A 70,476-nucleotide genomic window follows, 5' to 3' on the forward strand; every position below is an offset into this window, starting at 1 on the left:
TCTGCTTTATGTCTATGGATTTGCGTATAAGGGAAGCGCAAACCAAAACCACAATGGGATACGGCTTCATACCCCCTAGGGTGGCTAGAATTGAAAATTCGAGTAATCACAAGTACCGGTGAGGATGGGGGGGAGCCAGCCCCTCCCACATCGCTGGTGGGAACGTCAAATGGTAAAGACAGTTTGGAAAGCAGCTTGGCCGTTCCTCGGTGAGTTACACACCGAGTCATCATATGATGCAGCATTTCACTCCCAGGTGTATACACAGGAGAAATGGAAGCTGATGTCCAGACAGAAACTTGCACGTGAATGTTCACGGCAGCATTGTTCGAAATGGCTAAAAAAAAGTGGGCATGACCCAAATATCCATCAGCCAATGAAGAGATGAATGAAATGTACATCCACAGTCCAGTGTCGCTCCACCAGGAAAAGGAATGAATTACTTCTCCCTTCTGCTCAGTGAAATAGGGCAGACACAGAAGGTGACGTCACTGCATGATTCCATGAATAGGAATAAGACGTCAGCAGGTGAAAGGGCGCCTGGGGGGCTCAGCTGGTTGAGCATCCGACTTCGGCTCAGGTCACGATCTCGCAGTTCGTGGGCTCGAGCCCCATGTCCGGCTCTGTGCTGACAGTCTGGAGCGTCCTTCGGATTCTGTGTCTCCCTCTCTCTCTCTGCCCCTCTCCCGCTCATAGTCCGTCTCTCTCTCTCTCTCTCTCTCTCTCTCTCTCTCTCAAAAATAAACATTAAAAAAAATAATTAAAAAAAAAAAGACATCAGCAGGAGAAGAGTGAGGGGACCCAGTGGGTAAGTAGGAACAGCAGAAAGAGCCACAGTGAACACTTACTCTGCACAGGAATTGCCTCCCATCCTCACCACAACCCACAAGGCAGATATTATTTTATCTCCATTTTACAGACGAGAAAGGTCCCAGGCTGAGACCTCACCTAGGAGACACGGTGGACCCCCAGCGGGCTGGCGGGCTCCAGAACTCAAGCCCTTCCCAAGCAGGAGCCCGAGTGAGGGCTCCACCTGCTGCCGAGGAGATGGGAAAGGAGCCCCTTCACCCTTGCCCTCAGTGTCTGCCCTCAAACGCCAGGCCAGCCTCCAGGCTGCATCTGACATCCACTGTGAACTCCCTCTCAGAGAGTAGGAGCACCGGACCCCCGCAGGGGCAGGGGAATGGTCCCTGAGCTTGAGCCCTACCCTGAAGACGCAGGCCCATTGTCCTGCTCCCCACGAGGCCGATGACACATCACAGCCTCAGCACCACTGGCGCCCAGAGGGATGCGCTGCTGAAGACGTGACCCCCTTCCCCCTCGCTGCCCCACAGCGCCCTGTGTCTTCCCCACGGTCAGCCCTCACCGCTGTGCGGTCCCTTCTTCGCCGGCATGAGGAGGCAACGTCTACAGAAGCTGGGACCATGACCACGTCCGCCAACTTCATCTGCTTACCTCATCTGAAGGAGGGAGGGAGGGAGGGAGGGAGGGAGGGAGGGAGCATTACGGCTGTCTGTTTGTGTCCCCCAAAGCTCCTGTGTCAAAGCCCTAACCTCCAGTGGGATGGCATTAGGAGTGGGGCCTGTGGCAGGTGGTTAGGTTTGGAGGAGGGTGGAGCCCCCTCCAAAGGTCCAGCCCCCTTTGGTGGAGGGTGGAGGATTAGTGTCCTTTCTGTAGAAGAGGGAGACCGATCTCTCCCTTCGCAGGCATGCACCAAGGAAAAGCCCCATGAGGACAGTGAGAAGGCAGCCAGGCACCAGCCAGGAACCAAATCTGCTGGCACCCCGATCGTGGACCTCCAGCCTCCAGAACCGTGAGCAGTAAATGTCTGCCACGGAAGCCGCCCAGCCCGTGGCATCTGTCACAGTGGCCAAGCTGACGAGGCCTGGGGAGAGAAAGCAGTGGGTTGGGGTGTGGGGCTGAACTGTGTCCTCCAAAAATTCACATCCACCAGGAACCTCAGCGTAGCATGTTGATTGGAAATAGGGTCTTTGCGGATGTCATTGGGTAAATTAAAAGGAGGTCTTAACTGGATTGGGGGGGCCCTAACCCCAAACCGGTGTCTTGAGAAGGTGAGGGAAATGGACACAGACACGGACGCAGAGGGAAGGCGGCCATGGGGAGACGAAGGCAGTGATCGCAGCGAGGTGGCCACAAGTCAGGGCCCGCCAGGGACTGCCAGCCGCTGTGACGGGCTGGAAGAGTCCAGGCAGGGCGCTCCCCCGGAAACTTCTGAAAGACCACGGCCTCCCAGTTTGTGGCACTTTGTTAGGGTGGCCTGGGGACGCTAGGACAGCCTCTGGTGAGTTTCTATGCAGGACAGCCATGTGTGTCTGGGCTTTTCAGGCCCTGGGGCTTCAGCGCTTACGGAGCCCCGGCTGGGCCCACAGTACCCCTCCCAGCCCTGTGCACCTGCTGTGCTAAAGGGACAGAAGAGGCAAGCCAGGAGGCCTGGGGGCAGAGGCCGCTGAGCTGCAGGTGAGGGTCTCGGGGAAGGGGGGTCACGTACGTCTCCTACCTCCTCCTCCCCACCAACCTGCTGATATTACCATCGCTATGTCCTGGGGCGTGACGGGCATTTAAACACATCAGCAGGAGCCAAATGCTCAGAGCGGTGCCTGGGGCACAGTGAGCCCCGTGTGGACCTCTAGTGTGTTGTGTGCATGTATGTATGTGCTTCTGGCTGGACAGCCTCTTCTCAGGGGCCTGAGAGCCCACACACGGCCTCCTCCTTTCAGCCACCAAGGAGCTCGTCCTCCAGAGCCGGGCCTGTGTAATCGCCTTCGATCAATACCAGCCAGGGGCCTACTCTCTTCCTTCACGTCAAGAAGGGAAAGGTCAAGTCAGGATGAAAAGGTTAAGTTGGAAAGATCATCAGCGTTCCTGTCATTTTCTAGGTCAGGTGGGTTCCACTTGAAATCCTGTCAAACAGAAATTTAGCTGAAATTGTTTCAGGGAGAAAACGCGATTAGAAGAAGATAGAACCAACAGGGCCCGATCACAAGCCGCCGGGTGATTATTTGACGGGCTCTGCGTTGAGTTTGTGTGTTTTCCTGCCCCCCACACGCTCACCCGCATAGGTGTGCACACACGTGTGCGTATAAGTGTGCACACACACGCATGCACGCCCGTATAGGTGAGTGCACGCGTCCATACACGTCACTGACCATTAACACCCATTCCATCAAATTACATCATTCGAGCCTTTCCCAGATGCAGTCTCTGAAGCAGGATGTTGTCCTGGGGCGGGGAGGGTGTTGGGCTGGGAAACAAGCATGCGATTCTTTTTTTTTTTTAATTTTTAAAAAAATTTTCTAACGTTTATTTATTTTTGAGAGATACAGAGACAGAGTGCGAGCAGGGGAAGGGCAGAGAGAGAGGGAGACACAGAACGTGAAGCAGGCTCCGGGCTCCAAGCTGTCAGCACAGAGCGTGACGCGGGGCTCGAACCCACGGACCGTGAGATCATGACCTGAGCCGAAGTCGGATGCCCAACCGACGGAGCCCCCCCGGCACCCCCTGTGCAGTTCTTCTAAAGTCATCAATCTGCCTGCAAGAGTCAGGCCGGGGGCAGGTGGGCTTCATGCAGGTGACATTGGATGGGTCTTGGAGATTTAGTAGTGCTTCCAGGTGGACAAAGACAAGAGCTCCCAGCTGTTCCGGAGAGACCACGGGCCTGGGGGTGGGGTGGATGCCAGCATCTCCGCAGCCTTGCCCGGACCAGTGTAGGCACAGGCCAGTCACATCACCAGTTCTCACGGCCACAGCAAACCGCCATGCTTGGCCCTCTCAGCAAGTTGGGGCTCCCTCCCGTCACCACCCTTGGGAACACCAGGGACTGTGCCCATCCGTCCCCGGGCTGGCTGAGGAAAAGCTCTGAGAGCCCCGGCAGCTGTCCCTGGAGGCCTTAATGTCGTAGCTGCGCCAGAGGCACAGGAGCAGCCAGGGAACCAGGCACGGCTCACCTCCAACACCGCAAAGGGAGACGCCGCCCCCAGATAGCCGGGGCCCTCCCAGGACGGGGCTTGTGAACCCCCCACCACAAACCCCACCAAACCCCATGCAAACATCAAGTATCCGGGGCCCACGGCAGCGGAGCAGAACGTACCCATGAGACTGTAGGCCCCAGCGTCAGGCTGCGCACTGACCAAAGTGAGGCGGGCCAAAGTCACGTGGGGCTCAGCCTCCAGCAGCCGTCCCCGGTGCAAGCAATCCCGGACCCTGACCCTGACCCTGACCCTGCCATGCCGAGCCCCCTGCCCACGCACGTGGGCACCAACCAAGAGTAACAGAAGGAAAAGCAAGATGGCACCCCCCCACAGCGGAGTCCCGCCCTTGGAGGGGACGTGCGCCGTGGTCTGTTTCTTGGGGAGCGCGTGTTAGGAATGCTGACCAGTAGCAAGCGCCCTGTCACCACGCAAAAGCATTTCCAAGACCTCGGCTTGAACAGCTACTCTGGACACGTGGGTGATTCCCGCGTTCCCTGTCCAGGCCGCAGGGGGCAGCAGGACCGCCTCCTGAGACGGTGTGAGTGGCGGCCAGAAGCTCACTCCCCTCCGAGCCCCTCTGGTGTCTGTCCCCGTGCGCGTGCTGAGAGGGGTCGCAGATGTCACCACGTGGGACATCTGAGTGTGTGAGGACGACCCCCCCCTCCCCCCCGAGGCCTGGAAGTGAGGCAGGAGCTGGGCCGTGTCCCTTCTGTCATCTCAGAGCCGCCTGAAGCCCGGCCCTCCCAAAGGAGGACGCGTGCTGGGTTGACCTCCTTGTGACGGCAGGCCAGGCCAGTTAGGTGCTCGGAGCTGTGAGTGATTTTTGTCCCCAGGGCTCTGGCCTCACTGCCCGGCACAACACGGTGCAACGTTCACCTAATTTAAGGAAGCGCACGGCAGCACTTTCTCTCACTCCTCGGGGAGGCCCCTGCGTCTCCCTGTGAACCAAGAGCGCGAGCAAAAGGACTTAAGGGCACAAGTGCCGGGCCCAGGGCCCTTCCTCCCGCCTCGGGAAGCCCGAGGGGTGACGTGTCAGCCCGCAGCTGCCGTAAAAGATGGTCACAGACGTGGTGGCTCAAAACGACACCGATCTTCCCCCACACGGTTTTGCAGGCCGGAAGTCCAAACTCAGTTCGCAGGTTAGCGCTGAGGCAGGGCCGGCTCCTTCTGAGGGGTCGGAGGTCACACCTGCCCCTCGACCCTTCCAGCTGCCCGTGGCTGCTGTCATTCCTTGGCCTGTGGCCACGTCACTCCGATCTCCGCTTCTATCACTGCGTTGGCTTCTCTTTCTCTGTCGTCAGAGCTCCCCCTACCTCCCCCCACCCCGTAGGGTACTTGTAATTATAGTCAGGGCTCACCCACATCATCCCAGGCAGTCTCCCCATTTTAAGCTCCTTAATTGACAACATCTGCAAAATCTCCCTTGCTGCACACGGCAACGTCACAGGCTTGGGGGATGAGGACACGGGCAGCTGCTGCGGGCCTGAACCCGCCCCCCCAAATCCCCCCCAAAATCTCCCACTGAAGCTCTAACCAGTACCTTGGACCATGACCTTATTTGGAAATAGAGCTGTTGTGGATGTAACTAGCTGATAGGACGTCACCCTGGAGCAGGGGAGGCCCCTCATCTGACAGGTGTCCTTATAAAAAGGGGAAATGTGGACACAGACTCGCACACACAGGGAGAAGGCCGTGTGCAGGTGCGGGCAGACAGGGTGATGTGTCCACAAGCCAAGGGGTGCCAGAGATGGCCAGGAAACCCTCAGAGACTAGGGGAGTAGCCTGGAATGTGTTCTCCCCCGGCGCCTTAGAAGGAAATAGCCCACTGACCCCTTGACCGTGGACTTCAGGCCTCCAGAACCGTGAGACAATGAAGGTCTGTCGTCTAGGCCGCCCGGTCTGTGATATTTTGTTACATGGCCCCAGGAAACTGACCTAACATCTTGGGGGCAGGACTCAGGCCAGCAGCCGAGCGGGTGACCTATGTGGTGACTTGAGGTGGGGCCCAGGGGAAGTGGGGTCAGGTGAGGTGGGGGAAGTGAGATGGGGCCCAGGTGGGGTGGGGGGAGGTGAGACGGGGGGAGAGGTGAGGCGGGGAGAGGTGAGGCAGGGGGAGGTGAGGGGGGCACGAGGCCACCTTGCTCTCCAGTTTTTCCTCCACAAGATGAGGAGCAAGAGCCGTGCACCCCAACCTCTGAGTCCACAAACTGCACCCCACCCACCTGGTCACCTGCTGTCAGCACCGCAAATGAGAGACCCCCCCCCCCCCAGGAAGTTCCTGTGCGCGTGCCCGTCACTACAAAGGAAGCCCGTGATGGTCTTGAGGACAGTGGGACCCCGCACATCCCCTCCGTCTCCCCCCGTCCCTGGAGCCTGGCCCTGCCCCCCAGCAGCAGCGGGACCAGGAACGCGACGCAGGAACGTGTTCCGTGCTGAATCCCCTCTGTTGCCCTCATCCTCAAGCCCCGTCTGCGAATAGCAGCCCCCGGAGTATTGTTGGGGTCCTCAAATCCCCCTCGGTTTCCGTGGTTTGCTAGAAAGACTCAGAGCACTCGGAAATGATGAGATACTGGGGTTTACGACGGCGGCAGGATACGGGCCGTAACCAGCAAAGCCTCGAGGGGCGAGCCCAGGACAGACGGTGCACAAGCTTCCAAGGGCCCGTTCCGGGGAGCTGTGCGGACGGCCCTGAATTCTCACAGCAGGGACGCGTGGCCACACACGTGGAGCACTGCCAGCCGGGGAAGCTCACCCAGAGCCTTGGGTCCAGGGATTTTGTGCGTGGCCGACCTCAATTCTCGGGCTTCAGCCCCTCTGCAGGTCAAACCGAGGCAGTGGGCCCCGCGGCCCCCGTGAATCACGTTGCCAGCCTGACAGCTGTCAGGGCCCAGAGCCCCGGATAAACAGAGACGCTCTTGTCGGGCAGGACATCACAGGGGCTTAGAGGTGACCTCTGGGAACGGTTAGGGACCGCGCGTGTCTCTGCAGTGTGCAGGGTGTGAACAAGTCAGGCCTGCTGAGTTAACACGCTGCTCCAAGCCCAGTCCCTGCTGGTCACGCTGGGAGGCCCTGCCAGGCAGATTCCTTCTGGATTCCTTCTGGATTCTCTGAATCCAGCCGCCCGGACAAGACCCCATGCCTGGATCTCGCCGGATGTAACCGTCTGTGGACGTGAGTCAACGACTGCACTGCTAACCTGAGGGAATCTCACCGGATCCCTTCCTCCAGTTGGAAGAGAAGCCCTTCCCCGCCAAGGTCTCCACATCCGAGTCCACAGGCCCCATTTTTAGGGCCTTGAAGAGCAGTAGCACAAGGAGCAAAAAGGGAATTGGCTTCATAACTCTTGTGATTTCTCCAGTATTTATAACAAATCAGTTATAGATTTTTATAATAAATATAAGGGCGGCATAATGAATCTGTGACGCTGTGGCCATAAAACCCACTGCCCTCCAGCGTGGAGTTTGCCGGTTCGAGCGGTAGAGTGGATTTGGAGTCCACAGAAGATATTCCTCACTCTTAGGATTTTGCAGATCTTTTTTCTTTTTCAGTTCTGGAAAAAAAGCGGCAGCCTGATTTCCCCGTACTTGTCTTTCACCACAGCACATGGTTTCCTTTCCAATATTAACTTATTTCACAGCCCACGTGGGGGGGGGGGGGGGGGGGCACCCACCCACCCTCAGGGGACCCTCTGGCCAGGGGTGAGTGAGCCCTGTGGCCAGGGAGGGAGGGAGGGGTGTGGAGGTTTGCAGGGCTGAGGGAGCCTGCCAGTGAGGCAAGGGCGCCCTCTCTCTTCCCTGCAGCGAGACAGCAGCCAGAACTTCTGGAAGGCCGGGGCAGCGGGGAGGGGGCAGGAGGGGGGGTAGACCGCGATGCCCACCTGACACCCCCTCGCCCCCCTAGCAGGTAGCAGCGGGCAGTGGGGGACATCTGTCAGCAGACACAGCCCATCCAGGAACCCGATACAGACAAAACAAAGCGTCGGCCGTTACGTGGCTCCCTCCTGGCTTCAGCTTTCCTTCTTCCAGGGCAGACGGCGGCAGGCACACTATCGAAACTCCGAACTCCACCCTCCGGTCATAGCTAAAAGGAGGACTTGGTATTTTAAAAATCCTGGTTCAGGGGCCCCTGAGTGGCTCAGTCGGTTGGGCGTCCGACTTCGGCTCAGGTCACGATCTCAGGGTCTGTGAGTTCGAGCCCCTTGTGCTGACAGCTCAGAGCCTGGAGCCTGCTTCGGATTCTGGGTCTCCCTCTCTCTCTGCCCCTCCCCTGCTCAGGCTCTATCTGTCTTTCTCAAAAATAAACATTAAAAAAATTAGAATAAAAATTCTGGTTCATATCTGGATTCCAATTTTCCTTAAAAGAAAAAAAAAAAGCACCTTGAGTCTTAAATCTACTTGCTGCTGCTTTTGGTAACGTGAAAAAAATTTTCGCTCACTAAAGCTTTGCTGTCTATTTGTTCCAGACTTTCTTTGGTATGTAATAACGGAAGCAAGGGAAGCGTGACCACGTCCCCATAATAGTTTTCAATTAGCAACAATCGCGCCTCGGATAACCTCATTGGCTACGATACTGCCACTGCGCAAAGCTACGTCCCCATAATAAACCAGTGAGCATCTCAGGCAATTTCTGGGTGGCGCCCAGCAGGGTGCTGATCCTGGGAGCAACATGCTCACAGGTGCGTGCACAACCCCCCCCCCCCACCTCCAGAAGGCTCGTGATCTATTAGGAAGATGAAATTGAAAAGGAAATGCCACTTTCTTGCCACGATATAGCAGATGTCAAAAGGAAGAGAAGATCAACTGGCCAGTGATGATTCCAGGACTGAACACCAGAAGAGACAAAAACAATCCTTCTGGACCCCTTCAGGTGGCTCTGGGGGGAGAAGGGACCCACGCGACGTGGGCGAAGGGGCCCGTCCCAGAAAGGGTGGACAGAGATCATGGAGGACGAGGTTGCCCCCGAGGACAGCCGACGTTCGCTCGGCACTCCAAGAGACATGGGACACACAGGTGGAGACCGAGGGTGTCAGGGCCTCCCGAACTCAGGCAGGACCCCCTTCCCGGCACCAGACCTATCCCTGGGGTCTTCTGAAACTTTGCAACGAGCTGAAAATCCAGGACACGAAGAGCGAGGGAGGCCAGCCCCGAACACCCCAACTGCTTTGATCTGTACTCCAGACAGAGTTCAGCAGCATTCATTATACCTTGATCTCTGTGGACCCCGCCCATCTGAGTTTCTCGAAAAGCGGCACACAGGGTGCTTAACCTCTCTGTGCCACGGTTTGTTCCTCTGGAGGTGGGAAGGACCCCTGCGCCCTGGCGGCAGTGGTGGTGACGGCGTGCCAGGCCCCTGAAGTCATTAGCTCACGTCCACGAATGGTCCAGGCCATGCCGACCCACCAAGTGCTCACGACGTCAGCCTCCTCTCAGCGTCAGGCCCACCCGCGTGGCCTTGGCCGGAGGCCCCGGTGTCCCACACCTGCCTGTACCGGGAGAAGGGCCGAGGGAGGGGAGGAGGCGCCAGGGACAGAGGAAGACGGCAGAAGCTGCCAGAAGCCGGGCGAGTCAAGATGGAGCTACAACTACCAGCTGGGTTTGGAGCGTGCTTTTCCAGAGCCCGCCTTGGCGAGGACCCGCACGGTAAGCGTAAACGCCGACCGCGAAGGCCAAGGCGACGGCAAACCTCCACGTTTCACGAGCCAGGAGGCTTTAGCCTCACCATCGAAACACATCAAGCCGGGCGGCTCTCATCACTGGTTGCTGCGTGATGAGAATTTCCACCGTCCGGGCCAGCTGTCCACAGGGAGCCACAGATCAGGCCACAGTCTGGAAGCTCACGGGACTCAATGATGGAAGTGGAGGTTTTGCTGCCCAAACCGGGCAGCGGCTCTAAGCTCACCGGAGGACCAGAAGGGTGGCCGCGCTGCTTGTGAAGAGCCCCCCCGCCCGCCACTGTCAGGATGTGCCATCACTTCGGTCCCACCTCAGGTCTGCCTTGTGGCCCCGAGACCCCGCTCCCAGGGCCGGGGTTCAGTGTCCTCACCTAGGGCAGAGCTGCCCCGGCTGGGCTCCAGAGCCCTTCCGATTTCACAACCCTCTCGTGATTCCCCTGGAGCCGAGCACACAGCTGCCGGGTAGGCTTGGATTTGGCCACAGCCGTCCACACCTATCACCGTGGAGACACTCGGGACTTCGGGAGATTCAGGCAGGAAGAACTAAAATCTGCGAGCCACCCGCTTCTTACCAAAACTTTAAATGACCCACAAGAGAACCTTCGTGTGACGTGTAACGCTTGTCAGTGCCTCAAATGTCCGGGTTCAGAGGTCACGGACAGAGAGCGCAGCATCTGCAAGAACCCAAGTTGTGTTTATTGATCTTGCCCGCAATTCACTCCAGGGCCTCGTAAGTCATGGGCTGGCCCTTGCCGGGGGCCCACTGAAGCCGGGAGACTAAAGGTGCGTGGAACCGCCAGCTTTGTCCACGGTGCCTCGTGACAAATGACTTCTGAACTGCCCCACCCCACGGAGCTGTGGAAGCACAGCGAGGAAACCGAGTTTCAAGCCATTCTTGACAAGAATTAGCCCCAACTGTGGGGTGTTTGGGCTGTTGTGTGTTTCATCCTTTCTCGGGCAGCCTCCTCTGGTCATGTAAGTTACCCCGCCACGGGCCTGGACTCTGCCACTTAGCAAATATCGACAGCACACCCTTCTCCTCTCCCAAGTTTCAGGAAGATCATCACAGGGCGAGGGCAACAAAACCGTGCACACGTGGGCTGGTCTGTCTGCATCACGGAGGTCCCACCTCCCGCGCTGCACACGGGAACGCCAGGAACCTGGGAGAGAGACAGCGAGGACACGAGGCCCCACAGCAACTCCAAGAGGCGGTCACGGAGCAGTGGCCACAAGGGAGCTAATTTGGAGTCGTGGGATGTCCCGCGGACGGAGTCACTGTCGTGACCTGCAGGTGACCGACCTGAAGCCGAGTCACAGGACAGTGGGTGCAGGTATCCCCAACTGGGGTGGGGTGGGGGTGCTTACGTTTCAGGTAACTGCAGTCTCCCCCTCCCCCTCCCCGAGGCCCCGGGCTCACAGGCGTGACCTACCAACTGAGCGGGCTTCTCCCGGAGGCCGGGGGCTCCCGCAGATCGTGCCTTTCAGAGAACCGTGGGCAGAAACCCACAGGGGGTGTGGGGCCGCTGCCCTCCCACCCTGCCCAGTCCATCAGGTGGCCTTGCCGGTCCCATCCCACCTGCCCGTAGCTGCCCGCGGCCACCCCTGCTCACCTGGGCCACCTCGACGTCCTCCTCCTGCCCGCTCTCCGATGAGCGGCCACAGTGACTTAGAAGCCCTCCCACTTCCCGTCCGTCCCGGCTCACCTCCCTCTAGCCTCCGCTTCTGCACCTGCTCTGGGCCACCGGCCTCTTACAGCGCCACCGGCGCGCCAGCTCCTTAACCCTAACCCTAACCCAGCTCAAGCCCTCTCCTGGTCGGTCCTATTCGCAGACACACCTGTCACTCTGCCTCCAGCCACAACAGTGACATCTGGCACATCAGTTGCTTTCTGGGGCTTTATGCAGCCTTGCTGGAACTCAGGTGCACCTGCTTGGAGCACCCTCGAAATCTCTGTGGAAGGGAGGAGCGGATGAGCGAGGGTTGTACCAGGCTGTGGCTGAGGATTCTGGCACGCGCACTCCACGCAGGGGGGTGGCGGGGGGGGGGGGGGGGGGGGCTGCAGCTGACACTCGCTGCTCTGTAACAATTTTTAGATACTTCCTTGTAAGTTCTAAATGTGTCACATTTTAAGTTACATTCTGTTTGGCTGTCTCAAATGTGTTATTTTTGAGTGATATAATTTGACCTACGAGAGACGGAGACGGACGCGTTTCACTGGAAAGTCTTATTAGCACCCAGTGGTATCACACATCCCCTTGTCAGAAACGGCACGTCAATAGCGTCGTTTGAGTGGCGTTCCTGAACCCGCCGGGCTGGCGTGGAATGCGAGCGCAGACTGCCTTTCGGCCCCATTTCTTCTGCGCACAGCCTGGCACGTCAGCTGGATTCCGATTTCCTGAACCAGTGATAAAATAATTTTTCGCTGCTCTATTTAGAAACTTCAGGGATATGAACTTAGAGAAGCTCCCCCTCCTCTTGAAAGGAGAGCAAACGTTCAAACACAGACACCACCTGGTTTCCAAAGTTTATTAAAAATCAAAGAATAGAAAAACTTTACATAAAAATATGTCAATTTTAGCTTCCACATTGTTGTCCACACACAAAAAAAAATCGAAACATGATATCGTTTTGTTCAACCTGTAGCGCGTGACCACAGTGGTAGCCAGGCCAATTCATTCGGTTCACCATGACGGGGACGGGGTGTGGCGCCTGTGTCTACGAATCGAGCTTTAAAATGCACACCCCCCGGGGCCCTCGCCCCGCGGTGGCTCCTTGATGTAGGGTTACAGTCAATATTGCTAATGTGCGGAGATTAGTACAGGCCTACGTATCAGTTTTTATAAATATTTCTTTATCAATAGATTCACAATTTAAATATCTTTAAATATTTTTGATAACTTTCGATCAACAACAACTGCGGACATGTGCTACTCTGTTCTGGAACGCCGCCCCCCCCCCCCCCCACCCCGACAGCCCACAGCCCCAGCTCTCGACGGCGCTGTGAGCCAGTCCTGGGTCCGAGGCCGGCCGCAACAATGCGGAGCCGCCCTCCCTGGGGCCCCACCACCAGGCCGCACTCCAGAGCGCCCACTCGGCACATCGATCAGGTGTCATGGCAGTAAGTCTCGCGACTCGACCTTCTCCACTAGTGGACTTCAAAGACCAGCCTACCTGTAGTGTTCAGCAGGGCCGGAACCCCCATTTTAGAACTGGGGGCTCAGACGGCCTCTGAGATGCAGCCAACAACACCCAGGACAACTGTGGTGCTCCGAAAACTCAGGGTTAGGCAGGATGGACATATTCTTGTTGAGAACAAGGCCAAGGACAGTGGCCGCCGCGGCAGACTGCGCCCGCGTACTACGCCTGTAGGCTTCTCCAGTCGGGCGCCAGCCGCCCCCGGCCCCACCCCTGGGCTGTGCTGTCCTGCAATACGTTAAAAATACTCCCCACGGTGCACTGAGCAGCTGAAGGACTCCTCATAGGTTTGCTCTTAACAGAACGAAGGCATACTGCTATACAGATTCCTCAATGGAATCAACATAATTCCTTTCTCCACATTCCTAAAACTGGGTACCATTGTCCGTACTGATATTCACCAGACCCGTCCTTACAGGCCACGTTACTAAAACTGACGGAAGCATCTCAAAGTTCACATTTGTTTTTTTAGGATTTTATAATGTGACAACCCTTTCTCCCCTTAGAAAGTTCTGGCACTTTAAATGCTGGATTTGTTGTCTACTTTAAAAGAACCAAAAACCAAAACGTTAAGCTCTGTGGTCAGAGCGAGACAACAGACGGGCCGGAGGGCAGGGCCGGCGGGCAGCTGGTCAGAGGGCTTGGGGGCCGAGCCGCTTCCGAGAACCGCCGGGGCCACTCGGCTCCCCCGCCGGGCGCCGAGAGGCCTCGCCCGCGTCTGACCAAAAGGAAAACACGAAAACAAACCCCGAGCCCCTCACTCCGCGGTGTTGGTAACGGTGCTCATCAGACAACCAGCCGACACGATGAACCCAACTTAGAAAATGCGACTCGGGAAAGGACCTAAGCTTGTTTAAAAAAAACCTCCTCCCTTAAATATAACTTATGTGAAAATATGAATTAAATAAAAATATCTGAGTTATTGCACAAATCATAACTTTTCAGTATTTACATAGAAAAACAGTTCTGACACGGGACACGAAGCGTGAGGGCAGTGAGACGATGGCGGCCTCCCCGCCCCGCCCGCCGAGGAGGACACGAGACCGGGGTCGACCTCTGTCGCTCCGACAGACGCGCCCCGAAAACAGCCGCACCCGCTGCCGAGGAGCGCCGAGGCCGACGTCGCGTCCTGCAGGCCCCGTCCAGGCCCGCCTGGGCGCCGAGGGAGACGCCTGGGCAGGCGGAGGACAGCGTCCGCGCCGAGTAAGGCTTCACAGATGAGCACAGGGAGCTGTTCTTGAAGATGGACGCGACCACCACACGAGGAACATGCAGAGTGAGCGGCGGCGGGCGCCCCGAGGGGCCCGGCCCGCGTGCTGGATGCTGGTCTCAGTTCCTGGCCGGGCGCGAGGCCGCCCGGCGTGAGTCTGCGGAGAGCGGGGGCCGGGAGGCGCCGTCGGGGCCATTATCTGCTCAGACTGACAGGCAGGCTGTCCCTCGTGTGTGTGTGTTTTTTCCTCCTCCAGCCGGTGCGGTTGTACTGGTGGTGGCCCCGGTTGCCCACGGGGGGCCGCACGCCTCCGCTGCCCACGGAGCCATACGTGCCGCCCTGGCCGTGGCTGTGCGAGCCTTTCATGGACAGTTTCATGCCACTGTGCTGCTGGAGAGACAGAGGGGACAGCAGGGTCACAGGCCGCCCCGGAGCCACCGGGCGCCACGGTCTCGGGAGGCCCCCCACCCGGCTGCCACGGAGCGTCCCCGAGCCACGTCCCCCCTCCCCCCCCACACCGGAGACCCGGCCCAGCCCATGCACGGGGACGGCGCACACAGGCTGCCCACGGCAGCCACGTAGCAGTCTGGTCCCCGCTGCACACACAGTGTCCCCGTGACATTAAATGTGGAGGAGCTGAGAGAAAGTCGCCTCTCTTCCAGGTCACGTCGGTCACTGCACGTGAGGCGGGAAGTCCCACGCCCACTTGGCGACCCACCCGGGTCAAACCACACACATTCCTGCCCAAAGATGTTAGCGGCACACTTCCAACTGGTCCTATGTGTCCACAGAACTAAGGGCCCCCGGGTGTTTTTCCTCCGCTTTGGCTCTGAAATTCTGGAACACGTGCACGAGCTCCGTGCCCCCCAGCAGGCTGGGGGCTTGAGCCCCCGGGGGTGTGATGCTGGACACGCTGTGGCCGGCGCTTGGTGCTCCTACACCCGAAGCTCCACGCAAAGCAGAGCGGAGGAAACGTGCCCGCGGTCAGGAGTGTCGCAGCAAACAAGCAGCAGGGGGTGGGAAGCAAAGCCAATGTGCAGCTCACGAAGGTGCCTCCCTTCTCGAAGTCGTCCCTTCACCCTGTTTCTAGCAGGGCAGCATGATGCCCGTGGGGTGCCATGAACACCCCTCGTGACAGGACGGGTAAATCCAGGAAGGAACGTCTATTACTCGGCCCCAAACAGAAAAACCAGTCAGGACTTAATGACCTAGCTCCAAAGAGCCAGACCTTAAGCATCAAAAATTCACTGGCAAAATACGATCAGATAAGCATCAGAGGAACTGACTGGAGTAATCGAGGGGAGTGTCCCCGTATCCTCAGAGACAGGGGACATTCGCTTGGGGACACCGCACCCTAATTCCCACGGGCAGACGCCCGCTCTCGGAAACACTCCGGCGCTTTGAGAGCATACGAAGTTGATAATGACCTGTCTTCCCATCACCCGAGTTTCTCACGTGCAGCATCTGGAGAAGCCACAGGGGAACGGACAGGAGCGTCGCAGGGACCCCCGTGAAACCAGGTCAGATGCGGGCCCTCCCAGCGCACCCCGGCCCCTCTCCACCCCAGGGCGCACACACAAAGAAGGGGGGTGAGATCACACGGCGACACCTTGCGCTGGGCCACGCCAGCATTTGTTCGGGATTGTACCACTGGCTTCTTGAAATCCAAGGCATTTGGCATATAATTAACAAACGAACATGAAAACAAAATATTCCCCACTTCCAACCTTCTTTCCTTCCAACTTCAGTTTTATGCTAACAGGTTCAATCAAAGAATTATGGGAGATGCTTAAAACTATATTACACTTGAAAATATCTTAATACTTTTCTTTCATTACAAACAAAAGCAAACATGCATTTTGTTATGGATTATCAGAAAACAATTCCATCTTAAAGAACGTCTCTGTGGGGCAGTTAAACATCCAACTTGAGCGCAGGTCACGATCTGGTGGTTCACGAGTTCGAGCCCCACCGCTGGACTCTGTGCTGACAGCTCAGAGCCTGGAGCCTGCCTCGAATTCTGTCTCCCTCTCTCTCTGCCCCTCCCCCCCACTCGTTCTCCCTCTGTCTCTCAAAATAATCAAACTTAAAAGAATCATAAAAGTAAATAAATAGTAAAGAGCATCTCTGTGGAGCCCTGTCTCGGGCGGAGAGAGCATGGAGCCCCGGCCTGTCACAGACCCGCGTGGGTGGGCACCACCAGCAAGGGGGGCGGCCTACCTTGTGATACAGGTGAGGACTCGAGAGCGGGTTGGGAGATGCGGACGGAATGGCCGGGGAAGACATGTGGTGAACGGCTTTCAACGCTGGAGCTCCTTCGACGCCAACCTGTCTGCAAGCGACAGGGGCCACCCCGAGGGTCGGTGGAGGTATCGTGAACCTGGTCTAGGAACAGAAGGAGCAGAGACATCAGCGAGGCACCGAGGTCAGAGGTCACGGTCCCAGTTGTCACGCTGAGCCCGAGAAGGGAGGGCGCTACTTTGGAACAGCACTTGGCAAACAGGTTCACGAACGTTCTTTGTGTTTTCCTATAACCTGACAAGACTTTGTTTTGCCGCAAGAATACCTCACATTCTGAAACAGCATTTGCAGTATGAAGTCTGCCCGGGAAGCCAAGTCATAAAAGCTTCGCTGTTCCTGGAAGACCAAACGCCAATGTGACAAACGAGTCATCAGAGTAACAACCACCGCTCGCATCTCTGGAAAGAGCTGAAGCAGAGTCCCCGCCCCAACACAGGCCCAGAGGCCGCGCGCTGGCCCGTGGAGGGGTGCTGGGGAAGGCTGGCCCCTCCCCGTCCTCTCCGGCCCCTGGACTGCTTCTGTTTCTGCACAGGGTGCCCCTGGGAACTCTCTCGGACCGTTGAGAAAGGCACTGCCCACATCTTAGAATCCTCCGTGTGCCCCACAGACCCCTGGGGACTGACTGCAGCCCCCACCCTGAACAGCGCCTGGAACAGGTTGCCGGGACAGGTGCTGGGGTGTCCCGGATGGCACTCTGAGGCTGTGACACTCGCAGCCGCAGGGCGACAAGGGCGCCGGACACAGGCAGTGGCCCTTCCTTACGCGCTACCGAACGGAGCTCCCCACGGGGGCCTGCAGCGCACACGGGCCCTCTCTCTCGTCCGTGGGGGCTCTGCCCCGCCCAGGAGCTGGCATCGCCGGGAAGAGCCCACTGGGTCTGACAGACTCATGCCCCAGCCCCACGTGCCCATTTCGTCTCGAGCGGGGGGACACCTCCATGGAGACGGCACGCACGAGATATTGCAGACAGGAGTGGTTTACTCAGTTACTCTGCTAGAAGTAATGTCTGAAGTTCAGAAAGAAAACGAAGTGGGCCTCAAGCTGTGGCTTAAAATCTGAACGACCGCAGCTTTAGGCTCACTCACTGTCAGCACGAGTGACAGAGCAGACCACGGCACCAGCACCCGGCCTTCGACCTATCCCCCAAACATTCCTGGACTTCCTGCCAGAAGCACACGGTCGGCATTGGCTGGACCACCACGCAGCGGCCGCACTGGCCTTTGGGGGACCGGGGGCCTCGGGCAAGGTCAGACCCGATGACTGATCCAGGAAGACTGTGGCCACTACCACACCCAGAGTTCGTGGCAGAATATACTTTGTTTTTAATTTTTTTTTAAGTTTATTTACCGAGAGAGAGAGTACGAACAGGGGAGGGCCAGAGAGAGGGAGGGAGAGAGAATCCCAAGCAGGCTCCACGCGGACAGCGTGGACAGCGCGGAGGCCGGCGTGGGGCTCCAACGCACGCACCGTGAGATCGTGACCTGAGCCGAAATCAAAAGTCGGACGTTTAACCGGCTGAGCCCCCCAGGCGCCCCCAGAATCCATGTTCATAGCACAGGAAACCGCCTCAGCATGACACCCCCACGCAGTTCCCGGGAGTTGTGGCGGGGCCCTGCCGCCTGCCACCGTCGCCACCCCGTGTCACAGCACGCTGCCCTCGGCCTGCGGTCTGGGGCGCGTCCTGTGAGGACACCCTCCGGGGCCAAGCTCCAAGCAACAGAGCAATGAGCCCGTACGCTCGCGCCCACGTCCCTCTGCGCTCACCTCGTAACCCGCACTGTAGAGATGACCTTTCTTGAAAGGCAAATCCACGGTTGGGTTTCTCCACACACGTACTCAATTGTGTGCAATTGGGAAGAGCCACCAAATTTAGTGTTTTTTGAGATTACCTTTCAGACATCTAGTTTTGTCTAAATTAAAAAACAACAACAGAAAACATATTCTAACAGAAAAAGCCCTATAGATACTGCCTAATGAGTGACGCGAAAGAGTCGAAGTTTTTGGAGACTGGGAGAGGACGCCGAGACCACGGCCCCTCCCCGCCCGGGGGCAGCGCCAGACCCGCCAACGACAACAGTCGCACGCGGGGCTCAGAGGCGTCTTGGGACAGACGGTCGGCCCGCACCCCGTCAAGAGCCCTGTCAGGGTGGGAGACCAGCTGTCCCCCCAGTGCACGCCTGCCCAGAGTGGGCCTCGGGGACGCGCTCTGCCACAGGACGACCCAAGTCACACCCCGTCGATCCGCGAAAGACGAGGGGTCCTGCGAGGCCGAAACGTGCCTGCCGCAGAGCTCAGGAGTCGTTTACGCTTCAACAGCATCGGCCGGTCCCAGGGCCCGCCCCCAGGACGGGCGCCGGCCGGCCACGTACCTGAGCGTTAGTTGTCACGACCAGCGTTCTGGAGGCGGCGGGCTGGGGTTTGCCGCTCGTCATCGGCAAGGCGGTGGGCAGGCTGGCCAGCAGGGGAGTGGGCGCCTGCAGGCTGAACTGGTAGACGCTGGGCGTCGCGCAGGGCGGCGTGTCGGAATCCTGCAAGCAGGAACAACGGCGGGGAGCTGAAGACGGGCGCGCTGACGCGAAGGTCGGGAGCCCGCGTGCCCACCGGCCCCCCGCCACAGGAGCCCGAGGCTGCCCAACGCGGCCTCCAGTCGTCTCCGGACGGAACAGCATTCGAGCTGCGCAGGAGACCCCTCGCGTCAACGTTTCGTCTCCAGGCGGCCTTTAAAACACCACTCGAGGGCGTCCGCCCTAGCGACGACGTGTGGACGGCACGCCGGCTCCTGGGGCCCGCGGAGACCGGGGTCCCCGACTGGCGGCAGAGGCCCGCGGCAGGGCGGGGACCCGTCGGTGCGGTCTTGGGGTGCCCGCCACCCACACACGCACGGAGGGGAGAGGACCCCCGGGCCGCTAGACTTCAGAGGCCGGCCAGAGACGTCTCCCGGCCGGCGCACTCACAATGTCGCTTCCCGACAGGGAGGACACGGAGGAGGTGGAGGAGCCGGACGAGAGCAGCTGGGGGCTGGGCAGAGACAGGGTCAGGCGCTGGCCGTAGGCGGACTCCGGGTCCCGGCGCTGCGGCTGGTCCCCGTCACACGCGCTGATTCGCTCCTTTATCTTAATTCTGTCGTCTGCGGGGGAGACAGGCCCGAGTGACCTCCCTGAGAGGACCGGGGGGGGGGGGGCGTGGGCCCACAGGTGCCGCTGGGCCCGGACCCGGTGCGAACGAGACCGAGCAATTCAATTCCTAACTTTATTCAATTTTCTTAGCTTTTAAAGCTGTGTGTTTCAGCACTGGGACGCCTTCAAATGTGCTTAGAACAAGGTGGCTACGGGAACGGTTTCCGGCTGTAAACCTTACGAAATCTGAACACGCAGCCCGTGTCTGGGGAGCGTGCGGTGTGCACGCGGGGTCTCACGGGCCCAGCAGCACGGGAGTAAAACCTCTCAAAAATGTTTTATACACGTCGCGTGTTGAACAGAAGTTGAATACAATACGTGAAAATGAATTTCACCTGTTTCTTTTCGCATTTTGAATGCAGTTACTACAAGAGACGCTACCAGTCCACGTGTGGCACACGTCCTGTGTCCAGGGGCCTACATCTCATGGCTGCAAACTCTTACGCTACAGAAGACGAGGCACTTTCTCAGTCTGACAGTTACCACGGAGGGACCGAGAGGCACTGCCACACGAGGTGCCAAAGTGCACGAGTGACAGACGCGAGCAGGGAAGTCTCACCAGGCTCGGGCGCGGGGGGAGCCTTGCCGCCCCACTTCTCCTTGATCCACCTCCGGTAGTCGATCACCTCCTGAGTGACCTTGATGATTCTTCCCAGAGTGCTGCAGGAGGACACGGCGGGGGGTGGTCAGCGGAGGGCGGCAGCTACTATGAGCCCACAAGCCCTTGCGACCGGCTATTCTCTATTTTTAACAACGTATCCCTTTGCTAAGTGAAAGATGGTAGGAAGAAAGCTAAAATAATTTTACAAAGTACATATGAATTCTGATGCTTGAGCCCAGATGTGCTTTGAGATCATAGCATAGAAATGGTGGGCTCGCTTGTACAGATGTCCTGGGGCCTACAGCTACCTACAAAAGACAGTTTCCAGGAGGTGTCTAAGCAGGGGAGTGCCCCCCGCCCCCACCCAGCACTCACAAAGGTCTGACATGGCGTTATCCCCTGCGGAGGCAGCCAGGGCCGAGACTCCCAGCACCCAGCACCGGGCCGAAAGCCCTGCCGGAGAGCACCATGCGCGGAATGAGGCTCGAAACCCTCGACAAGCCAATCACCGGTAGTGCCGGGCTTCAAACTCCCCGTCCGGCACAGTTTCCACGAGCACTGGCCACCACCTCATTGTTCTTCCTTCCCACCGCCCCTTCACTCCATCCGCCCCCCCAGCTATGCCGCAGGCACGTCTCACAACCCGTAAGAGTCCTCTGAAATGGAGAGGCAAGAAAGAGCACGCACAGGGAGGAGGGCTGGGGCCTGTGCGCCCAGAGGCCCAGATGCACTCACTCAGAACTCAGTATGTGCATTTTGAAGACAGCCTCAAGGAAACGCATCACGTTCCCAAGTTTTAAAAAGCCAGAAATCACTTCCCCAAAATCAAACGCCCTGAAGAAACCGCCAAGTCCCCAAACAAGAAAGTTTCGGTGCCGAGCCACCCTGAACTCCCGCCCAGCCTTCCTCATCAGCATCTTCCTGGGCTACAAGGCGGGGGCACATCAAGCAATGACAGGGGCAGGCGGGGCCGGCTCCGCAGAGGCCGAGGCGTGTGGCCGCCACACCGCGGGGGCCACGAGCCCAGGACAGCGACAGGGGACTTGCGTTACCTTTCCGAGTCTCTGTTTGGATAGGACCTCGCGAGGGGCGACACGGCATGACTGAGAACAATGTAGGCATAGTCAAACACCTGCTTCACCTGCATGGCCCCATAGGAACTGCGGCCCACGTCATTTCCTGAAAGAGAGAGGCAGCTGTCAAACCCTGCCCAACATCCGGCCCTTGATCCAGATGTTTCCCGTCTTCTCCCGTGAGTCACTCTGCAGCGGGCCCTCCCCACTTCCGGACGCACCAGGAAGGCCGAGCCAGGCGCCTGCCAACACGCTGCCCGTCACTGGCGCCCATCTCCTGACGTTCGCGGGCTACGATCCGGGTCTACCTCCGTGCGATGTCATTCAGAGACAGAGTGACAGTCCGTGAAAAAGTCAGGCAGCTCCCCAGGTGGCAAAGACACCAGAGAGTCAAGGCAGCGACTGTGACCGACCACGGTGGTGCTGGCCAGGCGTGCACGAGGCGGGCGGCTGGCCCGAGACACAGCACTCCCATCAGCGCCACCAGGACCCGCGGGAGGCCGCCCTTCGGGGCGGAAGGCCGCAGGCCCAGACTCTCCCCCGGTGAGGACCGGCCGGGCGCGGGGCGCATGGAGCCAACAGGGAAGTCACCAAGTGAGCCACAGTCGAGGAACTTTTGTCACAGGACATTTTTGAATTTTAATCAGCATCCTTCACAATCCAAGTAAGCAGGACTTTTTTAGGAGACATTCTAAGTACTGGGATTTTTCCTTTTCCAGATTTGGTAATACAATCCAGTGATAACGCAGGCTTTCGTCTTTTAAGTACATTTAAGCAGATAGTGAAGACACTGGAAACACCTCCAACTTAACTGATTAGACACAGACAAACAGACGTGAAACGTGTTCCTACACTGCTGGGGAATCACGACAGAAAAAGCACGGCGTTAAGTCACGTCATTTATGAACGACAGAACAGTCAGCACGTTTCCTTTCAAGAGGCTGTTAAGAAGTAAATTTCACACTCCAGCAGCCCCGAAACAAAACAAAACAAAAAAACTGTTACACTTGAGGACATTAAAAAATATATAGTAACTGAACAAGAAATGCCAAATACAGATGTGAGAGACAAGCTGGGGAGAAATAAAGGACAGCGTGATGACAAGGAAAGCTTCCCTAACACACGCGCGGGATCTCCCAGAACCACTCAGGTGAAGGGCAGTGTACCTGGAGCTGACATCCCGCCCCCCCACCTTCTCTGTCACCTGTCCGTCACTGATTTTATCACCAACAGTAAGACCTAATAGACGCTCAATAAACATTTGTGGAATTGATAAATAAAAATTGGGTCAACTTCACTAAACCACGAAAGAAATCTAAATTCGGAGCACCTGGGTGGCTCAGTAGGGTGGGTGTCATGAGTGTCGGCTCAAGTCATGATCTCACGGTTCATGAGTCTGAGCCCCACGTCACGTTCTGTGTTGACAGCTTGGAGCCTGCTTCGGATTCTGTGTCTCCTTCTCTCTCTGCCCCTCCCCAACTTGTGCTCTATGTCTCTCAAAAAATAAATAAATGTTAAAAAAAAAAAAAAAAAAAAAAAAAAAGAAAGAAAAAGAAATCTAAACTCAATGAAAATTTATACTACGTGGTTCTGTTAGACCAGCAAAGATTAAGAAGACTGTGCCTACGCTAACGGGGACATGAGCGCCATCAAATCCGCTCGTGGGAATAAAAGTGGAGAAAGAGGAGGCCGCCTCAGGACCATCTGCGCAGCAATCCTTGGAGCAGAACACGCCTACGCACAGAGGAAAGGGGCCTGGGATGTGCTGTTAACTAGAACGACGAATTGTAAAGCTGTGTGCATTATGGGGGCCACTTAATTAGTAAGATTACAATAATAAATGTTAATATCCGTGTAGGAAAAACCTGGAGGGATAACACGCCGAAACGGAAGGGGATTGCGGCACACTTTCATTTTCTGTGTGACCTGCTTCTCAGAAGTGAATGGTCTACGACGGATATGTGGATATGTTATACTTTACTAATCAGAAAAAATACACTTTTCTTAATTTTCACTTTCTACATTTTTCTGGTTAATCAAGGAATGGAAACAAAACTCCAACGTTGTAAGAACTAGAAGCATTAAACGAAAGAGTTCCGAAGGTATCCCGCTTAACTGTCAGCACAGTAGGAACCCGCCTGGAACCCAGTGCACTGCCCTTGGCTGCAGGGACTGTAGACACGCCCCCTCCCGGCCCCGCCTGCCCCAGCCACGGCCATGGCCACGGCCACGGCGTGCACTGGAGACACCAGCTAACTCGGAGCAAGGCGCCCTTACCTGGCAGCAGAGGGTCCTCAATGCACAGCATCGATGGTCTGTACCCACTGGTCATGGCTTTCATGATCTCTTCTTTGGCGATATAGGCACCTCCTTCTTTTATTCTAATACCAGTTTTCAAGTAATTAAAATTTCTTCCGTAGAGTTCAAAAAATTCTACAAGAAGCATTCCAAGGTTTTCATCAGCTCTCCGGGCATCAATTCTTGGATGCAACTGTAAAAGCAATATATCCACAATTTGGATTCAAGTCACTTTCTGAAAAGACTGCATGAAATCAGGAGACCTACTGGTCTCTCCAAGGAAACGCCCTCCGGGGCACCTGCTCTCTCACCAGTTCTGTGAGGACGCTCCGAGCAGCAGAGGTTAGCAGGCCCTAACCGAGCCTGGAGAGCCTTCGTCAACAGAGAGAGTTCAGAAGAAATAAAACCTTCTCATCTCTGTTTTTTTATTACAGTTTAATTCTCTGAAATTCGTGACCCACAGAGCATCTTCCTACTAATGCAGACATGTGATTAACCACAGATTAGCAAATACCGATAAATACGCAGAGCGTCTTCTCCACAACGTAGAGTCCTCTGGCCGGTGAATGCAACGTTACAGACTCCATCCAACCTTAACTGCGTTATTCCAAAATACAACCCATAGAGGGCAGTGTCAGACCGGAGAGAGTCACAGCGTGACACACAACCAGAATGTGCGAAGATTAATTTTAACTGTGTACAGGTGATTAGTACTGTGTCATAACATTTACACCAAATTTACATCCCTGCTCGTCACACGGATTAGTGCCAGCCTCAGTTTGGTGCCCCATTTTCTGTAAGCGGGTGACGGACTTATTCTGAACCTAGGATGCAGCCTCTGGACACCCTCCTGCTTTAAGAGGCTCGGGAGGCAGGCCTGCGCTGCCCACAGTGACAGCCACAAGCCATGAGTGGCCATTCATAGTTAAATTAATTAAAACAGATTAATTGAAAACTCCATCGGCCTTGCTGGCCAGGCTGCGAGGGCTCAGTGGGCACGTGTGCTCATGGTGCCACTGCGGGACACGTGGGGCGTCACGCCGGCCGGGGCGGGCCTGGAGAATGACGGCCACATCCGGGTGAAAGCCACGGTTCCTGGAAACTCACACAGGTCCCTGAGGAGAGACAGCTCCTGGCACCGACAGGTGTTTCCGGGGCTCACAAGAACTGAGGGTGTGCACGTGCCTGCACGTGCCAACGGCACAAGGGCAGCATTTGTGCTCCTGACACCCCCCCCCCCCCCGCCCCACTTCTCTTCCTTCCTGATTGCCCTCCAGTCAAAATCAAGTACCTGAGCGCCACCCAGTGCAAGGTTGGGGCTCTCACCTCTGTGGGCCGCGAAATGGACTCAGACGCTGCTAGGGGCCCAGGTTCGCGGCGCGATGCACCGGGCAGCAGGGGGCACGAGGCCAGTGGCAATCCCACGCACACCGCGTGTGGCCTTCTGCGGGGTCACAGGACTGCACCCGGGACCCCGTGGGGAACGTGCCAGGAGGCACTGAGCCCAGTGCCCGGCACCATAAAAACAGGCAGTAGCCATGACGACAAGCGACTGAAAATAGTTCCAATCAGGAAAACGGGAGGGAATCAGAATAGTACGTTGTACTTAGTTCAAAATAATGGGAAGAATGGGTCCAAGGGCAGCATCACGGAGGCCAAAGTGGAGGCAAAGCGCTGGGAGCAAACTGTAAGAAACCGTAAGAAAACAGGTGTGGAATCCCAGTCTCGTTCTTCTTAACGCATCTCCGGCAGAGACGTGCCCCAGGGTCAGAGGAGTCAGACTAATGAAAGGCGGTGTGACCATGCCTTGAGCCAGCAGTATGAACAATAAGGAGAAAAAGGGGCCAAACCTTGGATGTAAAATCCCAAGCACAATCACAGGTACAAAACTTAACGGCAAACAAGGAGGAGTAGCCCGGCACATTAAAATACACACGCAAGGCTTGTGTGACGAACAGAGAACCCTTCAAGAAAACGTAAACGGGGTCATCAAGGTTTCCATTCACTTAGAAACTGTCTTACATGGTAACAAGCGTAAGCACAGTTTATCAATGTCCCAGCATTGAACACTCGGGGAGGTTTTCTACTGACAGGCTGCTCCACGGTCCTCAACAAAACAAGGGCGATATAAAATTCAAGACAAAGTATTTGTGTCTTGTCGATCTGAGAAAAAAGACTCTCTTTTCAGCAACTTTTTCAATTGTATATGGTACCCAACTTTTTTCTGCGACAAATTTTTAGTAAGCCACAGTTAGTAACCAAGAAAACCAGCTTTTTATGGTCTATCGAGGCACCAGAGCGTCCACACGTACGGAGCTCTCGAGTTCAGACTGGTGCACGCCTGACTGCTCTGACCAGACAAGCCTGCCCTCCCTGTAGCAGCTCAATCAATTAAAAAAATAACCTATAAAGGAGAAAAATGAAAGAAGCATTCATCAAAATAATTTTGTCTCGACAATCAGAGGTTCATTTCTCCTGGACGGGAACACAGGAGTAAAGGGCAGCAAGGACCGTGGGAGCATGTGGAGCAGGGGCTCTGGAACATCACGGAAGCATCTACTCCTACGAAGTCTCAGTGTCAAGGTCTCTAGAGAGAACACACACTCACCTGTAGAAAGCTAATGGCCATTAAAATTAGGCTGTATGAGCTAATTCCACCTGTAAAAACTTCATTCAGGTCCCTCTGCAGGAGGAACTGTTTCAATACTAAAATCAAGTAAGGCAGCAATGAATATTTCTGTAAATTCCAAAAAAAAAAAAAAAAAAGAAAAGAAAAAAAAGGGAGAGAGAGAGAGAGAGAGAGAGAGAGAGAGAAAATATTGGTTAGTTAATATACCTTTAAAGATTTCACATAGCCAATTTCACATAGTAGGAAAAAAGCTTAATCCTCTTGCCACTTGGAAGGCTCTGGGCCCGTCATCCTCAAATTTTAGGGGCCTGAGAATTCATTATGTGAGGGGCTTATTAAGACATGCCCCGCCCCCCACCAGGAGCCACATCCCAGGTTATGGTTCTGCAGGGATGAGGTAGGGACACTTGCATGAACAATCCCCAAAGAGGAGGTCAGGGAAGAATGAGTGTATTCCTTCAAATGATTTCCCATGGCCCGGCTTGCCCTGTGACAGGTGCAGGGTGGGGGGCGAGGAGGCGGAGAGGAGGGATGTGGCAGTGAGCCAGGAAGAACCCGGAAACAACACCCGAGGCACCCAGAGAGGACCGAGTGGGGTGTGTGTGTGTGTGTGCAGCTCGTGAGTCGGGAGGACAGGAGCAGAGGGCCACGGAGAGCAGGGTGAAGGGAACAAGGAAATGCAGAGGCTGGAGAAGCAGGGGGGTGAGGGGTGGGGGTGGTGGGGAGAGTGTGGAAGCTGCTGCTGTTTTTCACGTTCTGCTGTGGCAGAGGAAAGGGAAAAACTGAAGGACCAGGGTCCCTGGGCCTGCAGGAAGAGGCAGCGTCCAGACGGTGACACTGGGGTTGCCTCTGTGAGGGGCTTCACCTCTTTCCCTGTAACAGGAGGGAAAGACCGCCCGTCGCACTGGACCCCCACACCTGTTGGGCTCAGTGAACAAGTCGGCTACCCCGCCCTCAGGCACCGAGACAATCCAAAGTAAGCAAACTATGTCAGGACGTCTTCCACTTCCGATAAACTACCCTTGCAAATCAGGCACACTGAGCTCCAGGGATGGTCAGTTTGTAATAATGAGAAAGAACATTTTCACCAAGCTCTCTAAAATAACACTCTACTTCCTGGTCAGCGTGGAAAGTGAAAACTTACAAAAGAGCTACACAATTTCAAAGCATCTCTAGAAATAATATCGGAGATAAGTAATTCAACCGTATTGCCTTTATCATGAAGACCATCACAGAGTTTAAAGTGAGACGCTGACGTAACAAGGCCCGTTTTTACAGCGCTAACGCGGACGACAGCACCTTCATGTAATTCTTGATGAGCTCCGCTGCCCGGACCCCAGTCTCCATGTTAAAGCTGATGTCGACTTTAACTTCAGTCTCCTGGTCTGTGAGCTTTATTATCGGTACCTGCAGAGATTGGATTGTAAAAAAACAACTAGGTTCTACTGGCCAACATTCACCACAGTCTGATATCAAAATGTTTCCGAACTTGTACAGAGGGGTTTTCTTTTCTAACTCACAAAAGAGCTGAGAGATCATGAGTCCCGGGCTTTAAAGAAGAAAAGAGATTTTGCAGTGTGAACCTTGACCTCATGGGTCCCTGGAGTCCCACACCCTCCTCCAAACCCCCCGACAACAGCCGGTGCTCACCTCTGCCCGGCCCTCCTGGCCAGACTCAGCATCAGTCATGGCCACTACCTGCGGGAAGGCTTGGGCTCCACAAGGAGAAGCCGGCTAAGTTCTTGCCCCGCCCCCGGGGGCACCTGGTGATGGGGCGACACTCCAGGTCCCCAAATTATGTTTGCGAGAATTTCTGCAAACACTCAAAGGAACTCCAAAGCCAGCTTTTAAATTATGTTTCGTGCTGATATTTCTCCAAACAATCCTACTTTGGGTTTTCACTAAGACAATTTAACTAAAAAACAAAACCAAAGCAAAACAAAAAAGCAAAACAAAACACAAAAACCACTTTCCTGAAAACCCAGAGTTAAGAAGCTAGACTGGAAACATTCTCATCATAAAGACGTGCAAGGTGCTCAAAACCTGCCTCATGAGGGCTGCCCAAGCAGCCATACTGACCACAGCCCTCCCCACCCCACCCCCCACAGAAAATGAATTGTGTACTTCCAGAACAAAAGGCAGCCTGGAAGCAACGAAAAAGCACTTTCCCTCACCAAAACGACTGGTCTAATTAAAGGTCTGGAGACAGGGTGCGCACCTCTTCTGGGCCCTGAAACGCACCTGGCAGGAAACTGCCAAGGCCACACACGTGACAGGGATGGGCCAGCGGGCGGTGACCGTGACTCCTGGAGACCAGCAAGGCCAGCAAGCATGGGCGGCTACAGCGAGTGTGGTCCAAGAGGGCAGAAAAACAAAATGCTTTCCCAAAGAACTTCCCAGTGTTTCAGAAGGAGCCCACGCGTCCACAGCACAGTCAATTCCTCATGAACAATCCCTGCTCCCCATCACCGCTGGGCACGGCACCTCCTTGTCTACACTCACGGGACACTTTCCCAAAACCCCTCCCGGTGCTCGCCTGGCTTACACACACGCACCCACACACACACCCTCCTACACACGCACACACACACACACCCTCCTACACACGCACACACACACACCCTCCTACACACGCACACACACACACACCCTCCTACACACACACACACACACACACACACACACACACACACACCCTCCTACACTCATAGATTCTAGAGATTAGCGACAATACCACAATACTTATTTCTCGGTCGCTCAATACAGACAAGCTTCCTTCTTAAACACCACTCTCAGGCCGGCCTCCGGAGCCTGGGACGAGAAGCAGGTGAGGCCACCAGCAGAAAAGGCAGCCCGGCGTCAGCTCATGCTTAGAGAACCGAGCAGTGCTGGACCCGCGTGGCTCGGTTCCCCTGAAGTCTACACCGGGCCCCTGGCAGCAGAGGGAGAGGTGTGCACAGCAGCTCCTGTGACACCGACTGGACCGTCTGTCCGCCCCGTGCTCCGAGCCAAGGGCAAGCAGGGCCTTCTTCCGCTCCTCTGCACCTAACCCGGACACTGGTCAGAGACCACCGCCATCTCGTTCCCGTCAAGGACAAACGGCAGAGCCCCAGAGGGCAGGGCGGGGGGGCTCTGAGAGGCACCACGCGAGGGGCCAGTGAGAGTCGAGGGCCCGAGCAGTGTGTGCCCCGGACTTGGACTTGGGTAAACCTGGGTGAGTGCACGTCAGAGCACCTGCATCTTCCAACTTGTCCCCGAGATAAAAGGTCTCCACAGGTACGCGTCTGAACGATGAAAGGAATGGGCAGGTTCTTGCTTAACTAGAAGCCGGCAAACGGTCACTGTCTTCTGTGTAACAAACGCCGTGTTTTAATCACCGGGCTACGGGAGCGAGACTGGGCAGCACAGGAACACGTCGGTTCCTTACGCATCCGGACAGAGGTTGGCCCCGGCCCAAGCAGGCACTTCAGCGCCAAGTACCGTGTGATGCTCTCATGACGTGCCGTGAGAATCGTGCTCGGCTGGTAGTCCTAGCTACTCGAACACGGGTGCATGTACACCGGACGTAGAGAACTCTTCAGAACCCTACGCAGTGACGCCCGTAAACAGCGTGAGCTCAAGACACAGGACAGTCACCGGAGCTGGCAGGTGTGCCCAAGCGCCAACCGGGGCTGAGGGGCCCGAGCCGCCCGCACTTACCGTCGCTTTGTCAAGGACTTTGATGGAGCACGGCTCAGCCACGTTGTGCTTCCGCAGGGCCTGCTCCAACAGCTGCAGAGGAGGGCGCTCCCATTTTCCAAAGACCACTAAGTCGATGTCGCTGGACAGAAGAACACGTGACCGTGAGCCACCCGCTCACATCACTATGCAGTAACACGCGCACGTGGGGCACACACTCACAACTCCTTCGAGGGGCACACCCACCCCCACCGGGCACATCCCTCTGAGGGAGAGAGAAAACGCGGTGTGCGAGCTGCTGGTAACGTGTGGGCGGAGAGCCGAGAGGCGGGAAGAATCTCCCAGCATCCTCAGGTAAGTAAGGAGGGTGAAACGCTCCTCGGAGGTTTCCTGGCCCTCCGTCTACACTGTTGCCTACACTGCCCCACTCTGGCTGACCTGTGGCTCCTGGGTACCCGGGATCTGTTCTGTTCCCTCCGGGCCCTGCCAGGGCTATCCCCAAATCCTGGGATTACAGCCCTGTTTAGTCTCCAAATGTTAACAGTGGGTTCGGAGAAAATAAGCTGTTAACGAAACACTGCACATAAAACTGATCTGGGTATCCAGATAGTTCTTGACGAGGAAATACTGAAGCACAACTTTAGGAGGCTACCTCGTTGGCTGCTTTTCAATTAAATACAAATACAAAATACTGCTTGAATAGAATTCTGCTGGAATCTTCACTGAAACATCAGATCAGCTTTCAAAAACACACCCAAAACTTTCAGAGTTTTCTCTACCGCGTTGTCTTCCCACGGCCCTCCCGCTCATCTTCACGTTCCTAACGGCCAGCATCTCTGCGACACCCCAAATCAAGCGCAAGAGGGGAAACGCAATCAGTTATTACAACACTAGATTAAATGTTATTTCCTGCCCTGTTCCCTCTGTGCTGCCGTCTCTTCCTCTAGCTTACGTTTCTAGCCTGGGATCTGAATACGAGGAGCCTGCGTTTAGCCCTGACCGCGCACTCAGATGTCGCCCGCCCCAGATGAGTGGCCGTCCGGCCGGCCTGTGCAGGGCAGCCTGGTACTCACCTCGTGGGAAGATAGAGGCCTGTACTAAAGCTGCCGAATATCTGTACCTGAAAGAAAAGAGTGGTCGTCTTACAGCACAGGCCAGTGCGAGCAGGCAGCCCTCCACCCCCCCCCACACCCCCCCGCAGAAGAATTTTTTAAAACTCAAAATTGAGAGATGAAACAATTACTGGCCTTTCCCACAAGTGCTCAGAGCAGAGGACTTTTCAGAGCTGCTTTCAAACCCTCCAACCCCAGGGCGCAGAGGTTGAAAGACAACCGTGTGGGAGGTCATCTTCCAAGAGGAAGGGAACGGAGTGGCCGCCCGTGCCCACGGGGACCCCCCCCACCCTGCCGCGCCCTCCACCAGCCCGGCCATCAGGAGGGGGGCCAACAACAGGATGGGTGCCGTGGGCACAGGACGCTTGTGGAGTGAGGGCAAGGGGTCGGATTTCGGAGTCCGGAAGGTGCAAGGCGGGGGCCTGGGAACGTGCATTTCTAACAAACTCCTGGGTGATGCCTGCCACCCCCCAAGGGCCGCCCCTGGGGAAGCACGGCCCCGGGCAAGGAGAGCCCAGGCCCCGGCCTGACACAGAAGCACAGTGAACAGGGCACCCACATCAGCTGCTGGCCAGAGGTCCTTAACCACCGTTTCGATCCGTTTCACCACCTCCCGTCTCATGGCTGCTTCTTCAGGACAAGGGGACATGAAGTTATAAAAGTCAATTATTTCCTCATGAAGTCTGGTGGACAAAAGAGAAAACACACGCGTTATTGCTCTGAAAGTCAACCACATCCACTCTGCTGTTCGATCAACAGGACTCTGGAATAGCCGTTGGGCCCAGAGCACCCCCCCGGCTCTTCTCCCCTCAGCAGGCACAGGACGGAATGAACACGCCGCGGGCGACGGCGGCCCGGCAAGCCTGGCCACCACGGGCGGACTTGGGGAAGTCTGCCAGGACACAGAGGCTTCCTCTCGGCCCTGCAGGACCCTCCAGAACAATCCCCGCGGGGACCGCGTTCAGAAGCCGAGGGAAGCCCGTCCACAGAGCGCAGAGCGGGGCCGGCCTGGCATCCAGGCCTCCGATCCCACCACACCCTGGGGACAAGAGCCCCCTCGCCCTTGCCACCACACTTGGGGGTACGCCCCCCAAAAGGCGCCAGCCGACCAGGAGGCCCACAAGCAGACGCGGGTGCGGTGCCAGTGCGAGGCCCTCTCTCCCTAACAAAGATCTCCTTAAGTAGCGGCCGGAAAAGCCCATCCCGTGGCAGGCCCTGGCTCATGGAGCTCGGTTTCAGGGCCAAGGATCTACACGGAAGCCTCCTTCTGCAGGAGGGAGAGACGGTCATCCTCGGTCACTTTCAGGGATTAAATTATGGGGCAGGTGATCTAATCCTGGGAAGCAAAACAAATCCAATTCACCTACTTCCTCTCTAAGTCCGATCAGTGAACAAAGAAATGACAAAATAGAATCTGCTTGATAATAACATAACGTTAGTGCGACAGCTAGCAGAACAGTCCGCATGACAGAAGGCGACACTTCTCAACAGGACCTGTTAGTGTCACGTGACAAAGGCAAGGGGCATCACATCACCTCACGATTCCCATCAGCCCTCCTTGTCAAGGCGGCCCTCCACTCTCTCGCCTGGAGCTCTGCCCCGGCACCCCGAAATCCCTGTGCAGCGACCGTTCCTAACACTCAGCAGCCGGTTGACAGGCTCCTGGAGGCCGCTGAAAGCTCGCTGGGGGCTCTAGCTGGCAGTTGGCGATTGCCCACACCTCTGCCCTGGGTACATCTGCACTGGATGTAGGCCAGTTAGATTCAGGCCACCACTGGAGCTTAAAATCAGGCCTATCATGTTCAGCTTCGTAGGAAATCAAAAAACGAAAATCCCACCCAAGCACGCCGCTGCCTGAGCCAGCACAAGAGCACACGGGCTCCAGGGCCTCTCAGGACCCCTCTCATGACAGAGGTATGAAATTTGGAGGCAAAATTATAAAGACACAGATCTAGAAAAGTTAAACAGCTGACCGACCCAAGTCGCAGAAGGGGAATACCCAAGCTAGCATCTGGAATTCTATCCACATCCCACACGCCTAACCCATGAAAACATCTGGCAAACGGGGCGTGCCACTTTCCCAAAACGTCACTGCAGGCCAGCACCTGCAGGATAGAAGGCACCAGGACCGTCAACTTCCTTCTAAGCCGCATGCAACATCTCACAAGTGACAACGTGAGACTTTCAGCCCCCGACGTCCCAGGCCTCTGCCCTCATCACCCTCAAGGCTCCAGAAAAGGAAGGAGCAGGAGGGACCCCTCGCTGTCGTCTGCACAGACACCACCAGCGAGCGTCACACCGTGTCCGCTTTACCGCAGGTGCGCTGACCGGCTGGAGACAGAAGACGGGGCTGCCTGGCGTCTCCCCTCCCACCCCCGCCCACATTTCAGGAGAGACGAACGACGAGGTGGAGGCAGGCCCACGTTCACAGAGCTCGAAGTGGTTCCAGGAACAACATGAGGCCTCCCGGTCTCAGGGTCGCGTTCCGCCGAGAAGAGGAGACGCTCTGCCAACGCACCGACCTGAAATGCGGCTTACGTCGGGCCTAGCTGGTAACAGCTGTGACAGAGACCAGACAGCAAGAGGACTCCTGCTGTGCCTTCTGGGAATAAGAAGGGCACTCCCGGCGCACGCAGGGACTGGATGAGAAGCCCCCGCCGGCCCTTTCTGGAGGCGAGCAGGGTCGGCGAGCCACGGTGCGACTCCTGCGGCTGCGGGGACCACGGCGCTCTGGGCTGCGACGACACCGTGGGCCCAGACAGACAGGAAGCTGTAGCCATCACCACATGTGGGCAGACCCCGAGAGCCCCCTCGGCTGCTTGCTCTTACTCAGCAGGGTCCTTGCGGAGCCCTCCCTCAGCTGAGGAGGCGCCCGGGGCTGGGTGAAGAGGGTGGGGGAATCGAGCAGGGAGGGGACGACCGCCCAACCCCAACCCGAAAAGGACTGTGCCATCAGAGCAACTCAACAGACACCACAGGACAGGGGCGCCTGGGTGGCTCAGTCGGTTAAGCGTCAGACTTCGGCTCAGGTGGTGATCTCACGGTTTATGAGATGGAGCCCCGAGTCGGGCTCTGTGCTGACAGCTCGGAGCCCGCTCAGATCCTCTCTCCCTCATTCCCTCTGCCCCTCCCCCACTCTCTCTTTCTCAAAAATAAACATGAAAAGAAAAAAACAAAAAACACAGGACAAGGGGGGCAGCACACCTCTGCCCTCCCACCCCCCGCCTTCACTGCCCCCTCCGTCCTTCCCACGGCATGGCGAGGGCCTCCCCGCTCACTGCCTGGCCTCCAGCGCCCGAACAGTGCCGGTTCCTGGGGAGCATCTGACTGCAGTGTGGGATGAATCAAAGCAAGCTCTGACTAAATGAATGCTTCGCTTAGGACCTTGTCATTTAACATCTACATTCCCCATGAAATACACCCAAACTTAACATTCCAAACAGGGCTAAATGCAAGTTTGGATTATTTTATTCACGCCTAACATTACGCGTAGTTTTCATCACTTTAAGAAACTGCGTCTTATGTTGTCGACAATTCACTTTCACAACGAAGTGTTATCAGCCACAGGCCCAACTGCAGGCATCACACACCCCACAGGTCAACTTATCAGTCTGTCACTCCCGACCCCGAACCCACCGGCACACTCACTTCTCCCAAGTGGTTCAGAGTTCCGTCCATCGTCATTTATGTCCACGCGATCACTTCCACACAGCAGCAAAAGCGAGGAGCCTCACTCTTCTCACCCATCAAAACCTCAAAGGCATCGCACATCTGACAACACATCTACATGAAACCACACTGAAGTCTCCGTGTCTGCGATTAGTCATGATCTCTTAGGGCTCAATGTCAGCCACCAGCATTCGGTCTCCAAATCTTCCATGGAAATTTCTGTGCTGTGACCATCATAGAAAAATCTCCTCTATAACGGATCACAGAGGGGGCATGTCAAAACCACCAGGACACTACGATTATTTAATGAGACTTCCTGGGAAGGTTTCTTAAGGGAAGAGAGGCCCACGTGATCGATTGCGAGAAAGGCCCCAGGTATGGAACAAGGAGGGCAGGTGAATGCAGTGGGCCAACCCCATGATCTAGACTGGACCACCAACACTCCATTACTTCTGTTCTCTGTAGCCAAACTGAATCCTGAACAGGAGCCTAAAAACAACGGCGTAAGAGTCCCACCTTGTTCTACACTTGAAAATGTAATACAGATGCAGAGTGGAACTTTTTAAGTGAAAAAAGTCAAACGTGAGAAGGAAAAACCCACAAGGAACCATCACCAGCTTGGACTGGAAGACGGCCTTTCTACGCTCTCATACAAAACGACAACAATCACAACACAGAGACGGAAGAACTTCTCTCCAGAAACATGCTGACGGTAAACAAATTAAAAAGCGTCCGGCAACTGCACGTGGCAGAAATAGGACGAATCTGACTCTGCAGAAAGACCAGGCCCTGGCATGCTCTGGGGTAAGCTGACAATTTATCAAAAGGCTGAGCCCAGTCATTCCACTTCCGGAAACCTGTGCTGAGACCCTGAACCCCCCCCCCCCCCCCCCGAATCTGCAGGGCCTGCTCAGTGCAGGACTGGGGCCATCAGACCTGGTCCCACAGGAGACGCTGTCCACTCATTAAGAACACAGAAGATGTGAGTGCCCCGGTGAGGAAGATCCCACGACAGCCTGCTGGTACAAAGACTGATAACAGACCCGGCCCCACTTGTGTCTGAGTGCCCGGCCCCTCCCTGTGTGCAGCACTAAGCACAGGACAAGGTCTAAAAGGCCACCTGCTGACGCTCACGGCGTTCCCACCCAGGAGACTCAGATGGGCTGGCGTGAGAACAGTCCACTTTCGAATCTCAAGACTTCTATGCAGATTGTTTTTTTTTTTTTTCCAAGAACGTGCTCATCATACAAATTAAAAAATGAACACAAAAGAGTCAACTGCATTTTAGATGACCAGAGTGTGATTTTTAAGTTCTCTTTGCCTTGTGCATTTTCTAACGATGAATATAGATGCCCTGAAAAAAAAAAAAGAGGGTATCGAGTCAGGCCTCCCACTGCCCCACACGAGGCAGTGGACTCCGGGAGAGGTCTCCCAGAGCAGACCGGCGAGGGGCGCGCAGGTACCAAGGCCGCCTCCGGGAAAGGAGGGGTACCTGCTCCCCACACAGCTGGCCGTGGAGATGGCACGTGCTGTGCGAGGGCCACTGAGCACCCGGGACATAGTGGCGCACGTGCACAACCGCGGACCCGGGGCTCTAATCTGCCTGAACGTAAATCTAAACAGCCACACGCGAACTAGCGGGCCTCTCGCGCGGCCCGGGCGGCCGCTTCCTGACTCTCCCGAAGACAGGCCAAATGAGACACGGGGCAGGCAGGGGCAGCCCCACTTAGGGCACACTTGTCGAGCTTTCCCAGAACTGCACGCACGGGCTCTGTCTCACCCCCCAGATCCTCCCTCTTCTCACCCTTGGAGGACCTGGCAGCCCCCGAAGGCAGAAGCGACCCCCCCACCCAAGGATCAGTCTCGCTTGCGGGGCCCCACCAGGCGCACACAACCCTGCAACCAGAGCCCAAGTTGACAAAAACGCACTGTGGCAAATAATGCTGCAAAAGAACACAGGGAGGCACAGATCTTTTCCCAGCACCATCTTCGTTTCCTTTGGGTAAACACCCGGCAGAGGGATTGCTGGATCAGAGGGTAGTTCTGTACGTATTTAAGGAGCCCCCACGCTGCTCTCCACAGTAGCTGCACCAACTGACGTTCCCTCCGATGGTGCACAGGGTTCCCTTCCCTCCACGTTCGTGCCAACGCTGGTTATTTCTTGTGCTTTTGGTACCAGCCACTCTGACACGTGATATCTCGTGATGGTTTTGATTTGCATTTGGGCATCTCTTCGCGTGTCTGTGGCCGTCTGTACAGACAACACGTGGAGGCAGCTCAAGTGTCCCTGACAGACCAATGGACAAACATGTGGCGGGCCTGCACGGCAGAATATTACTCGGCCACAGAAAAGAGCGACATCTTGCCATCTGGGACCACAGGACGGACCTGAAGGGCATGTTATGTGAAGTGAGTCAGATACAGACAAATAGCATATGATTTCACTTATATGTAGAACCTAAAAAATAAAACAAGCAAGCAAACAAACAACAGAAGTGGACTCCTAAACACACAGAACAGACCGGGGGCTGCCAGAAGGGAGGGGGGTGCGGGGATGGGCAGATAAGCGGAAAGGATGAAAAGAGGAAGACTTCCAACTCTAAAATTGGTCACGGAGATGAATGAACAGTACACCACAGGGACCAGAGTCGACGGTACCGTAATAACTGCACGTGGCAGATGGTGGCCACATCTGAGTCATGTAGGGGACTGGTGCATCAACGTTGTGTACCTGAAACTGACACTGCAAACCCACTCTACCTCGATTAAAAACAAACAAGACAAAGCAACTCTAACAGGTCTTGGGACTCTCTCTTGCAAACTTTCTCCAAAACAGATGTTCTTAAATCTCAGGGCTAACAGTGGATAAGAGAGAGTCATGTCTGTCAAAACTAAACATTGCAGTTCTTGATAGAATTTAGACACGTACTTACTGTTACATTTACAAAACTGTGGTTTAACAGCTTAACAAGATGTTAGTAACAATGGTGCCTGATTACCGCATTTTCCAAAGACGCTGATCGAATTACAGAACTGGGCAGACTATTCTTCCCGTCTCACTGGAAGGCACTCTTTTCCCCCAACGTTCTAACATGCCTGGAACTGGGATGCAGTTTTCAATCAACGCCCGGGCATCAGATCAATTTTAAAATTAAACACTTTTCTTCCTTCGTGGTACACTTCACAATGGTGCATCTTTTTCGGGTCAGCTGATCTCTCCAGGAAGTTGTCTATATGAAGTTTATATTTCTGACCCACGAAAACAACTTCAAATGGGTCAGGGTTTTGCATACAATGGCATCAGGACCCAACGAAATGCGGGAACTAGAAGCTGACCACAAGGCGTCCAGTCCCGGGGAGGCAACAAGAGTAACAGCAAGGACCCCCGGGAACGTGACGCCTTCCCCGCCGCACTCTCCAGCCTCAGAGTCGTGCGCAAACCCGGGAGCCTCTGCGCAGCGCAAACTTCCTACTAAGCAGAGAAGCCAGGTGTACGCGCTGCTGGGGGCCGTGACACTGCTCTTCTGACTGCTCAGTGGTGGCGTCGCAGCCTCCTCGGAAGCGGGTCACCAATTTGGGCAGGCGCGGTGGGAAAGGAGGCCGCGAGCAGCGCGTGCGTCTCTGGGCGGTGGAACGCAGGTGCCCCAGCGAGGCGCCCGGCCCATTCGGGTCGGGGGTGCCCTGAGATCCCATGTGGAAGATCTCACCTTTGCACGTGGCACTCGCTGCAGAGAGCCCTGAACGATGCATTTTCTGGTATTTTAAGAAAGACGGGAATGGTGAGGGCAGAGTTTTCAGTAAATTTCAGTTTTAATCATGAAAGTACTCGACTTCTGAAGCACCATTTCCCAGCGTACTCTTAAACTAGGTATTAGAAAATACAGTTCTTTGAAAAACAAGACATTTCTCATCCACAGTTTGCTCTCTTCCAAGAGTCCAACCCCATTCAAAAGGTAATGACTGCTCAATTTCTAGTAGGTTTTGCAAATTCTGCTTTTAGTACCAAATATGAAGATCAGTAATGTTTCAGTATCTATCTTAGCACCTGGTGTATGGTTGCTGTAAATATTTATGAAACCCAACTCCGTGAGCTATCTTGGAGGGTGAAATGTACTATTTGGTTAGCAAACCCAAACATCTGATTTAGCAGCTCCTGGGGCTACTGATGAACACAGACGACCACTGTGGGAGGACGTCTGATTTTAGAAGCTGAGCTGGCGGGCTTACATGGTTCCCAACTTCGTCTAATCTGCATCGAAGCCAGCGAGGAGGGCTGGCTGGTTCTGAAGGTGCTGCAAGGCGAGCACCCCCCTCCCCTGGGGGGGACTTGGTGCCCAGCCCCAGGCAGAGCCAGCTCTTACCCCCCTCCCAGCCACGGGACCCTCTGCCAAGTGACCCAAAGGTGGCTTCTCTGTGCCCACCACGCAGGACGGGTAGGGGTGCTGCAGCAGGTAACGGACACAAAGACACAGGGGCCAGAAGCGAAGATGATCAAACGTATTGTAAGCAAGACACACGGGAAGAAAAGTGGCAAAGGAAACGTGCTGAACAGGTAACGATGCTGGCCCGGGAGGCGGGAAGCACAGGTGGGTTTGCCCGTTCCCCTAGATTTCAAATCCCGCGGTTTCTTCCAAGGAAAGCGATGGCCGGAGGTGAGGGTTTGGTCACCATCTCCTTAAGGGAAAAGGGATGCCAACGAACGTGCACAGGGCCTCGGACGCAGCCCCCAGATTTCGGCACCCGCCTCTCTAAATACGAGCTGTGCTCCACAGGGCCACCAGGGTGGATGTTCCTGGCTCACTGAAGTCTCAAACCCTAAACGCTGGTTCCCAGACCCCTCCCTGGTCCCCATGGTCCCTGTCGGTCCTGTTAGTCACGCGTTCCAGTTCACCTTCACCATATGCCCCGTGAACCTGGTCAATTCCAAATGCTGGGGGAGAAGCACGCTTTCCATCACAAAGGAAAATGCGATAGAAAACACCAGAAATTGTGTGCGACTGCTAACTTATTCCCTCCTCTCCCCCACTTCCTGCAACTCTTCTTAAAACCTTCCAACAGCGTCAGTCAGAGCACCTGAGCGGCTCCATCGGTTGAGCGTCTGAATCTTGATTTTGGCTCAGATCACGATCCCACAGCTCCTGGGCTTGAGTCCTGCATCGGGCTCTGCGCTGAGCGCAGAGCCTGCGTGGGACTCTCTGCCCCACCCCCCACCCCACTGCGCACCAGCAAATGCTCTCTCTCAAAATAAATACATGAACTTAAACTGTAGCAAAACAAAAAACCTTTCAAAAGCCTTAAAAAGCCAGCGGTTTCTCATAAACTGGAGCTCCTTCCCCTTGACGCCACATGTTCACTGTCGACATTTGTGCCAAAACCACTGCCTTGATGAAACCATCTGGAGTTAACCTCTGGAGTCTGTCCATTTTAAAGCACGCGCCGATGAACCTGCAGGGGGACGAAGGACTCAGACTCCACCCCACTGCACACACGGCAGAGAGGGAGGTGCTGACTCAGATCCGAACTGAAAAGAATGGGCTGCTAAGCCAACGGCAAGTGCAGACTTCCACGAGGGAAAGGCTGAATCATTTCTATTTTCGGGGGTGAATGATCCTCTTTAAATTACCCATTTACGGATACGGTTAATGAACCAATTATGAATCATTTTTATTTATTTTTAATTATATTACAAGGCAATTAACATCTGCACCAAGTATTTAGAAAACCTTGAAGAAGGCTTTCAAAAATTTATTTGTTTTTTAAAATACAAGCTCACTGGGGTGCCCGGGTGGCTCAGTCGGTTGAGTGACCAACTTTGGCTCAGGTCATGATCTCACAGTGTGTGAGTTCGAGCCCCGCATCGGGCTGTATGCTGACAGCTCAGAGCCTGGAGCCCGCTTCGGATTCTGGGTCTCCCTCTCTCTCTCTGCCCCTCCCCCACCATGCTCTGTTGCTGTCTCAGAAATAAACATTAAAAAAATTTTAAAAATAAATAAAATAAAATAAGATAAAATAAAATTAAAATAAATAAAATAAGATAAAATAAAATAAAATATAAAATAAAATAAAAAATAAAATAAAAAAAAATAAAATACAAGCTCAGAAGTGGAAGGAAACCACCGGAACTGCAGATGAGAACCCAGTGCTTCCAGGGCGTTCCTCTACTTCTGCCGTTGACGCGGCAGCTCCACGCCAGGCTCCCGTCAGCCTGCGTGAAGGGCCTGCCCCCCAGCACTCCCGCTCCAGAGACCCACCTGTGTACCCGTCTCTCCGCAGAAGGGCTTTGAACAAAGCTGACCTGCACGTGGTTTAACATGTGAGTGGAAGAGCGAGGCCCTTGGGAAGCTGCTACAAAGGGAGGGGGTCGAGAGCAACAGAGAGGAAGAGGAGGTACCTCCCTGGGGGAGGGCAGGCAGGATGGGCTGGGAGGGCACAGCTGCCGTGGGGCAGGCCACGGCCAACCCAGGTTGAAGAGGCTAAACCCAGCTAGCGTTCACAAAACAGCCAGGTCAGAAGGGCGCTGCAGCTTTGGAATCATCAATGCTGTAACTCTGGTCCCGTGCACACTCAGCTCCCAATAAAAGTGCGCTTTCTATCCCCTTCCGTCCAAGACCCCTCCTGGGATCGTTCGGCCGACAGTGAGTCGTGGTGCAGGCAGATGTCTGAGGGCCTTTCAGAACCTAAGCTGAAGGCCAGCAAAGGAAATGAACTTCTTCTACCTTAGCAAAGCAAACCCAAGCACACTGCACATGCCAAGCAAAGGCCCTGGGGCCACTCAGACACCACAGATCCACAGCAGTCTTCTCTTCCCCTCACAACAGAAAGCAAGAACTCAGATACCAGAAGCTTATAATTAATCCATGACAAAAGTACTTAATTTAACGCATTTCTCCTGAACTCACTGCTAGAGAAGAAAGGATATTCTGACATGGCTTCTAGAAAGAGAACTCTAGTGAGGCACCCAGGAGCTTCCTACAGACCAGAGTGAATCTAACCCAGCATTTCACAAGCTGAGTCAATAGAAAGTCCAGTGGTGGGGTTAGTGCTACTCAGAACCATTTTGTATTATTACCCCCGAGAACCTATCCCATGCCACGGGTACCAGCTGGAGAAAACCCGTTTGCTTATTAGCACGTCCACAACTCATCAGAGGCAAAAACGACCAAAGGGCTCAGTCTCCTGACACTGGTGCCCTACGGAGCCCACAGTGCGATCCACGACCTACAAGTCTAAGGACTAGCTCACAGCTAGGAGAGCTGCTGTGGGGCAAGGAGAGGCCAAGAAGGCACTCTGCTGAGCCACATACGCTGGCTTTCTCCTGCGCTGGCTCAGGCCATTGCCACCAAGACTTGCACAGCAGCCACGGCACAATCAGCAAGCACCGTGGCCACCTGTAGGGTGCTCAGGGGGAACTGTATGGCTGCGTCTAAAAGCCCAGATCCCGAGCCGTTTGCCAGCTCGAGTTGCTGCACCATTTTTGAAATGAACACAGCTACACGTTCTGTCCTCTTTCCAGAGATCCCGACCCTCCATGAAGACAATCATCGTTTGAGGAAGATTAGTAAGAGTCTGAAAACGTTAATATTCCGGAATGCTACACAGTACTGTCTACGTTACCAGCATTTTCATGAGCCTCCCAGTCCTGAAAGCAAACACTGTCTTCTCTTTACAAATGAGAAAACTATTCGTTAGGCAGGTGGTAACCAGCCCAAGATCATGCAACCGAGACTCAGACCCAGAGCTGTGTAGTTTGAACTTCAGTATTTAGCCACAAAGCTGGGAAGCCACACTCAGGAGGTGACCCGACATACAGAAACCTGCGCAGAAACTTCTGCAACATGGGTCCCTTTATAAAGAATGCAAAGTCATGACTATAACTCTACTCGGGGAATAACATACATCCACATAACGTTTTTAAATTGTTTAAAAGAGCTTTCCAATGACCGAGGAAGCACTGATCGCGAATTAGATTTGAACGAATACAAAATGACACCTGTGCAATGTATTTAAAGTAGTACTAAAAACAGCAGAGAAACACGCTTGAGTGTCAGCAGGAAAATCATGGGTGACTTCTCTTCCCTATTGTCCAGGTCTCTTCAACAAGTACATTACTGCTCTCATAACCATAACCCACCAAAAACCATTGCATCAGCTTCGTGAACTGACACCACTCTACCTCCGAAAGTTCCAGGGCAGACATCCCTGTGCCTGTGGTAAGTCTTCTCTAAGACCCTGGTCTCCTGCCCCTACGTCTCGGGCACACCAGCAAGGGCGCGTCCTCCGGCCCTGTCAGCCCACGGGAGAGCCGTGCCCAGCGCCGCGACTCTCGAGGAGACTGCTAGCCTGCTCAGCTCCGAGGCCCCTTCATCGCTAACGTTCTGGTTCTGGAGCCAGCCAAGCCACTGGTTCGGGAAGCTACCGCGGACCGCAGCGTTCACCCCCCGCCCCGCAACGCCCACCCGAGGACGGGGCTCCTGGAAACACTACCCTCACGATCCCAGAAAATCCTCCATAGGTGCCGAAGGATGAACCCAGAGGAGACGTGTGCGAGGCTCTCTGGCCACCCCACACCGGGCACGGCTGACAGGCCCGCTCTGCTGGGCCAGCTCATCAAAGGCACTGCTGCCCAAGGGCTGCGTGTGGAGGGAGGTCCGAAGGCTACACGTGGACTCGCGAGAAAAACCCCACAACTCCCCGGCCACGCGCGTATCATCAGCTGACATGTGCCACCGGCTTGCTCTGTGCAGGCACCGCGGGACACGTTTCCTGAGCGCGACCCGGGTAACCACCAGCATCACCCCGTCCGACGGGAGGCTCGGCAGTTCAACACCGCACCGGGGCTGCGCTCCTGCACAAAGAGCTGAGGCCGGTCAGCACCCGGCGGCCTCTGCTCCCGCTGTGCAAAGCGCTCCCTGGAGCCTCCCACTCAGCCGCCCTCCCGTGTGCTCCCTGCAGAATCTGGGACCCCCACCCTCCACCTCCACCTCCACCCCCACCGGCTGCTTGCCTGGCCTTGACCACTCAGCAGGACCAGAGGCACGCACAGTCTCGCTGCCGGTGCTGTTCTAAGGAGACAAGTCGTCCCGACGCCCCTGACGGAGGACGTGAGGTCACCTTCCCTGTCACCAAGACCGGAAAGGCACTGGGTAAGGCCTACATCCGGTTCCAAGCGGCCCCCCAGACAGGCACACGGCAGGCGCTCATCACCTGCCCGGCGCGCCAGGGCCGCGAGCCCCGTCCACCCCACACGCTGGCGCGTTCGCCTCCCGGGGACCTGCCCATGTCTGGTACCACGTGTGTCACAGTTCAACGTCCGCTCCCCAAAGGAGAAAAGCTCCCGAGACTCTCACTTACCGTATGCATACTGTCCAGACAGCCACGACTGCCCCCGCCCAGTTTACAGGACCGACTGTCAGGGGCCCACGCGGGACACCACAGCCTCTTTAAGGCTCGGGAGAGGGTTCAGCACTCAGCAACCTCCCAAGGTCCCACCAAGAGGACTGAAAACGTTTTTAAGAAAAAGCACAACAAGGGGCGCCTGGGGGGCTCAGTCGGTTGAGCGTCCTACTTCGGCTCAGGTCATGATCTCGCGGTCCGTGAGTTCGAGCCCCGCGTCGGGCTCTGTGCTCACAGCTCAGAGTCTGGAGCCTGTTTCAGATTCTGTGTCTCCCTCTCTCTCTGACCCTCCCCCGCTCGTGCTCTGTCTCTGTCTGTCTCAAAAATAAACATTAAAAAAAATTAAAAAAAGAAAAAAAAGAAAAAGCACAACAGGACTGGAAAATTGCTGGGGAGGGGAGAGGAGGAGGGGGAGGGCTTAACGGATCCAAAGGTTTAAGGCAACACGAAGGGCAGAAAGCAGACGCAAGTCCTCCCTCTCCAGTTTCCTCCCGCAGACCTGCGAGACAGCAGGCACTACCCTGCTGCTGGCTCTGAGTAGGCAGCACGACGAAGTAAGTAAGGCCCTTGCTCAAAGTCTGGGAGAGCGGAGAGGGCGACGCGGAGAGGGGAGGCAATAACCACACGCACAGCCCGGCCGTGCCCGTGCTGCCGGAGGCTGGGTGCCGAGGGGCCGGGGCCGGTGCTGGGCTCGCAGGGCCAGCAGCAGCCAGACCCCGCAGCTCAGGGGACAGCGTTCCGGGAGAAGGACGTGCGGCAGGGTCCCCGCGGCAAGGGTCAACTCGGGAGGCCTGGGGAAGTGGAGGAAGCCCAAGCCCGGGACACACGGGCAGCTCCCCTGGGCTGACTCCCGAGCAAACAAGACTGCGGGCATGTGAAGACACCCCGTGGCCAGAAGGAAGAGGGCCCAAGAGGCCTGCAGAAGCCGGAGTCATTCAGGAAGACTCCAGCCCCCACAAGGGTGCCCGCCCAGTCCCCCAAGCCTCTCCTCTAGACCCGCAGGGCTGCTAGGTCCCGGAGAGGCCGGCCTCGGACACGGCCTTTCAAGCCTGAGCTGAAGCTGCTCCGTGAGATGGGAAGGGTACAGCAGGAACACACTTGTGCCACGTGGTCACAAAGGTGGCCTGTGGGGGGGGGGGGGGGGGGGGGGAGGGGGAGGAAGAGAAAAGAGAAAAGAAACAGAACACAGCGAAAAGAAAAGCTAAAAGAAACGAAATGAAACACAACACAAAGGAAAGAGAGGAACCCAGTACGCCACGGAAGCAAGGAAGTCAGTCGGGAAGCAGGCACAAGCAGAGATCGGGACAAGTGTGCTCTGGTGCCTGGTTCCACAGAGAAGAAACCTCGGTAAGAACGTGCCCAGGAAGTCGGGGTTACCCGACTTCTGCTGACAAACAGCAGAGTGAGGGGAGGGAGTGGTCAGTGCTAAGCACACAGACTGGGAGCCGAAGCAACAGGAGCCTCGTTCCACAAGACGAGCGCAGGGTAGAAGGAAATGACTGCAGTCATCCGAGGGGAAAAGGTTCCGGGGGGGAAAGACACCCCGTTAACGGGAGGACGAGGCGTTCGCGGCACAGCCGGTCTCCCTAAAGTGAGGGCAGAGCCCGCTGTGCGGGTGCGACCGACGCTGGGACAGCCGCTGCACAGAGGACCGTGCCTAGGCGAGGGGAAGGCTTGGGACAGGCGACTGACAAACTGACCGACGCGAACCACCCTCACCCACGGGGGAGTCCGGCCTGCCTCCGATCTCGGACAGCACCCACAGCCAGACACACGCCCAGGTTGAGGCAGGGAGACTGGCACCGGGGCCCCGCAGCGGGCCTCCGGGAACGTGGCCCCAGTGAGCTCCCCTTTAGAGACCTGAGCGCAGGCACATACCAGAGAGACACCAGAGGCTTCTGCGTGCAGAGCTGCTGAGTACGCGCAAGGGCTGCCGGGGGCCCCCGGTGCTCAGCGGAGCTCGGTGCGAGGACCAGGGGCGCCCCGGCCGGAGCAGAGCGAGGCCAGGGTCACGGCCAGAGGAGCAGGGTCTGCTCCTGCGACGCCGACGACAGCACCTGAAGGCGAGAAGGCACGGCTCCTGAGGGCTCTGCCAGCGAAGCCGCACCCTCGGTGAGGCCCACTGGAAACAGCGACCCCGCCGAGAACTCGGAGATCTTCAGGAACCCCGTAAGAGTCCTGGTGGTGAGCACCGAGTTGACATAAACACAAAACCAAGACTAATCGATTGTAAACTGTGGTTTCCGGTGTCCAGGCAGCACTGCAGAGTCACCAGGCACCCAGAAGGCCTGGGGTCAGAGGCCCTGCTGCTTTCCAGCTGGGAGACCTCGCGGGGCCCTGCGCTGTTCCACGTGAGACACGAGGATGCGCACGGTGCCCACCCCCCCCACCCCCCCCACGTCACTGTCAGGAAGATTTAATGAATCCAGACGAAGTACTTAGAATAGGATCTGGCACTCAGTAAAGGCTCAGTAAATGGTAGCGATTATAATTACAGAACAAAATACAAACGCTTAACTCATGATGACAAATAATGTAATGCAAATCAGGAGGTAAAGATGTATAAAAGGGCTCTTTTAGTCTGCTCAGGCTGCCGTAACAGGACACCACAGACCAGGCAATTTCAACAAGAGAAATGTATTTCTCACAGTCCTGGAGGCTGCAAGTCCAAGATCAGGGCGCCGACGTGGGCAGGTTCCGGCGAGAGCCCTTTTCCCGGGGCGCACACGGCTGCCTTCTCACGGACAGGGCCTCGGAGCTCTCTGGCCTCTTGTCTCCCAGGCGCCAATCCCAGGGTGAGACCCCCACCCTCGTGACCTCATCTCAACCTCATCACCCCCTCAAGGGCCCCTTCCCCAAATACCACCACACTGGGGTTTGGAGCTTCGACAACGTGGGAATTCAAGGGGGACGTGATTCAGTCTTCACAATGCCTCTCAGAAGCGAGTATTCCTATCTGGTGCTCAACATTACTTTCACTTTCAGGCAGAATTGATAATGTAGTGAGAGTATTTAAAGAGACGTGAATGGCAATGCAACTATTTCTGTTGGTCAATCCACGTGTCCACCCGTGCGTGGGCTCAGAGAGACAGGTCCCCAAAGGCAGTCACCTAACTGCACTTTGCTTTTCTCCAGGTGGTGAAAGTCATGATTTTTAAGCTTTCTTTTTTTTAAGAAAACACACACACACACACACACACACACAAATCCATTTAATAAAATAATACACTTATTTAAAAATCAGCAGAAAGCACTCTTGGAAACGCTCTCTAAAGCGATTAGGGCACAGGGGCACCTGGGTGGCTCAGTCGGTTGGGCATCCAACTTCGGCTCAGCTCATGATCTCATGGTCCCTGAGTTCAAGCCCTGTGCCGGGCTCTGTGCTGACAGTTCAGAGCCTGGAGCCTGCTTCGGATTCTGTGTGTGTGTCTCTCTCTCTCTCTCTCTCTCTGCCCCTACCCAACTCGTGCTCTGTCTCTCTCAAAAATACACGATAAAAAAATATCAAAAAGAAAAAAAAGCAATCAGCACACAGACTGTAAGAGGCACAGCATCACATGTGGCAGTGGCATCACTGGCCGCTTACAGGAGTCACTTCGAAATGCCGGGTGACGGCACCAGGACCCCACACTTGGTTTGTCCGAAACTACTTCGGGCTCCTTCTGGGGCGATCAAGGCACAGAGGCCCACCTTCGGGGTCGCTGCATCGTTCAGAGCCTGGGCAGAACTTCATGCTGCCACCTGCAAGCCAAGAGACCGGAATTTGACGTAATCATTTTCTTCCTACTGCTGGACCTCTTCGAACGATTCCCTCTTTGCTCTGCACGTCTAGTGGTTGACACGATGCACTGTGGACTCAGACTGTCTGGGACCCAAAACCAGCATGGCACCTGCCAGCTGTGTGAGCCAGGGGCCGCCCTGCCCGGAGCCACACCCTCCTCTCCTGGCCGAGGGCCACAGGAGCCGCTACACAAAGGGCTGAGAGGCAACAGGGCCAGTGATGATCATTACAGTGACAGGTGCTGTAGGCCATTGGCTAGACGGGAGCAAAGGGAAGACTGAAGTGCTCGCCTGTGAAGGAAGACTGGAGAACAGTGAGCCATCTTCCCCAACCACAAGCTTCTCACTTCTGCCCGTCTTTACCCAAACACAATCCTAAAAGGCCATTTTCACTCTTACCAATTTTGCAAGCTTCAGTTCATTCCAAACTTTAACCTGTGACAAATTCTCACCTGGAACTGGTCTCCGTTCCATGCTCTTGTTTATGTTGTGCTTGTGTGCAGACCTTGCATCTCTTGTGAGTCGGTTTCTGATAGAGCCACAAACTCTCTAGACAGACTCATCATCAGCTTTTCCCCAGGAGCTCACTTATAGCAAGACCTCGGGATGTCTGCATTTCACAAACCATGTAAGGTATCCTCTTCTGTATTTTGGATCACTCAGAGTTGTCCTTCAAGTTTTAGAAATCTCTGCTTAAACTTAGAGACGATGTCTATAACCAAGATAATTTACTGCGTTGCCCTATGGCTCCCTTCTCTGCCAATTCACCAAGTCCTCTCATCTTGCTCCTAACCCGAGCACACCAGTTCCGCTCCCGGAGGGGCAGTGGGGAGGCCCGGGGGCTCTGTGGTCAAGCGGGCCCGCCATGGGGCTGCAGCTCTTCTGGTTTTCTAGGTGCACCCTGGACAAGGTGCCTCATCTACTAAAGCTTATTCTCTCTTTCAAATGAGCTCTTGTCATGGGGCGCCTGGGTGGCTTGGTCGGTTAAGCATCCGACTTCGGCTCAGGTCATGATCTCACGGTCCGTGAGTTCGAGCCCCACGTCGGGCTCTGTGCTGACCGCTCAGAGCCTGCAGCCCGTTTCAGATTCTGTGTCTCCCTCTCTCTCTGCCCCTCCCCTGTTCATGCTCTGTCTCTCTCTGTCTCAAAAATAAATAAACGTTAAAAATAAATAAATAAATAATAAAATGAGCTCTCATCAAGAAGAACCAGGAGGAGGCAGTCCAAAAACGCTCACGGGTCCTGCTCTTGGCCTTCAGTTGTGTTCAGCTAAAACAGCAACTCATCACAGGCTCCACTTTTCCTAGATGGCAGCTCGTAAGGAAGCTCCAGATGGGAGGAGTCCTGCTCCCTCCAGGTCGGTTCTGGAATGTCTGCAGAAGGCAGGAACCGCAGCTCCCAGGGCCGCAGGACTGGCTCCCTGTCCCTGAGCCTCCCCCACAGCATCTTTGTCATCATCTGCCGTGTCTCACAGCCCTCACAGGAGGACCTCGCCCTCCCTCTCCCCCGTGCCATCTTGCTCTTCAGGAAAGCAAACACATTGGAGCCAGATCTGCAGGGTGAGCTGCGAACCGTCGCCCGCGAAGACGAAGACGTCTCCGTCATTCAGCGTTGCTTGCAGCTCCTGACGTCGACACTGGAACGATCGTGTTCGCCTGTCTAGGCGTTAGTTTTCTGTCTGCAAGGCAGGGGTGGTATTTCCCATTTCCTGGGCCTGCTCTCAGAACACAGGGAGGAGGCTCACGCAGAGAGCCGAGCCCCACGGAGCCTCCGTGGCCGCTGCGTGACAGGGAAGACGGGACCGTCCGGGTTCCGGCACGCGCCCGGCAGACGGGGTTTGACACCACCGCCCACGGGCCAGACTGGACGCTCTGAGCCACACGCAGTCGTTCCGTGTGGTACCCTGCCACGGACGGAGCCCAGGCTTCGTGTGCCACCGAAACAGCAGCCCTTTGAAGAGGATATACGCTAGGAATTCCGAAACGCGATTTCTAGAGCTTTCCCAGTGGGGACCAGCCGAGCACCACAGCTTTTGCTGTTGTTCAGGTTTGGGCTCGTTTAGGCAGCGGCTACTGAATCGAACTTCGTGTTTCGAATAAAGAATCTAAAGTTACCCTAGTTCGGTGCCGTCCAAACACAAGGCTATCTAAGTTTTCATTAAAATTAAATGCAACTAAAACTCAGTCCCACAGTTGCATCAGCCACACCGCAAGTGCTCGAGGGTCACGCGTGGCTGGTGGCTACCGTACTGGACCACACAGACACAGAACTCCTCCATCTTCCCAGAACATCCCGCCGGACAGTCTGCTCTAAGTCGCAAGTTCCCTGCCCCTTCCTGCTGTGTGCACCACCACACCAGAACGGAAGTTAGAAGCTGCAAGGAGCTCACAGAAATAACACAACAGCCACTCCTACCACGCACACAGGACAAAAAACCCTCAAGGACTTCAAACAGGTGACATGCGGAGACAGACCTAAGAGATCAGGAGTGCCCTTAAAGCTCCGGAAAGACGCTTATTTAAAAACTGCAGAACGCATTACTTAGGCACAGTTTAAATTTTTAAACTCGGAGAAGAATTCCTTCAAAGGGAGAAGCGTCTTCACAGCATGGCAGGGGCCCCGGAGGACTTGGAACTTCAGGCTTCAGCAATTTCTCCGAGAAAAGCTTTGGCCGGAGCGGGGAACTTGTATTTTCAAACCCGGAGCGAAAAGCGTTTTCTGTCCAGTTGGCAACAAGCACCACCTAATTTTTGGTTTCCATTTCCTCAGAGAGAAGAAAACGGGAGGGAAGGAGCGGCCGTCCCCGTCTTCCACGTGACAGCTCACATGGCTCTTCCAAGGCCCTTTTATTCGGTCCGTCCTGCCAGGGCGATGTGGCAGACTGCACTTCAGAAATGGGGAAACTGAGGCTCAGCGGTCAAAACCCGACCTGGGAACGAGGCCCTGGGGTGCGGGACGCAGGCTAACTGAGCTCCAGGCCACAGGCCCGCCTCGGTGGTGGGAGACAGACTCCCGCCAAAGGGTTCAAAGCAAGAAGGAAACGATGTGATTCTGCGTTTCCCTTGGACTCCTGCATCCCAGCCACTCCTTCGGATCCACGGGATCGCAGAAACAGGAGGATCACACGCGGAAAGATAAAAACTACCTACATCCACACGTTATCACTTGGGAAATGAACTCCAGTCTTAAACCACAGGGGAGCCTAAACGGTTCCACGGAGCGGCTGGTTTAGGAATTAAAAACGAGCACAGACCCACCATAAAAAGGCGCGTCGCCAACAGTGAAAGACATTCCTTGCGCGGGAACCTGGGCACCTCCGAGACACTGCCATCGAGGCTGCCCGGTCAGTGGCTAACCTGTGCAGGGGCCTGCTGAGCCTGGAGACCCAGCCCCGCCTCGCCACCGGCCACCGACACACGGGAAGCAGGCCTCAGGAGCTCAGGACCCCTACGCTGATCACCGGGCACGTGCCAGGTGGCCGAAGGATGGGCAAGCTGTCTTTATACTCTTAGTGTTTCCTAACTTTTCAGGGTTAGGTATTAATTTTACAATAACAAAGAGAAACTGGCTAAATCTAAATGGATGCCTTTCAAATACAGCATTTTTTTTTAAAGCTTTCTGCTTTGTGTTCTACGTTGCAAGGTATTAAACTGGTTTAACCACGCTCTTTGGGATGACGAGCAGATAAACTGCAATCAATTTTATTTTAACGTTCTGCATTAATACAACTTCAGGGTGCCCATCAAATCTTCAAAAGTTCTAAGACAAACCATACGAGTTACCTTCAGCATTTGACTTCAACTATACAGCCCTGCCCCTCCTCATCCGTTCACCTAAGCGGGCAGATCCTGCCATTCATTCCCTCCCTCAGTCACCAGGCGCTCACTGGGCGGTGGCTGCCAGCGGGTACTGGCACTGGGAAGGCAGGCTGAGAAGACCCGGGGCTGCAGGAGGACAGAGGTCAGCAGCGTCAGAGCAGAGGGAATCGCAGGAAGGGACCAGGGAAGCACCGTGTGGGGTTTTCATGCTCCGCCTGGAGGCGGCACAGGGCTCTGAAGCCAGGGTCACCCCCACGAACTTGGGCCGCCGTCTAAGTGGTGTGGCGTCTTCTCAAAGCAAAGACGGACCGCTATGTATTTAGAAGTTCCAGAGACAGCTTGATGGATGACCTATAGCACCCCTGACCCCCCCCCCCCAACCCCACCGCAGGAAGGACAGCTTTTCTAAGCGGGCCCACGCAGGATGCCTCCTGAATGGTCCGTCAGTCACTACAGCTCTTGTGCGTTCAGTCACACGGCTTCCATGCACACTTTTCTCTGATGACAGATTTTAAGAGAAGTTCACGTGAGAGAGGCACGGAAAGGCACTCAGAGCCAGTCACTCTGGTTGTCCGAGTTCAGTTGTGACAACCAAGCCCGAGGACAGGGACCAGAAATCTACCAGAGTCATCATGATGGGCTGGAGTCCAGTCAAGGGAGAGAAGAGCTGGCAAAGAAAACCACAACCTCCTTGTCACCTAAGGCAGGGAAGTCTACCTACAGGAGCACGCCTCCACACGTGGCAGTCGGCCTCCAGAAGATTCCGGGCCCCAACCCCCAGAACCTGTGGCTAAGACGACACCACCATCACTCCCGTGGTCCCACTGTATTATTACACGCCCTGAAAAGAGACAATCGCCTAGGTGGGCCTGATCTGAGCACACGAGCCCTTGAAGCGCAGGGCTTCCTCCAGCGGGCAGAGACCTGGCCAGAGAGGTTCAAGGCACTGTTGCCAGTTGGAAGACGGAGGGACCTCACGTCAAGGAAGGCAGATGGCTTCAAGGAGCTGAGATAGGTCCCCAGCTGGCAGCTAGTGAGGAATCGGGGACCTCAGTCCTACAACAGCAAGGAACTGAATTCTGCCCGTATCAGGAATAAGTCTGCAAGAGGTCCCTGTGCTCCAGCTGAGAATACAGCAGCCTGCCTTCAGCCTGGGGAGAGCCTGAGCAAGAACCCGGCCCAGGCATCCCAATCTCTGACACGCAGAGTCTGAGGCACAGCAAACGAGTACTGGCGTAAGCCGCTAAGTCTGTGGTCATTTGTTACACAGGAAAAAAAACAACACTGTGCACAGGATTCTTAAAATAAGACACTTACTTTGCAGGGCAAATCCCACACCGTAGGGAAGATGCGCCCCTGACCACCCCACTTGAGACATATACCTGCACGGGGGGCAACTGTCCCCGTTGCCAAGATCACCTGTCTGCCTTTATTCGGCCGCCCCGCTCCCTCAGCAGCCTTACGAAAAGAGAACCCCCTGACGGGCCGCCCAGAGCCTTCTGGAGGGGCCTCTCCAGAGCCACAGCCAGCAGCAGCTTCCAGGTGGCACTGCGGCTACACAATGTCCTATGGACGTAGTTAGCACGAGGCAGTTACCCCTCACCTGTTAGCCTGTGTTGTGGCGGCAGCGTCGAAATCCGGTTTCCCAACCTCTGCATCACAGGGTGTTTCGGTTTGTTGTATTTTTCACAACCCGCTTTTATTGCATAACTCAAAACCTAGATCCTAAACAATACCAGAGTATACCAAGGTATGGAAAATCCCATTTCCCAAGGATAACGATCATCCCTCCTTCCATCGGAGGTGTGGGACTCTCTTTAAAACAGGAACCCAAATTTCCTATCAAATAGCAACCAAAAGGAGGTTTCAGGCCTAATCTTGAAGTACAAATCTTAAAATTATGAGAACCCGATACTTTAAAACACTGACTTACAAACCATCGTCGAAGGCATTCAGTCCAGGCCGCGTTATTTCTAAGGCACGAACGGCACTGTGTCATTGCTTTCTGGTCACAAGCTCACAGCAGCAACACGGGGTCCCCATTCCCCCACTCAGACGTCCTCAGCAGGAGCGTTACCAAGGCCAGTTTTTGCAGAAGCATTTGTGAGCTCGATCTTCCCACGGGACTGCCCCATCCTTCTCTGGGGCGCCCGTCCTGCCCTCCGCCTCCTCCTGGGTGCCCCTCTCCCGTGTCCACAGTCCTCACCCTGCCCGTGGGCATTTATCAGGGAGCAGGTGGAAGTGTGTCCAACCTCACCAGAGCGGCACCCTGCACGAGCTTCCCGACATCACTGTGCAGTGACAGCCGCCGGCAGGATGGGCTGGACCAGGCGATGCTATTACCAAGCGGGGAGGAATCCCGGGGTGGGGGCTCATCTCATGTGGCCGGTGCAGCAGGAACGTGTGCACCATGTGGTCGCTCCTATTTCCATCTATGGCCCTACACTTTTGGGGTCACAGGGGACAAGCATGAGGAAGGGAGGCCCATGTGCACCCCCATCGCTTTCTAAAAATTTTTGTTAACTTTATTTATGGGGGGGGGCGGGGCAGAGGGCGCGAGAGACAATCCCAAGCAGGCTCCACGCTGTCAGCGCACAGCCTGACATGGGGCTCGAACCCAGGAACCCTGAGATCATGACCTGAGCCAAAATCAAGAAAATCAAATCAAAATCAAATGCTTAAGCAACTGAGCCACTGAGGCCCCCCACGCACCCATCACCTTCTGAGGAAGGTCTTGCACTAAGCTCTGCCATGCGTCGCTCGGGGTGTGCGGGCAAGGCACGCTAGGGTCTGCGGCGGCCCCGCGGGTCTCACCTGTGCCCTCCCACCGGGTCCCCGCAGGGCCATGCTGCGGGAGGGAGTGCCGGGCACTACCTTCGGCATGCCAAGTCAGGCTGCAAGCACAGAGGGGGACGAGGGATGCCGGGCGCGCCTCCAGGCTGGCTCTCAGAACAGAGCGAAGAGAGCACGTGGAGTAACAAGGCCAGCGTGGCGACCACGTCCTCTGAGCGACATGTGTCCGTCCCTCACCAACTTCAGATCGAGAGCTGTTTTTCTCTGAGTGAATAGATGTCAAAAAATTAAACATTGCCGAGGACCCCGCAGAGAGGATGTGGCCCGAGCGAGGCACGCCAGAGAAGACCTGCCGAGGGCCAAAGCCCTTGAGAAGCCTGGGCGGGGCGCAAGCCTGCAGGTGCCTGCCAGGAGCCGGAGGCTTTGCCTCGTTCCCCTGCGCTCTTCCCGGGACTTCCCAGGGCACCTGTCAGGAGATGGCCAAGTTCTGCGGTCCACGCTCCCGCCCTCTCACCCGGGCCTTCTCTTCGCCTTCAAGGAGGTTTCTGAAGGATTCAGGACCAAGCCGGGCAAAGTAACAACGCACTGCTGGGCCGGGGGTGAGGAGGGGAGGGCATGGGGAAATGGAAGGGGCAGGGGCAGAGGCTGGGATGCGCAGGGCCCGTGAGCCTGTCCACACCCACCTGCATCTCCGAGTCAGAAGCCTGGGTAGAGAGCACAACTCACACCGCTCCCAAAACAGAAAGCTGGACGGTTCAGCCAAAACGCAGAACACGAACTAGAGCCATCCGGAGCGCTCCGGAACCAGCGTTTTGCCTTCCCCGCTTCGGAAGTTCCTGTACTGATCCCCGTGCCCTCCTCCACTCTCTTTCTTCACCTCACTCCAGGAGGAAAGCAGACTGGCAACCCCCCCAGGGCTGGGCCACCAGGTCAGGTTCCTAAGGGCAGAGCCCCCTCCCCAGAAAGGAACGAGCAGTGCAGGCTGCCTGCCACACGGGCTACCACGCAAAGGCCCGAATGGCCTTGGCTGATGCTACTCTGGCTCTCTCAGCACCGGGCTGGCTCCTGCTCACCCGTTCTCGGGGCCACAGACACGATCTTTCCAGCAATGCCTGTCCTGGGAACTCACAGGAAGCCTGAGCAGCTTCTCATCACCAAGGCTCCTTGCTACTGACCGGGCCGAGGGCTCTCTTTCTAAGCTACAGAAGAACCACGTCGTGGTGACCCTCCTCGTCGCCTGGAGGAAGCCGGTGCCCAGAGCCAAGTTCTCGACCAGTGCTACCTCTCGATGCCAAAAAGTTCTGTCGCGTAGGCCCAGCGGGCCTCGGCAGAAACCTCGCTGCAGGCACAGCTCAGGTGCTCCCGAGGTTTGCCATTCCTCTCCTCTGTCCCTCCTGAAACGGGGTCTGCTGGAAGCGTGCAGAGTAGCAGAGCAAGCAGGGGCACTGGCCCTCCCAGGCGCCTGGCAGGCAATCCCACAGGGTCGTGCTCCAGGCACAGATGGCAGGAAGCGGGGAGACCCAGAGTGGGGCACGCGACCCACAGAGGCAGGCAAGGAAGGGGGGCCAGCAAAACAGAAAACAGGAGCATGACCACACGCGTTGCTGCAGTGGCTCCCGTTTAGGTAAGTCAGAATGCAGAGTTCCCGGGGGCTCCAGGGCCTACTCTTCAACCCTACACGTGGCCTCTGCACAGGTCCAACAGGGCCAGCAGGGGTGAAGGGGCAGGACCGTCAGCAGGCCCCCAGACAGCAGGGCCTGGGAGGCATGCTGAGGGCTCAGGCTGAGGACGCGGGAGGTGCCATCACCCGATTCTACGCGGATGGGAGCCGACCAAAGCTGCTGACAGAGGCCATTATCCCACTGGCAGTCCTGGGAGAGGCCCAGAGGCCAGCAAGTGCCTGTCAGATGACCAGGGGCCGCTGGAGCAATCTCGAGGAGAGGGGACCGCTCTGCAAAGGGTACAGAGAAGAAGGCGCAGAGGGTCTACTGGAAGACAACACTGGGGACACAGACGAGGAGGAGGACCCGCACGCCTGGACAGACCGTACTGCTGTGTGCTGGCCAGCGGCACTCACGGAGGGCCTGGTTTCAGAGTCAGGATCTAGAGACGGGGGTCTCCCAGGCCGACCCTGCCCCCAGATCCTAGCAAAGAACCCGGTACACAGTGGGCTCGTTTGTAAAGAAAAGCAACACCAACGTACGTACTGCAGCTCACTGGAAACCGAGAGGTGAGGAAAGGGGTTCTGGGGCCTGAGAAATTTGCAGGAGGGCCTGGTGCCACCAGCGCTAGAAGCTCACGGAAGGAAGACGCGGGACTTGGGACTGTCCGGGCCCCCAAATGCTCTCCCGGTGAAAAACACGCGTCTTCCTACTTGCCTGGGGCTAAGGCACGGGGTCGGTTCCAGCGACAGCACAGGCTGGAAGCCTGTGGCTCCTGTCCCCAACCCCACCCCACCAACTCAGGTCAAAGGCCAACGTCAAGAACCCACTGCGCGACACCTCTTCTTGGACAGCTCCCCAACGGCTCCTACTCGGGGCTGAGGCGCATGCTCTGGCTTCGGCCAATTTACGAAAGTAACACTTCTAACCCCAACCAGGTGAAACAGGCTGCTGGGCATGGAGCTTTTACCGTGGGCACCTCACAGACCTTAAAGGAGCACCAGCTTAAGTGTCTTCCAACTTGAATGAACAGATATGTTAAAAAAGAAGCAAGAAAAGAGAGAATTTCTTAAGAAGGAGCCTCAGTATCTAGCAATTGCAAGATTTATAGAACTCTAATATTTGTGAATACCCTAACAGCCTAGAAGATCCTTGACTGAGCGCCTTTTTAAATCAGGATGCGATGTGCAAGGAAAGTTGATGAGTTAAGTCTCGAAATACTGACATAAAACTTAGGTACAAATACTCCATTTCTAGGTGCTCAGAAGAGCACAGGAAAGCAAAGGAGCAGGGTAAGTGGTGTTCCCACCTGAGCAGCCTCACCTGGGACTGCTTCAACCCACACTCCCACCCCGGCCCACGCTGTTTTTTGTTTTTTGTTGGTTTGTTTGTTTTTAACCAGACCTTGCCATCTGTAATTGCACTAAACTTAGAACTTCTCCTCCTCTCCAGGCTGAGAAGAAAATATTTCAAGTAAAGATGGCATCTTCCAAAGAATATGTGCTACAAATGTTTTTATTCCCCTCAAATGCTATTAACTGGCTTTTAAAAACTACAAAAGAACTTTTATGTTATTTTCTGCGTAAAATTAAATCACAACAGGCAAGTCCTTATCCAAAAAAGTCACTTCTAAACTCACTGTTGGTTAAATTGTATCACTACCAAAGAAACCAATCATCCCTCAAAAGGATTTTCTCGGGGGGGGGGGGGGGGGGGGGGGGGGCGGGGGGAGTTAGTATTTAACCAGTATTTGCCTTCAACTTGATTCAAGTTCCTGGCAATGCTGACACCGTCTGCAACTGACGTAAAACTCCACAGCTATCTGCACGCACCCCGCTTTGACCAAGGGTACCTAACATGGGTTGGGGAGAGGACGAAAGACGTATCCGTACCCCCTTCCAGGGGCACTCAAGAGGCTGAAAAGGAAAACCTCTGCACAAGTCGGGTTCGGGGGCCCCTTCCTCGCGCTTGTCAGTTTTAGGGCCCGAGCAGAGCCCTCGTTTACAAGAGGAATTTAATTGTTAATAGAACTAAACACCTCGGGGCACAGAGTGGAACCCGGGCCTCCCACAGCCACCCTCCGGACAAAGCGGGCCCCCCTGCCCTCCTCTCCCCTCCCCCCCAGCCCCGGTCCCCGCCGGCTCCGCACTCACCCCTGGATGCCCGGGCTGTACGCGCGGCTCTTCCACGGCGTGCCGGGCCGCGGCGCCTGGGGCCCGGGGCCGCCCCCTCCGCTCAGCGCGGCCGCGCGGCTGCCCGACAGCAGGTAGTTGAGGCCGTAGGTGCTGGCCTTGTTCTCGCGTTTCCGGCGGCCCGGGTGGAACTGGTGCTGCGGCGGGGAGCCGGCGGGCGCGGGACCGCGCGGCCCCGGGTGCCCGTTGGCCGCGCCCGGGGCGCTCGGCGGGCCGTCGGCGAAGTGGAAGAAGGCGCCGCCGCCGCGGCCGCCGCCCGCCCGGCCGAGCGAGGCGCTGCTCGAGGACGACGACGAGCAGCCGGGGCTCTCGGTGCCCGACTCGGCGTTGGACGAGGACGACGACGACGACGACAGCGACGGCGACTTGTGCAGGCGCCGGGCGCCCTCGGCCGCGGGCCCCAGCGCCGTCAGCAACGCGGGGGGCAGTGCGGTGGGGCCGGGCACGGGCGACGGGGGCGACGCGGCGGGCAGCGCGGGCCCGGCCAGGCCGCCGCCGCCGCCCAGCCCCGCCGCCCCCGCCGCGGCCGCCGTGTCCAGCGCGGGCGAGTTGAGGCAGAAGTAGGACGCGAAGCCCGAGCCGCCGCGGCCCACGCCCTGCGAGGTCTCCCAGATCTGCATCCACAGGGCATTGGCCGGCCCCTTCTGCTCGGGCTGGATCCAGGCCACGCGCGGATCCATCCACGCGCCGCCCCGCGGGCCCGCGCGCCCGCCCGCCCCGCCGCGGCCCCGCCCCCGCCGCGCCCCGAGCCCCGGCCGCGCCGCGCACGGACGGACGGACGGGCCGCGGGCGGACGGGAAGACGGGCGCGCGGGCCTGTGCCCCGGTTCCGGCCGGCTCGCGGCGGCGGCGGCGGCGGCGGCGGCGGCGTCTCCCGTCGGGGTCCCGGCGCGGCGCGGCGCGGGGCGGGCCCGGGCAGGCCGCGGCGGGCGGCTCGGGCCTGTCGGGCTCCCTTCACGCGGCGCGGGGCGGGCGCGGGGGCCGCGGCGGCGGCGGCGTTCCACTCGGGCCGGGGGGAGAGGCCATCGGAGAGGGGCGGGCGGCCGGGCCGAGGGGGCGGGCCCAGGCGCCGCGCGGCCCGGGACCCGCGGGAGGGCCGCCGCCGTGCGCCGGGCCCTCGGTCACGCTCGCGCCGCTCGCTCCGTGCTCCTGCAGCGGTGGCGGCGGCGGCGAAAAGACACTCTCGGCGGCGACAGGGCGCGGGGGAAGGAGGGGGCGCCGCCGCCTCCGCTCCAATGAGGGGCGGGGAGGGAGCGGGGCGGGGAGGAAGCGCGGCCTCCCTCGTCGGGGCCGAGACGTCAGTGCGCACGCGCGGCTGATTTCAAATCCTCACTAGACACCGCCGCCTTGGTTACCGCGCCTGCGCACGAGGGCGCTCCTCCGTGAGGGTGGGGAGAGCAACGCGTCGGAAGGAGACGCGACTGGGAGGGGCTGAAGGGGCGGTGGCGGCGGTGGCGTGGGTCTCCCTAGACTAGACTTGGCTGCGGTGAGCGAGGGAGAAACGAGGAGGTCGCTGCGTCGCCTTTGGCAGGGCTACGTCTGCCGGCCCCACCTCCCGCCGCCGCGAGAAGGCCGAGGCGTGGAGACATGCGCGCTGTGGCCGGGGTCCCCGGCAGCCGCCCGGTCACGTTGCGCGTGCGCAAGGACGAGACGCCGCCGCCGCCGCCGCCGCCGCCTCCGCCGCCGCGGCTGGGTGGAAGTTTCCGCGCCGCCGGGCGGGGTCGGGGATCCCGCCCCGTGCCATGCCCTGGGGCTGCCCGCTGGCCGTGCGTGTGGGCCAGGCCAGCAAGGACCACGGATAGGCCGCTCTTTTAGAGAAAGGACAAAAATGCCCCGAGTCCCGTCCCGTGCATCCTCAGGCGCCCGTGTGCAGCCGGTCACGCTGCGGTCACTCGTGCCCGCCCACGTGTTCGCCGGCGGCCTGGGCAGCACTGCCTGCTAAGTCGCCGCCCCGGAGCAGGACTCTCCTTGGCGGGTGTTTTTTTTTTTTTTTTTTTTTAAGGCTTTTCGGTTTCCTTTTAAAAATGATTTTCTATGAAGAAAATGAAGTTAAAACTTGCAAGCTAGCTCGCTGGTGCGATTCCCCGAGGCCGACTTGGCAGTGCTGCCTGCGTGCTTGGGTGTCTGGCCTCTAGGCCGGCACTGGGTTGGCAGGATTCCGTAGAGGTCCTGTCCGCTGTGCGAGTCCCGGGTGCCCGAGGATGCTCTAAGCCCCGTGTGACAATGGTGTTGTTTGGAATGTGACGCTAACCACACGTTTTGTGAAGTCCAAGGCAAACGCCAGAGTGTCATTATGTAAGTCTGCGTGTAGCCACTGGAGGCCAGCCAGCGCGGACACCATGGCCCTTCCAGAGCCCCCCACACCCCCTGCGCCAGATCTGGTCCCCGCCCAGAGGATGCAAACCCTGGCCGGGCAACTTCGAGGAAGCGCAGCGCTTGGGCTGCATTCCTTTGAAACATATTGAAACAAGGCCTTTTCCACATGCTCTCCTGCCTGGCCTCTGCCATAGGTGAGTACACGTTACTAAGCGCTGACACTTCAAACATCCTAACACGGTGAAAAATCCGTGGGTTGCCTACGGAGGCGTTTTGGCAAATGGTATAAATAATAAAAATGACTATTTTGGTTCAGACATTTTTCAGCCAGTGTATATTGTACACGTGGAAATCACGACCAAGGATTAGAACGTGTGCGTTAAACAAACTGGAGAAACAAGTCGTTATTCTGGAACCCCTTGCTTCCAGGGCCTAGGGCCAAAATTCTTGGAGTCATCCCAGCTTCCTCTCTCCATAACCAACAAATTCTTCGCGGTTTACCTGCAAGAAACATCCAAATCCAACAGCTACCCCTTCCTCCCTCCCTGCTCTCACCTGTAGCCCCTTCAAGCCACGGCTATTTCTAGCATATTTTAGGCCAGTGCCTCCTTGCTAGTTTTCCACATTCCATTCTTGCCCTCTTTGGCATTTTTCTCCACAGAGCAGCTTGTGAGTGATCGTTTAAAAAGAAAAAAAAAAAAAAAAAAAGATTATGACGCTCTCTTGCTCAAAACCCTCCAGTGGCTTTCTTTCTCGAACTGAGGCTTACTGTGACCTATAAGTCCCTACCTTGTCTTGTTCTCATCCCTTTTTCTCTCATTTAGTCTTTCAGCTCTTCTCCTAACCCAGCCTGCTCCAAGCCACGAGCATTAGCAGACAGACTTGAGCCTCAGGACTTTTGCACTTGCTGCATCCACCTGGATTCTCCTCCCCCACGTCCGCACCTGGCTCTCTCCTTCCCCACTGTCACAAACCTGATCCTCAGCACTCCCCCCGTCCATTCCCTGTTTTATTTTTCTCTTAGCATTCATCTCCATTGGTTTCCCAGGGCCACGAACATGACAAAATACCACACACTGGGTGACCTATAACAACAAATTTATTCCCCTACGGTTCTGGAGGCTAAATGCCCGCAATGTAGGCAGCAAGGCCAGGCTGCCGCTGAGGTCTCTAGGGGAGGACCTGCTCCATGGCTTTCTCTTAGCTTCTGCTCTTTTCTTCGGCATTCTCTGGCTTTATAGGTGCCCCACTCCGGGCTCTGCCTCCGTCATTGCGTGGCGTTTTCTGTGTCTATGTCTCCTCTTGTTAGATGCCGTTCGTACTGGATTAGGGCTCACCCTAATGACCTCATGTTACCTTGATTACATCTGCGGAGACCTTATTTCAAATAAGGCTAACATTCTACTGGAGGGTTAGGACTTGAAGTTCATCTTGGCGGGGTGAGGGGCACAGTTCAATCCACTATGCCATCTCGTGAATTTTACTTACCTTGTTTATTATCTATGTCCCTTCCCCCCATTAGAATCTAAGGCTCCACAAGGAGAGGGCTGTTTATCTGTGCTTTTTCCTGCTGTGTGCAAACTTGAGGACTGTGATTGGCACATGGTAGGTCCTGGATGAACGCTGGTGAAATGGCCAACGGTCGGTTGACCAACTCAACAGGAATGAAAGCCTTTCCTGGCTTCCAGGATCTCTTCCACAGATTGTTGTTTACTCCTTTTCAACGTTCTCAGTTTGTTTTCCCCGTGGCTGTCTGCTCTATGCTTGTATTTTGTCTCCAGCTGATCCCTCTAACTTTGGTTCATCAGCCATAGTTAACTTCCTGTCATTAAATCCAGGGTTTCATTATTTACGTATCTGATCATGAGTTTTTATATAAATGAGAAGCAATAGATTTCTTTCTGTAAAACAAGAAATGGTACTAAGTCAGCTGCATCCCCTGTGACTCTGGGTAGGGGAGGTCTTGGTCATTGCTTATCAGTTTTCACAGATAAGCCATGCTTTTTTTTCTGTGGCCAAATTCAACTTTTCTCTGTCTCTCTCCTGATGTTAAAGGACAGGTAATGTTAGAGATTATACTGTGGTTTAGTGATTCATTCTCATGAACAAATGGTTTCCGAAGCAGACATTACCATGGACTTCCTGTGCCAGAATCAGATATGCTGGTTAAAATGCAGATATCTGGAGCTCACCCAATCTATGGAAAGTTTCTAAGAGTGAAGTCCAGGAATCTGTATAAGTAAATTCCCTGGCCAATTCGCAAGCACAGTGAAGTTGGGAAAACTCTGCCTAATTCAGGGTCCCCGAGCCCAATTGCTCACAGGAACTGAATAGGTTATAAAAAATAGCTGAAAAAAAATCTGGGTGTGCGTGTATTAGTCAGCTACTGCTGGGAGATAGACCACTCCCAAACACAGTGGCCTAAAATGAAGGTGTAGTGTGGCTCAGAAGTCTGCAGATCACCTGTGTGGTTCTACTGATCTGCTTCAGACACGGCTCAGCTTGGCTTACAGATCGCTTCCAGGCTGCGGTCCGTGGCCAGGTGAGCTGAAGCCGGCTGGTCTAGAGTGGCCACACTCACACGGCCGGCCGTTGGCTGTCTGGCTGTCTGGCGGGCAGCTGGGACACCAGGGTCAACTGGTGCATGTATCTCTCATTATCCAGCAGGCTAGCCCCGGCTTGTTCTCAGGGTGGCTGAACAGGGTTTCAGGAAAGCAAGCAGACATGCATGAATTACGAACTGGCATGCCTTCACTTCCTTCCTCATCATTCTGTGAGCTCGAGCAAGTGACGAGGCCTTGACAAGATTCAAGGGGGGGGGGGGGTGTAGCCTCCACCTCTCGATGGAAGAAGCTGCAGAAGCTGCAGTCACATTGTGAGGGGCATGGGACGCTGGGAGGGGAATAATCAGGGCCCCGGTATGACGAGAGCCAGGAGCAGTAGGGACGGTAGGGTCCTAGAGAGCACCTGCCTGGAGTAAAGGGGTGTAAAGCCACTCCTCTGCAGCTGGCGGGAAGGCGGGAGCCACCCAAGGTGCCAGACGGCCATTCTCCTGAGAAACCAGCTGTGGCACCGCGAGCCTGAATTCTCCTGTCTTGAAATGTCAACCTCTAGGTGGATGCTGCTGGTTGCCCACACAAGTCTCTTGTCCCCACTGCCCCTTTCTGCTCCAGCCGGCAGAGCCCTGATTCTGCTCAGGTATTTTCATGGCCAGGCATGGGGGAAGGGTCTCTGTCACTGCTGGTGGTCTCATCCTCTCTGCCAGCACCAATGTAAGCACAATACCCGCCTCCGTTCTAGAGGAAAAGGCTGCCAGGACACTACACTCGTGGGAAAGCCTTCTGGATGAATAAAAAGAGACATAGCAGGGGACACTCCCTGCTTCACCCCTGGACAGGGTTGCACCCGCAGAGGACGCCTGGGACAGCTGCAGCCACCTTGAGGCCAGAGGAGAGATGTGACCACCACCCCAGGAACCAGGCCGAACGAGGGAAAGACAGCCTGGACCGTGCCACCAGGCAGCAGAACGAGCTCCACCATGGGCCCCCTGCAGATCCCTGGCATCGGAAGTGCTAGGCTCTCTGGTGACTTGTACCATTTTCTGGACACATCTCACTGCCACTTGCTACGGACAGCACCTTAAAGCAGCAGCCAGTTCAGAAAGTGCCAACGCAGCATGGAAAGCGGACAGTAGGAGGCGAGTTGTGTCTGGCTGGTGAGTAATCTCCGATCCCCAGAAAGCACGTGATACGATGGGGTGGCCGGGCAGTGCCGTGCGCGTTCACGGAGACAGGCTTCCTTCGGAGAGCGACGTTCCTGCCCAGGTGGCTGCTGAGATTTTTGAGTTTCAAGCACCAGTGTCGCTCGTGAAAGGAAATCTTGGGAATGAATTTTTTGGCAAAATGATCATCCTCTTATCCTTAATTAAGGAAAGTTGCAAACTTCGACAACAAGTGGAGAGCCCATACGTATTGAACTCCTGTGTGCTCCTTACCCAGCTTCAGTAACTCCAAGTCAAGGTCATACTTGTTCACCAGTGTCCTCACCTGCTTTCTCCTTCTCCAATTATTTTGAAGCCAATCCCAGATAATATTTCATCTCACCCATAAATAATTCAGTATGCGGGGGGGGGGGTGCCTTTGTGGCTCAGTCAGTTGAGCGTCCAGCTTCGACTCAGGTCATGTTCCCGTGGCTTGTGAGTTCGAGCCCCACATCGGGCTCACTGCTGTCAGCACACAGCCCACCTTGGATCCTGTCTCCCTCTCTCTCTGCCCCTCCCCCATGCTTGCTCTCGTTCTCTCGCTCTCGGAAATAAAAACATTAAAAAATAATAATTCAGTATGCATCACTAACTTATAGTCATACGCGTTTTGAAACATAAGTACGATATTATCATATCAAAGCATGAATGATGTTTTACTTAATATCACCAAACATCTGATCTATAATAAGTATTTTTGATTATCATAAAATGTGTTATTGATATCTCAAAAAAGAGGTCTATAAATTGCAATTCATTGATTTGTGTCTTCTAATGCTTTTAATCTATGGTTTCTCCTATCTTTTGGGGGGGTGGGGGGGCAATCTGTTGTTGAAGAACAAATGGTTCGTTTGTTCCCACAGTCTGGATTTTGCCAATTATATCTCCCTGTGGTATCATTTAACATGTTTCCTGTCATCTGTATTTTTGTAAACTGGCCGTTGAATCTAAGGTCTTGATCGAATTCGGGTTCTGTCTTTTATCGGCAAGACAACTGCAGAAGTGATGCTGTGTCTCATCTGGAGGCCTACGGCATCTGGTGCTGTCTTTGGTGATGTGAGCATGAGCCCCTTTGCTGAGCACTGCCCCAAGCCCTGCTCCTCTGTCTCTGCAGTAGGAACCATCCCCTTTCAACAGCATGGGATCCCAGGACTGCCACTCTCCCGGGATTTGAGAAACCGATGCCCTGCAGATGGTCAGGTCAGTCTCCTGTCTTTCCAGATGAGGAGTCTGAGGCTTGCCTGCAAAAAAGGCCCAATAGGGACGATTAGAGTTGGGGGCTCGGCAGAGCAAGTTGTACTAATTAGACCCCATAAAAATTAACTTTGTCATGTCACGCGGAGTATGACATAATCGAATGTGCAAGGATTGGGGAAATAGTCTGTTAGGGAATCTAGAAACAGGGAGCCCCAAATTATGCCTTGACTCTCTTGGACCAAGAAGACACTCCCTGACCGTGGTGGGCACAACAGAAGGTGGGCTCTGTAGGAGGGGGAAGGTGTCAAAGGGCCCCACCTAAAGAAAAGGCGGGGAGTAACTATGTGAGAAGGTGGATACGTTAATTAGCTTCACTGTAGTAATCGTGTTACTGTGTGTATCAGATCACCATGTTGTGTACCTTAAATACACACAATCTATTAAACTAATATGAAGGAGATTGAATTGTTTTTAATTCTCATAAATTAAAGCGTATTTTTAAAAGATTGGTTTGAGAAAGTAGAAAATGCATATTTCAAAATGCTTCAGGATTAATATTAAGTAGGTATAGAGTAGAGAATATTAGAAGTTTGTCAACACAGAACGTCCTCTGTAGTATCAGTTGGTGTGGAAAGTCCTGTTCCCTCAGAGTGTAAGATAAATGATGTATTATGTATGGTGTCTATTTTAAACATCTCAGTGATAAAAAATAAAGACTAAATTAGTGGTAAATACTTGGAGCCCATTTTTTAAAGTTTATTTATTTTGAGAGAGAGAGAGAGAGAGAGAGAGAGAGAAAGCACGAGTGGGGGAAGGACAGAGAGAGAGAGAGAGAGAGAGAGAGAGAGAGAATCCCAAGCAGGCTCTGCACTATCAGCACAGAGCCCGACCTGGGGCTTGAACTCACAAACCATGAGATCACGACCTGAGCAGAAGCTGGATGCTTGGGGCGCCTGGGTGGCTCAGTGGGGTTGGGTGTCCTACTTCAGCTCAGGTCATGATCTCACAGTCTGTGAGTTCAAGCCCTACTTCAGGCTCTGTGCTGACAGCTCGGAGCCTGGAGCCTGCTTCTGATTCTCTGTCTCCCTCTCTCCCTGCCCCTCCCCCACTCACACCCTGTCTTTCTCTTTCTCAAAAATAAAATTTTTTTTTTTTTTTTAAATTTAGATGCTTAACCAACTGAGCCACCCAGATGCCCCAACAGGACACATTTTTCGTTGTCACGACTGAGAAGTAGCTGTTGAGGCCCTTCTGTGTGTCAGGCACGCAGACAACCAAGGCAGAGTTTCTGTCCTAAGTGTTCTTGGTGCAGAAGACATGGTGACGTGCACAGTGTGCAGGTTCTTGGCCAGGGCGGGGTGGGGGGGGTGGAGGGTGGGAAACCACCCGGTGGACGTTGCCAGACTGATCCTACAAGATGCGGAGGGGTCAAGCTGGCCGAGGGAAGTAGAAGGCAGAGAGATGGAAGGATGTTCCAGGATGAGGCTGGTGACAGAAACAGCCCCCAGGGCAGAAATGCCCAGCGGTCCCGCGGCCGGGCCCCCGTGGGCGGTGCTGTAGACCCGACAGTCACAGGAAGTCCATTCGCCGCATCAGAGCCCCTGGAAGGCTGTGTCTGGAGGTGCCATTGAAAGATTTACACTGAGGAGCCGATGGACTGACTTGTGGCCTAAGAGGCTGAGTCTGCCTTAGCGGCTGGCATTGTGAGGCAGAGGTTGGAGGTGGAGGAGAGGTGTCTCCTAGACTCGGAGAGAAGCAGAGAGGCAGTGACGGGCACAGCATTAACTTCGGAGGGATTTCCAAGGGGAAGAGATTGGTCAAGCAGCCGCGGTTGGCAGAGGAAACAAGCTCACATCTCAGGGCCTGCCCGAGGCCGGCCGAGTTCCTTCTCACTCGCATGCGAGCCCAGGGTGAGTCTGTGATGGGGCCCGGCTGTGGCAGGGGGGGCCCACGCCACGCAGTCACTCGGGGACCCAGCCTCCTCCATCCAGAAGTTCTGCCGTTCCCGGGGCCTTGCGGTCCTCGACACAGTGCCAGCGGGAGAGGGACGAAATAGCATGAGAGATCCTGCGGGAGGCTGAGGGCCCAGGCCTGGGGAGCCCACCCGTAACTCCTGCCCGCATCCCGGCTGTCAGAACCGGGGCCGTGGCCCCATATCCTGTGAGGGAGTCTCGAAAATGGAGTGGAGCGGGGAGCCCAGAGCAGAAAGGAAACGGGTCTGGCCAACAGACAGCCCTGACTGCCACAGAATGTTTCAGGGGTAAAATCATCATCGGGCCGCGTAATTGATTCCACGTGGCGGAGCGGAGAGCCTCCGGGTTCCCACCAAGGGGCTTGGGGTGGATGCCTTGGGGGTGCACGCAGGAGCCCCTGCCTCAGCGGGTGACGCAATGGGTCCATTCTGAAAGCACCACAGGACACTTGACATGTGGCACGTGTTTTACTGTGTGACCTGTGTTCCACTTACACCAGTGTCTCCCAGTATGCGTATATAGACACATAGAGACGAAGATGAATCTGGGAGGTGAAAAAACAACCTGAATGTGGAGCAGGAATGTTTGTTTTTCACCGTTTCATTCTTCCGTGCCGAAGGCCCCTTCACTTCATTATGCTCCTTGCTCCCTGCCTTTACTCTTTCCAAGAAGCACTTACTGTTATACGTACGTGGAGCGTGTGATGCCCCAGATCCCCTGCCCTCCTCCATCCCGACACCTGCAGCTGAGTCGCCCCCAGGCTGCCATGTCCCTCTCGCACTGAGCTCATCAGCAGCCTTGTCCAAACCTTGTCTTCATAACCCAAAGCGCCGTGAGCTGTGACTCTGTGCGGGGACGCCGTTGTGGGTAAATGAACCCGATGGTCCAGCTTAGGGAGTTTGCCGAAATTCCTCTGTTTTTGGACTTGAGTCAGGGCGTCCAGCCCATTGCCAAACTCAGATCTGTCTCTTTGGTTAGGAGCAGGGACTGTGGAGCGAGTTCTCTTTGCAATGGCCGTACCGTTTCCTGACTGCGAGGTCTCGGGCAAGCTCATGAACCTCGGTGGCCTCAGTTTCCTCATCTGCAGAATGGGACAATAGTTGTAAGTTAAGCTTTGGATCGTGTGAAGGTTAAAAGGATCAGTGCACCTCAGGTGCTTGCCAGAGTCACCCATACACGGCACCTGCCAGACCTGTGCTCAGGATGTTATGCCTCCGAGATTCTTAGAGAAGCTGGAATTTCCCTTGCAATTTAGTCTCCTGCCGGTCTGTCCTCTAATGAGGGGGAGACGGGGCCGAGGGCGCACGGCTCTTGGGCAGGCCCCAACTGCCCGTTGATGGAAGGGAACAGCTCACTGCTCCCCACCCTAATGAACTCATTAATTTTTCTATTTCTCTAACTGTTCTCCGTTCCCAGCCAAACCCTTGGGGTGAGTGTTTTGTTCTGTTGTGCAAACTGGGACTTGGGGGTGAGGAGGGGGGTAGGCTGAAGGCACCTCTCGTTGCTAAACCACCGTTTGACTCAGGAGCTTCTGTAGCTGACATTTAACAACCAGAGATAAGAGGGGCCTCAAAACCCACAGATAACGCCACCCCTCCGTCACAGGCCAGGACAAGAGGTGGGAGCCACCTGGGAGTCTGTGCCAGGCAGTCGAAATGGGGTTTACGTTCTCTAACAGATCAATCTGTGTGTCTGTGAAAAGGTACCTGGGCTGGCGTGGGGGGGGGGGGGGAGGGGCGCCAGTCTGGAGGCAGGGAACAAGTTCCTTGGGAAAAGGCAAGGGCACTGGTCGGAGGAGGCAGATTCAGCGGAGCGTCTGAGGGGAGAGTCTGAGGGGAGAGTCATCAGGCTCAACTGGGGAGTGAGGCAGAGGGAAGGGCAAAGCATCGGACCCAGTTTGGTGGCCTGAGCAGTTGAAGAAGTCGTCTTCTCCCCAGATGCAGCGCCTTTCGGGGAGCAGGAGGCGTTCCCTTTTGGAAAGGTCAGGTTTGAGGACAGGTCCCGGAGGCAGCGGGGCACACAAGTGCTGCATTTAGAAGAGAAGCTGGTCTGCAAAGGCGTGCCTGGGCACGAACCGGGCACTGCTGGCCTGTGAGGGGTGGGTGTGGCGTGAACCCAGGAGCGGGGTGCGGCCGGCCCCAGAGCGCAGGGCCAAGGTGCCTGCCGTTTGTCTTTGTGAATTAGCTGCATGGCATTTTAAACCTGTTTAAATTTCCGAGCAGCTTCAAGATGTGTGTTGTTATTTTTCAAGGCCCTATTCAATAAAATATTTGGATAATTACTACACTCGGGAAACTGGCTCAGGTCCACCAAGACCTAAAAATAGCGAGTTTGCGGACCTGTGGATTCTTTTCTCATGACAGCGAGGCCTCCGGGGCCCAGCCAGGAAGTGGGGGGGGGGGTGGCGCAGGGCCCCCTTAGAGGCACAGTCGGAGGCTGGACACAGAGACGTGCTGGCAGAGAGCTTTCCAGTGAATTCCGTGCCACCAGAAAAACAGATGGAGGCGATGACTGGGCTGTCTCCAGCCCACCAATCGGCTGTTGGTTGAGAAAAAGTGCTCATCGTAATGTCTCCTTCCTTCTGAATGTGAGGCACAGCAGGACGTTGGCCAGATCCCCGCCCCGGCAAAGGGGGGCCACGTGGCAGGTGGGAGAGGCAGAAGATGGACCCCGTCTGTAAGAAACACAGGGCAACACCCCAGAAAACGCGTGTGCGATCGGGGGAATGCATTTCCGAGGCTGTGAGTCAGTCGGGGATGCTACAGTGCTTCCTTAACAGATCAGTACTTGTGAAAAAGGCAGGAGTTTCCCCACCAGCAGAGAAAGGGCACATACCAACGTTTAAGAAAACGATAGAGGCCAGGATGCCGTTCTCTGCCGTTGTCCATTCAAGTACATCCTTGAATTGGAGGAGTGTTCAGTTTCAGCCTGACCTCCTTGGGAATCGGACAGAGCCCTTCAGCCCCAGCCCCACACCTGCCGGCGGGAGGTG

General features: G+C 55.7%; 1 protein-coding gene and 1 pseudogene across 2 annotated transcripts; both read right to left on the reverse strand.

Annotated features, from left to right (window-relative positions):
• Positions 1-8,391: 8,391 nt before the first annotated feature.
• On the reverse strand, positions 8,392-8,576 carry LOC122202321 (annotated as a pseudogene).
• A 4,052-nt stretch (positions 8,577-12,628) lies between these two features.
• On the reverse strand, positions 12,629-58,919 carry TENT4A (terminal nucleotidyltransferase 4A). Of its 2 annotated transcripts, none has more exons than XM_042953448.1 (13): positions 58,201-58,919; positions 31,493-31,616; positions 30,895-30,941; positions 29,843-29,963; positions 27,443-27,550; positions 26,123-26,251; positions 23,494-23,707; positions 21,196-21,322; positions 20,102-20,202; positions 19,321-19,493; positions 18,736-18,894; positions 16,286-16,450; positions 12,629-14,452 (listed from the first exon to the last, which is right to left on the reverse strand). In XM_042953448.1, the coding sequence occupies exons 1-13, from the start codon at positions 58,917-58,919 to the stop codon at positions 14,261-14,263; spliced, it is 2,379 nt and encodes a 792-aa protein (XP_042809382.1). In that variant the 3' UTR covers positions 12,629-14,260. The 2 variants fall into 2 exon arrangements, with proteins under 2 accessions (XP_042809382.1, XP_042809373.1); XM_042953439.1 differs by having other exon boundaries at positions 12,629-14,455.
• Positions 58,920-70,476: the final 11,557 nt, after the last annotated feature.

This window comes from Panthera leo, chromosome A1, assembly GCF_018350215.1.
Source record: "Panthera leo isolate Ple1 chromosome A1, P.leo_Ple1_pat1.1, whole genome shotgun sequence".
Lineage (NCBI taxonomy): Eukaryota > Metazoa > Chordata > Mammalia > Carnivora > Felidae > Panthera > Panthera leo.

Bases quoted from the DNA above. Each gene is read 5' to 3' on its own strand.
- TENT4A (XM_042953439.1), bottom strand. From the start codon at position 58,919: ATGGATCCGCGCGTGGCCTGGATCCAGCCCGAGCAGAAGGGGCCGGCC. The intron at 31,617-58,200 runs GTGAGTGCGGAG...TTTGTCCACCAG, and splicing joins TACAGCCCGGGCATCCAGGG to ACTTCATGAGGAAATAATTG. The intron at 20,203-21,195 runs GTAACGCAAGTC...GTCCTCCTGCAG, and splicing joins CCAAACAGAGACTCGGAAAG to CACTCTGGGAAGAATCATCA.